Consider the following 72089-nt stretch of genomic DNA (forward strand, 5'->3'; position numbering starts at 1 on the left):
AAGATTTTCACTCAACACAAAGTGACAATCAACCTCAATGGGCTTCAATCAATGTTAATCGACGATATCTGACAAAGTTAGATGCAAACTCACTCAAATATATGAGAAATGTTGAAATTCGACTTCAAATTAGGAAGATAGACTTAGAAAATTTTCACTCAACACAAAGTGACAATCAACCTCAATGGGCTTCAATCAATGTTAATCGACGATATCTGACAAAGTTAGATGCAAACTCACTCAAATATATGAGAAATGTTGAAATTCGACTTCAAATTAGGAAGATAGACTTAGAAAATTTTCACTCAACACAAAGTGACAATCGACCTCAATGGGCTTCAATCAATGTTAATCGACGATATCTGACAAAGCTAGATGCAAACTCACTCAAATATATGAGAAATGTTGAAATTCGACTTCAAATTAGAAAGATAGACTTAGAAGATTTTCACTCAACACAAAGTGACAATCAACCTCAATGGGCTTCAATCAATGTTAATCGACGATATCTGACAAAGTTAGATGCAAACTCACTCAAATATATGAGAAATGTTGAAATTCGACTTCAAATTAGGAAGATAGACTTAGAAAATTTTCACTCAACACAAAGTGACAATCGACCTCAATGGGCTTCAATGGATGTTAATCGACGATATCTGACAAAGTTAGATGCAAACTCACTCAAATATATGAGAAATTTTGAAATCCGGCTTCAAATTAGGAAGATAGACTTAGAAAATTTTCACTCAACACAAAGTGACAATCGACCTCAATGGGCTTCAATGGATGTTAATCGACGATATCTGACAAAGTTAGATGCAAACTCACTCAAATATATCAGAAATGTTGAAATTCGACTTTAAATTAGGAAGATAGACTTAGAAAATTTTCACTCAACACAAAGTGACAATCGACCTCAATGGGCTTCAATGGATGTTAATCGACGATATCTGACAAAGTTAGATGCAAACTCACTCAAATATATCAGAAATGTTGAAATTCGACTTTAAATTAGGAAGATAGACTTAGAAAATTTTCACTCAACACAAAGTGACAATCGACCTCAATGTGCTTCACTCAATGTTAATCGACGATATCTGACAAAGTTAGATGCAAACTCACTCAAATATATGAGAAATGCTGAAATTCGACTTCAAATTAGGAAGATAGACTTAGAAAATTTTCACTCAACACAAAGTGACAATCGACCTCAATGGGCTTCAATCAATGTTAATCGACGATATCTGACAAAGCTAGATGCAAACTCACTCAAATATATGAGAAATGTTGAAATTCGACTTCAAATTAGGAAGATAGACTTAGAAAATTTTCACTCAACACAAAGTGACAATCAACCTCAATGGGCTTCAATCAATGTTAATCGACGATATCTGACAAAGTTAGATGCAAACTCACTCAAATATATGAGAAATGTTGAAATTCGACTTCAAATTAGGAAGATAGACTTAGAAAATTTTCACTCAACACAAAGTGACAATCGACCTCAATGGGCTTCAATCAATGTTAATCGACGATATCTGACAAAGCTAGATGCAAACTCACTCAAATATATGAGAAATGTTGAAATTCGACTTCAAATTAGAAAGATAGACTTAGAAGATTTTCACTCAACACAAAGTGACAATCAACCTCAATGGGCTTCAATCAATGTTAATCGACGATATCTGACAAAGTTAGATGCAAACTCACTCAAATATATGAGAAATGTTGAAATTCGACTTCAAATTAGGAAGATAGACTTAGAAAATTTTCACTCAACACAAAGTGACAATCGACCTCAATGGGCTTCAATGGATGTTAATCGACGATATCTGACAAAGTTAGATGCAAACTCACTCAAATATATGAGAAATTTTGAAATCCGGCTTCAAATTAGGAAGATAGACTTAGAAAATTTTCACTCAACACAAAGTGACAATCGACATCAATGGGCTTCAATGGATGTTAATCTACGATATCTGACAAAGTTAGATGCAAACTCACTCAAATATATCAGAAATGTTGAAATTCGACTTTAAATTAGGAAGATAGACTTAGAAAATTTTCACTCAACACAAAGTGACAATCGACCTCAATGGGCTTCAATGGATGTTAATCGACGATATCTGACAAAGTTACATGCAAACTCACTCAAATATATGAGAAATGTTGAAATTCGACTTTAAATTAGGAAGATAGACTTGGAAAATTTTCACTCAACACAAAGTGACAATCAACCTCAATGTGCTTCACTCAATGTTAATCGACGATATCTGACAAAGTTAGATGCAAACTCACTCAAATATATGAGAAATGTTGAAATTCGACTTCAAATTAGGAAGATGGACTTAGAAAATTTTCACTCAACACAAAGTGACAATCGACCTCAATGGGCTTCAATCAATGTTAATCGACAATATCTGACAAAGTTAGATGCAAACTCAAATATATCAGAAATGTTGAAATTCGACTTTAAATTAGGAAGATAGACTTAGAAAATTTCCACTCAACACAAAGTGACAATCGACCTCAATGGGCTTCAATCAATGTTAATCGACGATATCTGACAAAGTTAGATGCAAACTCACTCAAATATATGAGAAATGTTGAAATTCGACTTTAAATTAGGAAGATAGACTTAGAAAATTTTCACTCAACACAAAGTGACAATCGACCTCAATGGGCTTCAATGGATGTTAATCGACGATATCTGACAAAGTTAGATGCAAACTCACTCAAATATATCAGAAATGTTGAAATTCGACTTCAAATTAGGAAGATAGACTTAGAAAATTTTCAATCAACACAAAGTGACAATCGACCTCAATGGGCTTCACTCAATGTTAATCGACGATATCTGACAAAGTTAGATGCAAACTCACTCAAATATATCAGAAATGTTGAAATTCGACTTCAAATTAGGAAGATAGACTTAGAAAATTTTCACTCAACACAAAGTGACAATCGACATCAATGGGCTTCAATCAATGTTAATCGACGATATCTGACACAGCTAGATGCAAACTCACTCAAATATATGAGAAATGTTGAAATTCGACTTCAAATTAGAAAGATAGACTTAGAAGATTTTCACTCAACACAAAGTGACAATCAACCTCAATGGGCTTCAATCAATGTTAATCGACGATATCTGACAAAGTTAGATGCAAACTCACTCAAATATATGAGAAATGTTGAAATTCGACTTCAAATTAGGAAGATAGACTTAGAAAATTTTCACTCAACACAAAGTGACAATCGACCTCAATGGGCTTCAATGGATGTTAATCGACGATATCTGACAAAGTTAGATGCAAACTCACTCAAATATATCAGAAATGTTGAAATTCGACTTTAAATTAGGAAGATAGACTTAGAAAATTTTCAATCAACACAAAGTGACAATCGACCTCAATGGGCTTCACTCAATGTTAATCGACGATATCTGATAAAGTTAGATGCAAACTCACTCAAATATATCAGAAATGTTGAAATTCGACCTCAAATTAGGAAGATAGATTTTGAAAATTTTCACTCAACACAAAGTGACAATCGACCTCAATGGGCTTCAATCAATGTTAATCGACGATATCTGACACAGCTAGATGCAAACTCACTCAAATATATGAGAAATGTTGAAATTCGACTTCAAATTAGAAAGATAGACTTAGAAGATTTTCACTCAACACAAAGTGACAATCAACCTCAATGGGCTTCAATCAATGTTAATCGACGATATCTGACAAAGTTAGATGCAAACTCACTCAAATATATGAGAAATGTTGAAATTCGACTTCAAATTAGGAAGATAGACTTAGAAAATTTTCACTCAACACAAAGTGACAATCGACCTCAATGGGCTTCAATGGATGTTAATCGACGATATCTGACAAAGTTAGATGCAAACTCACTCAAATATATCAGAAATGTTGAAATTCGACTTTAAATTAGGAAGATAGACTTAGAAAATTTTCACTCAACACAAAGTGACAATCGACCTCAATGGGCTTCAATGGATGTTAATCGACGATATCTGACAAAGTTAGATGCAAACTCACTCAAATATATCAGAAATGTTGAAATTCGACTTCAAATTAGGAAGATAGACTTGGAAAATTTTCACTCAACACAAAGTGACAATCAACCTCAATGTGCTTCACTCAATGTTAATCGACGATATCTGACAAAGTTAGATGCAAACTCACTCAAATATATGAGAAATGCTGAAATTCGACTTCAAATTAGGAAGATAGACTTAGAAAATTTTCACTCAACACAAAGTGACAATCGACCTCAATGGGCTTCAATCAATGTTAATCGACGATATCTGACAAAGCTAGATGCAAACTCACTCAAATATATGAGAAATGTTGAAATTCGACTTCAAATTAGGAAGATAGACTTAGAAAATTTTCACTCAACACAAAGTGACAATCAACCTCAATGGGCTTCAATCAATGTTAATCGACGATATCTGACAAAGTTAGATGCAAACTCACTCAAATATATGAGAAATGTTGAAATTCGACTTCAAATTAGGAAGATAGACTTAGAAAATTTTCACTCAACACAAAGTGACAATCGACCTCAATGGGCTTCAATCAATGTTAATCGACGATATCTGACAAAGCTAGATGCAAACTCACTCAAATATATGAGAAATGTTGAAATTCGACTTCAAATTAGAAAGATAGACTTAGAAGATTTTCACTCAACACAAAGTGACAATCAACTTCAATGGGCTTCAATCAATGTTAATCGACGATATCTGACAAAGTTAGATGCAAACTCACTCAAATATATGAGAAATGTTGAAATTCGACTTCAAATTAGGAAGATAGACTTAGAAAATTTTCACTCAACACAAAGTGACAATCGACCTCAATGGGCTTCAATGGATGTTAATCGACGATATCTGACAAAGTTAGATGCAAACTCACTCAAATATATGAGAAATTTTGAAATCCGGCTTCAAATTAGGAAGATAGACTTAGAAAATTTTCACTCAACACAAAGTGACAATCGACATCAATGGGCTTCAATGGATGTTAATCGACGATATCTGACAAAGTTAGATGCAAACTCACTCAAATATATCAGAAATGTTGAAATTCGACTTTAAATTAGGAAGATAGACTTAGAAAATTTTCACTCAACACAAAGTGACAATCGACCTCAATGGGCTTCAATGGATGTTAATCGACGATATCTGACAAAGTTACATGCAAACTCACTCAAATATATGAGAAATGTTGAAATTCGACTTTAAATTAGGAAGATAGACTTAGAAAATTTTCACTCAACACAAAGTGACAATCGACCTCAATGGGCTTCAATGGATGTTAATCGACGATATCTGACAAAGTTAGATGCAAACTCACTCAAATATATCAGAAATGTTGAAATTCGACTTCAAATTAGGAAGATAGACTTAGAAAATTTTCAATCAACACAAAGTGACAATCGACCTCAATGGGCTTCACTCAATGTTAATCGACGATATCTGACAAAGTTAGATGCAAACTCACTCAAATATATCAGAAATGTTGAAATTCGACTTCAAATTAGGAAGATAGATTTTGAAAATTTTCACTCAACACAAAGTGACAATCGACCTCAATGGGCTTCAATCAATGTTAATCGACGATATCTGACACAGCTAGATGCAAACTCACTCAAATATATGAGAAATGTTGAAATTCGGCTTCAAATTAGAAAGATAGACTTAGAAGATTTTCACTCAACACAAAGTGACAATCAACCTCAATGGGCTTCAATCAATGTTAATCGACGATATCTGACAAAGTTAGATGCAAACTCACTCAAATATATGAGAAATGTTGAAATTCGACTTCAAATTAGGAAGATAGACTTAGAAAATTTTCACTCAACACAAAGTGACAATCGACCTCAATGGGCTTCAATGGATGTTAATCGACGATATCTGACAAAGTTAGATGCAAACTCACTCAAATATATCAGAAATGTTGAAATTCGACTTTAAATTAGGAAGATAGACTTAGAAAATTTTCACTCAACACAAAGTGACAATCGACCTCAATGGGCTTCAATGGATGTTAATCGACGATATCTGACAAAGTTAGATGCAAACTCACTCAAATATATCAGAAATGTTGAAATTCGACTTCAAATTAGGAAGATAGACTTGGAAAATTTTCACTCAACACAAAGTGACAATCAACCTCAATGTGCTTCACTCAATGTTAATCGACGATATCTGACAAAGTTAGATGCAAACTCACTCAAATATATGAGAAATGCTGAAATTCGACTTCAAATTAGGAAGATAGACTTAGAAAATTTTCACTCAACACAAAGTGACAATCGACCTCAATGGGCTTCAATCAATGTTAATCGACGATATCTGACAAAGCTAGATGCAAACTCACTCAAATATATGAGAAATGTTGAAATTCGACTTCAAATTAGGAAGATAGACTTAGAAAATTTTCACTCAACTCAAAGTGACAATCAACCTCAATGGGCTTCAATCAATGTTAATCGACGATATCTGACAAAGTTAGATGCAAACTCACTCAAATATATGAGAAATGTTGAAATTCGACTTCAAATTAGGAAGATAGACTTAGAAAATTTTCACTCAACACAAAGTGACAATCGACCTCAATGGGCTTCAATCAATGTTAATCGACGATATCTGACAAAGCTAGATGCAAACTCACTCAAATATATGAGAAATGTTGAAATTCGACTTCAAATTAGAAAGATAGACTTAGAAGATTTTCACTCAACACAAAGTGACAATCAACCTCAATGGGCTTCAATCAATGTTAATCGACGATATCTGACAAAGTTAGATGCAAACTCACTCAAATATATGAGAAATGTTGAAATTCGACTTCAAATTAGGAAGATAGACTTAGAAAATTTTCACTCAACACAAAGTGACAATCGACCTCAATGGGCTTCAATGGATGTTAATCGACGATATCTGACAAAGTTAGATGCAAACTCACTCAAATATATGAGAAATTTTGAAATCCGGCTTCAAATTAGGAAGATAGACTTAGAAAATTTTCACTCAACACAAAGTGACAATCGACATCAATGGGCTTCAATGGATGTTAATCGACGATATCTGACAAAGTTAGATGCAAACTCACTCAAATATATCAGAAATGTTGAAATTCGACTTTAAATTAGGAAGATAGACTTAGAAAATTTTCACTCAACACAAAGTGACAATCGACCTCAATGGGCTTCAATGGATGTTAATCGACGATATCTGACAAAGTTAGATGCAAACTCACTCAAATATATCAGAAATGTTGAAATTCGACTTCAAATTAGGAAGATAGACTTAGAAAATTTTCAATCAACACAAAGTGACAATCGACCTCAATGGGCTTCACTCAATGTTAATCGACGATATCTGACAAAGTTAGATGCAAACTCACTCAAATATATCAGAAATGTTGAAATTCGACTTCAAATTAGGAAGATAGACTTAGAAAATTTTCACTCAACACAAAGTGACAATCGACATCAATGGGCTTCAATGGATGTTAATCGACGATATCTGATAAAGTTAGATGCAAACTCACTCAAATATATCAGAAATGTTGAAATTCGACCTCAAATTAGGAAGATAGATTTTGAAAATTTTCACTCAACACAAAGTGACAATCGACCTCAATGGGCTTCAATCAATGTTAATCGACGATATCTGACACAGCTAGATGCAAACTCACTCAAATATATGAGAAATGTTGAAATTCGACTTCAAATTAGAAAGATAGACTTAGAAGATTTTCACTCAACACAAAGTGACAATCAACCTCAATGGGCTTCAATCAATGTTAATCGACGATATCTGACAAAGTTAGATGCAAACTCACTCAAATATATGAGAAATGTTGAAATTCGACTTCAAATTAGGAAGATAGACTTAGAAAATTTTCACTCAACACAAAGTGACAATCAACCTCAATGGGCTTCAATCAATGTTAATCGACGATATCTGACAAAGTTAGATGCAAACTCACTCAAATATATGAGAAATGTTGAAATTCGACTTCAAATTAGGAAGATAGACTTAGAAAATTTTCACTCAACACAAAGTGACAATCGACCTCAATGGGCTTCAATCAATGTTAATCGACGATATCTGACAAAGCTAGATGCAAACTCACTCAAATATATGAGAAATGTTGAAATTCGACTTCAAATTAGAAAGATAGACTTAGAAGATTTTCACTCAACACAAAGTGACAATCAACCTCAATGGGCTTCAATCAATGTTAATCGACGATATCTGACAAAGTTAGATGCAAACTCACTCAAATATATGAGAAATGTTGAAATTCGACTTCAAATTAGGAAGATAGACTTAGAAAATTTTCACTCAACACAAAGTGACAATCGACCTCAATGGGCTTCAATGGATGTTAATCGACGATATCTGACAAAGTTAGATGCAAACTCACTCAAATATATGAGAAATTTTGAAATCCGGCTTCAAATTAGGAAGATAGACTTAGAAAATTTTCACTCAACACAAAGTGACAATCGACCTCAATGGGCTTCAATGGATGTTAATCGACGATATCTGACAAAGTTAGATGCAAACTCACTCAAATATATCAGAAATGTTGAAATTCGACTTTAAATTAGGAAGATAGACTTAGAAAATTTTCACTCAACACAAAGTGACAATCGACCTCAATGGGCTTCAATGGATGTTAATCGACGATATCTGACAAAGTTAGATGCAAACTCACTCAAATATATCAGAAATGTTGAAATTCGACTTTAAATTAGGAAGATAGACTTAGAAAATTTTCACTCAACACAAAGTGACAATCGACCTCAATGGGCTTCAATGGATGTTAATCGACGATATCTGACAAAGTTACATGCAAACTCACTCAAATATATGAGAAATGTTGAAATTCGACTTTAAATTAGGAAGATAGACTTGGAAAATTTTCACTCAACACAAAGTGACAATCAACCTCAATGTGCTTCACTCAATGTTAATCGACGATATCTGACAAAGTTAGATGCAAACTCACTCAAATATATGAGAAATGTTGAAATTCGACTTCAAATTAGGAAGATGGACTTAGAAAATTTTCACTCAACACAAAGTGACAATCGACCTCAATGGGCTTCAATCAATGTTAATCGACAATATCTGACAAAGTTAGATGCAAACTCAAATATATCAGAAATGTTGAAATTCGACTTTAAATTAGGAAGATAGACTTAGAAAATTTCCACTCAACACAAAGTGACAATCGACCTCAATGGGCTTCAATCAATGTTAATCGACGATATCTGACAAAGTTAGATGCAATCTCACTCAAATATATCAGAAATGTTGAAATTCGACTTCAAATTAGGAAGATAGACTTAGAAAATTTTCACTCAACACAAAGTGACAATCAACCTCAATGGGCTTCAATCAATGTTAATCGACGATATCTGACAAAGTTAGATGCAAACTCACTCAAATATATGAGAAATGTTGAAATTCGACTTTAAATTAGGAAGATAGACTTAGAAAATTTTCACTCAACACAAAGTGACAATCGACCTCAATGGGCTTCAATGGATGTTAATCGACGATATCTGACAAAGTTAGATGCAAACTCACTCAAATATATCAGAAATGTTGAAATTCGACTTCAAATTAGGAAGATAGACTTGGAAAATTTTCACTCAACACAAAGTGACAATCAACCTCAATGTGCTTCACTCAATGTTAATCGACGATATCTGACAAAGTTAGATGCAAACTCACTCAAATATATGAGAAATGCTGAAATTCGACTTCAAATTAGGAAGATAGACTTAGAAAATTTTCACTCAACACAAAGTGACAATCGACCTCAATGGGCTTCAATCAATGTTAATCGACGATATCTGACAAAGCTAGATGCAAACTCACTCAAATATATGAGAAATGTTGAAATTCGACTTCAAATTAGGAAGATAGACTTAGAAAATTTTCACTCAACACAAAGTGACAATCAACCTCAATGGGCTTCAATCAATGTTAATCGACGATATCTGACAAAGTTAGATGCAAACTCACTCAAATATATGAGAAATGTTGAAATTCGACTTCAAATTAGGAAGATAGACTTAGAAAATTTTCACTCAACACAAAGTGACAATCGACCTCAATGGGCTTCAATCAATGTTAATCGACGATATCTGACAAAGCTAGATGCAAACTCACTCAAATATATGAGAAATGTTGAAATTCGACTTCAAATTAGAAAGATAGACTTAGAAGATTTTCACTCAACACAAAGTGACAATCAACCTCAATGGGCTTCAATCAATGTTAATCGACGATATCTGACAAAGTTAGATGCAAACTCACTCAAATATATGAGAAATGTTGAAATTCGACTTCAAATTAGGAAGATAGACTTAGAAAATTTTCACTCAACACAAAGTGACAATCGACCTCAATGGGCTTCAATGGATGTTAATCGACGATATCTGACAAAGTTAGATGCAAACTCACTCAAATATATGAGAAATTTTGAAATCCGGCTTCAAATTAGGAAGATAGACTTAGAAAATTTTCACTCAACACAAAGTGACAATCGACATCAATGGGCTTCAATGGATGTTAATCGACGATATCTGACAAAGTTAGATGCAAACTCACTCAAATATATCAGAAATGTTGAAATTCGACTTTAAATTAGGAAGATAGACTTAGAAAATTTTCACTCAACACAAAGTGACAATCGACCTCAATGGGCTTCAATGGATGTTAATCGACGATATCTGACAAAGTTAGATGCAAACTCACTCAAATATATCAGAAATGTTGAAATTCGACTTCAAATTAGGAAGATAGACTTAGAAAATTTTCAATCAACACAAAGTGACAATCGACCTCAATGGGCTTCACTCAATGTTAATCGACGATATCTGACAAAGTTAGATGCAAACTCACTCAAATATATCAGAAATGTTGAAATTCGACTTCAAATTAGGAAGATAGACTTAGAAAATTTTCACTCAACACAAAGTGACAATCGACATCAATGGGCTTCAATGGATGTTAATCGACGATATCTGATAAAGTTAGATGCAAACTCACTCAAATATATCAGAAATGTTGAAATTCGACCTCAAATTAGGAAGATAGATTTTGAAAATTTTCACTCAACACAAAGTGACAATCGACCTCAATGGGCTTCAATCAATGTTAATCGACGATATCTGACACAGCTAGATGCAAACTCACTCAAATATATGAGAAATGTTGAAATTCGACTTCAAATTAGAAAGATAGACTTAGAAGATTTTCACTCAACACAAAGTGACAATCAACCTCAATGGGCTTCAATCAATGTTAATCGACGATATCTGACAAAGTTAGATGCAAACTCACTCAAATATATGAGAAATGTTGAAATTCGACTTCAAATTAGGAAGATAGACTTAGAAAATTTTCACTCAACACAAAGTGACAATCAACCTCAATGGGCTTCAATCAATGTTAATCGACGATATCTGACAAAGTTAGATGCAAACTCACTCAAATATATGAGAAATGTTGAAATTCGACTTCAAATTAGGAAGATAGACTTAGAAAATTTTCACTCAACACAAAGTGACAATCGACCTCAATGGGCTTCAATCAATGTTAATCGACGATATCTGACAAAGCTAGATGCAAACTCACTCAAATATATGAGAAATGTTGAAATTCGACTTCAAATTAGAAAGATAGACTTAGAAGATTTTCACTCAACACAAAGTGACAATCAACCTCAATGGGCTTCAATCAATGTTAATCGACGATATCTGACAAAGTTAGATGCAAACTCACTCAAATATATGAGAAATGTTGAAATTCGACTTCAAATTAGGAAGATAGACTTAGAAAATTTTCACTCAACACAAAGTGACAATCGACCTCAATGGGCTTCAATGGATGTTAATCGACGATATCTGACAAAGTTAGATGCAAACTCACTCACACAAATATATGAGAAATTTTGAAATCCGGCTTCAAATTAGGAAGATAGACTTAGAAAATTTTCACTCAACACAAAGTGACAATCGACATCAATGGGCTTCAATGGATGTTAATCGACGATATCTGACAAAGTTAGATGCAAACTCACTCAAATATATGAGAAATGTTGAAATTCGACTTCAAATTAGGAAGATAGACTTAGAAAATTTTCACTCAACACAAAGTGACAATCGACCTCAATGGGCTTCAATGGATGTTAATCGACGATATCTGACAAAGTTAGATGCAAACTCACTCAAATATATGAGAAATTTTGAAATCCGGCTTCAAATTAGGAAGATAGACTTAGAAAATTTTCACTCAACACAAAGTGACAATCGACATCAATGGGCTTCAATGGATGTTAATCGACGATATCTGACAAAGTTAGATGCAAACTCACTCAAATATATCAGAAATGTTGAAATTCGACTTTAAATTAGGAAGATAGACTTAGAAAATTTTCACTCAACACAAAGTGACAATCGACCTCAATGGGCTTCAATGGATGTTAATCGACGATATCTGACAAAGTTAGATGCAAACTCACTCAAATATATCAGAAATGTTGAAATTCGACTTCAAATTAGGAAGATAGACTTAGAAAATTTTCAATCAACACAAAGTGACAATCGACCTCAATGGGCTTCACTCAATGTTAATCGACGATATCTGACAAAGTTAGATGCAAACTCACTCAAATATATCAGAAATGTTGAAATTCGACTTCAAATTAGGAAGATAGACTTAGAAAATTTTCACTCAACACAAAGTGACAATCGACATCAATGGGCTTCAATGGATGTTAATCGACGATATCTGATAAAGTTAGATGCAAACTCACTCAAATATATCAGAAATGTTGAAATTCGACCTCAAATTAGGAAGATAGATTTTGAAAATTTTCACTCAACACAAAGTGACAATCGACCTCAATGGGCTTCAATCAATGTTAATCGACGATATCTGACACAGCTAGATGCAAACTCACTCAAATATATGAGAAATGTTGAAATTCGACTTCAAATTAGAAAGATAGACTTAGAAGATTTTCACTCAACACAAAGTGACAATCAACCTCAATGGGCTTCAATCAATGTTAATCGACGATATCTGACAAAGTTAGATGCAAACTCACTCAAATATATGAGAAATGTTGAAATTCGACTTCAAATTAGGAAGATAGACTTAGAAAATTTTCACTCAACACAAAGTGACAATCAACCTCAATGGGCTTCAATCAATGTTAATCGACGATATCTGACAAAGTTAGATGCAAACTCACTCAAATATATGAGAAATGTTGAAATTCGACTTCAAATTAGGAAGATAGACTTAGAAAATTTTCACTCAACACAAAGTGACAATCGACCTCAATGGGCTTCAATCAATGTTAATCGACGATATCTGACAAAGCTAGATGCAAACTCACTCAAATATATGAGAAATGTTGAAATTCGACTTCAAATTAGAAAGATAGACTTAGAAGATTTTCACTCAACACAAAGTGACAATCAACCTCAATGGGCTTCAATCAATGTTAATCGACGATATCTGACAAAGTTAGATGCAAACTCACTCAAATATATGAGAAATGTTGAAATTCGACTTCAAATTAGGAAGATAGACTTAGAAAATTTTCACTCAACACAAAGTGACAATCGACCTCAATGGGCTTCAATGGATGTTAATCGACGATATCTGACAAAGTTAGATGCAAACTCACTCAAATATATGAGAAATTTTGAAATCCGGCTTCAAATTAGGAAGATAGACTTAGAAAATTTTCACTCAACACAAAGTGACAATCGACATCAATGGGCTTCAATGGATGTTAATCGACGATATCTGACAAAGTTAGATGCAAACTCACTCAAATATATCAGAAATGTTGAAATTCGACTTTAAATTAGGAAGATAGACTTAGAAAATTTTCACTCAACACAAAGTGACAATCGACCTCAATGGGCTTCAATGGATGTTAATCGACGATATCTGACAAAGTTAGATGCAAACTCACTCAAATATATCAGAAATGTTGAAATTCGACTTCAAATTAGGAAGATAGACTTAGAAAATTTTCAATCAACACAAAGTGACAATCGACCTCAATGGGCTTCACTCAATGTTAATCGACGATATCTGACAAAGTTAGATGCAAACTCACTCAAATATATCAGAAATGTTGATATTCGACTTCAAATTAGGAAGATAGACTTAGAAAATTTTCACTCAACACAAAGTGACAATCGACATCAATGGGCTTCAATGGATGTTAATCGACGATATCTGATAAAGTTAGATGCAAACTCACTCAAATATATCAGAAATGTTGAAATTCGACCTCAAATTAGGAAGATAGATTTTGAAAATTTTCACTCAACACAAAGTGACAATCGACCTCAATGGGCTTCAATCAATGTTAATCGACGATATCTGACACAGCTAGATGCAAACTCACTCAAATATATGAGAAATGTTGAAATTCGACTTCAAATTAGAAAGATAGACTTAGAAGATTTTCACTCAACACAAAGTGACAATCAACCTCAATGGGCTTCAATCAATGTTAATCGACGATATCTGACAAAGTTAGATGCAAACTCACTCAAATATATGAGAAATGTTGAAATTCGACTTCAAATTAGGAAGATAGACTTAGAAAATTTTCACTCAACACAAAGTGACAATCAACCTCAATGGGCTTCAATCAATGTTAATCGACGATATCTGACAAAGTTAGATGCAAACTCACTCAAATATATGAGAAATGTTGAAATTCGACTTCAAATTAGGAAGATAGACTTAGAAAATTTTCACTCAACACAAAGTGACAATCGACCTCAATGGGCTTCAATCAATGTTAATCGACGATATCTGACAAAGCTAGATGCAAACTCACTCAAATATATGAGAAATGTTGAAATTCGACTTCAAATTAGAAAGATAGACTTAGAAGATTTTCACTCAACACAAAGTGACAATCAACCTCAATGGGCTTCAATCAATGTTAATCGACGATATCTGACAAAGTTAGATGCAAACTCACTCAAATATATGAGAAATGTTGAAATTCGACTTCAAATTAGGAAGATAGACTTAGAAAATTTTCACTCAACACAAAGTGACAATCGACCTCAATGGGCTTCAATGGATGTTAATCGACGATATCTGACAAAGTTAGATGCAAACTCACTCAAATATATGAGAAATTTTGAAATCCGGCTTCAAATTAGGAAGATAGACTTAGAAAATTTTCACTCAACACAAAGTGACAATCGACCTCAATGGGCTTCAATGGATGTTAATCGACGATATCTGACAAAGTTAGATGCAAACTCACTCAAATATATCAGAAATGTTGAAATTCGACTTTAAATTAGGAAGATAGACTTAGAAAATTTTCACTCAACACAAAGTGACAATCGACCTCAATGGGCTTCAATGGATGTTAATCGACGATATCTGACAAAGTTAGATGCAAACTCACTCAAATATATCAGAAATGTTGAAATTCGACTTTAAATTAGGAAGATAGACTTAGAAAATTTTCACTCAACACAAAGTGACAATCGACCTCAATGGGCTTCAATGGATGTTAATCGACGATATCTGACAAAGTTACATGCAAACTCACTCAAATATATGAGAAATGTTGAAATTCGACTTTAAATTAGGAAGATAGACTTGGAAAATTTTCACTCAACACAAAGTGACAATCAACCTCAATGTGCTTCACTCAATGTTAATCGACGATATCTGACAAAGTTAGATGCAAACTCACTCAAATATATGAGAAATGTTGAAATTCGACTTCAAATTAGGAAGATGGACTTAGAAAATTTTCACTCAACACAAAGTGACAATCGACCTCAATGGGCTTCAATCAATGTTAATCGACAATATCTGACAAAGTTAGATGCAAACTCAAATATATCAGAAATGTTGAAATTCGACTTTAAATTAGGAAGATAGACTTAGAAAATTTCCACTCAACACAAAGTGACAATCGACCTCAATGGGCTTCAATCAATGTTAATCGACGATATCTGACAAAGTTAGATGCAATCTCACTCAAATATATCAGAAATGTTGAAATTCGACTTCAAATTAGGAAGATAGACTTAGAAAATTTTCACTCAACACAAAGTGACAATCAACCTCAATGGGCTTCAATCAATGTTAATCGACGATATCTGACAAAGTTAGATGCAAACTCACTCAAATATATGAGAAATGTTGAAATTCGACTTTAAATTAGGAAGATAGACTTAGAAAATTTTCACTCAACACAAAGTGACAATCGACCTCAATGGGCTTCAATGGATGTTAATCGACGATATCTGACAAAGTTAGATGCAAACTCACTCAAATATATCAGAAATGTTGAAATTCGACTTCAAATTAGGAAGATAGACTTGGAAAATTTTCACTCAACACAAAGTGACAATCAACCTCAATGTGCTTCACTCAATGTTAATCGACGATATCTGACAAAGTTAGATGCAAACTCACTCAAATATATGAGAAATGCTGAAATTCGACTTCAAATTAGGAAGATAGACTTAGAAAATTTTCACTCAACACAAAGTGACAATCGACCTCAATGGGCTTCAATCAATGTTAATCGACGATATCTGACAAAGCTAGATGCAAACTCACTCAAATATATGAGAAATGTTGAAATTCGACTTCAAATTAGGAAGATAGACTTAGAAAATTTTCACTCAACACAAAGTGACAATCAACCTCAATGGGCTTCAATCAATGTTAATCGACGATATCTGACAAAGTTAGATGCAAACTCACTCAAATATATGAGAAATGTTGAAATTCGACTTCAAATTAGGAAGATAGACTTAGAAAATTTTCACTCAACACAAAGTGACAATCGACCTCAATGGGCTTCAATCAATGTTAATCGACGATATCTGACAAAGCTAGATGCAAACTCACTCAAATATATGAGAAATGTTGAAATTCGACTTCAAATTAGAAAGATAGACTTAGAAGATTTTCACTCAACACAAAGTGACAATCAACCTCAATGGGCTTCAATCAATGTTAATCGACGATATCTGACAAAGTTAGATGCAAACTCACTCAAATATATGAGAAATGTTGAAATTCGACTTCAAATTAGGAAGATAGACTTAGAAAATTTTCACTCAACACAAAGTGACAATCGACCTCAATGGGCTTCAATGGATGTTAATCGACGATATCTGACAAAGTTAGATGCAAACTCACTCAAATATATGAGAAATTTTGAAATCCGGCTTCAAATTAGGAAGATAGACTTAGAAAATTTTCACTCAACACAAAGTGACAATCGACATCAATGGGCTTCAATGGATGTTAATCGACGATATCTGACAAAGTTAGATGCAAACTCACTCAAATATATCAGAAATGTTGAAATTCGACTTTAAATTAGGAAGATAGACTTAGAAAATTTTCACTCAACACAAAGTGACAATCGACCTCAATGGGCTTCAATGGATGTTAATCGACGATATCTGACAAAGTTAGATGCAAACTCACTCAAATATATCAGAAATGTTGAAATTCGACTTCAAATTAGGAAGATAGACTTAGAAAATTTTCAATCAACACAAAGTGACAATCGACCTCAATGGGCTTCACTCAATGTTAATCGACGATATCTGACAAAGTTAGATGCAAACTCACTCAAATATATCAGAAATGTTGAAATTCGACTTCAAATTAGGAAGATAGACTTAGAAAATTTTCACTCAACACAAAGTGACAATCGACATCAATGGGCTTCAATGGATGTTAATCGACGATATCTGATAAAGTTAGATGCAAACTCACTCAAATATATCAGAAATGTTGAAATTCGACCTCAAATTAGGAAGATAGATTTTGAAAATTTTCACTCAACACAAAGTGACAATCGACCTCAATGGGCTTCAATCAATGTTAATCGACGATATCTGACACAGCTAGATGCAAACTCACTCAAATATATGAGAAATGTTGAAATTCGACTTCAAATTAGAAAGATAGACTTAGAAGATTTTCACTCAACACAAAGTGACAATCAACCTCAATGGGCTTCAATCAATGTTAATCGACGATATCTGACAAAGTTAGATGCAAACTCACTCAAATATATGAGAAATGTTGAAATTCGACTTCAAATTAGGAAGATAGACTTAGAAAATTTTCACTCAACACAAAGTGACAATCAACCTCAATGGGCTTCAATCAATGTTAATCGACGATATCTGACAAAGTTAGATGCAAACTCACTCAAATATATGAGAAATGTTGAAATTCGACTTCAAATTAGGAAGATAGACTTAGAAAATTTTCACTCAACACAAAGTGACAATCGACCTCAATGGGCTTCAATCAATGTTAATCGACGATATCTGACAAAGCTAGATGCAAACTCACTCAAATATATGAGAAATGTTGAAATTCGACTTCAAATTAGAAAGATAGACTTAGAAGATTTTCACTCAACACAAAGTGACAATCAACCTCAATGGGCTTCAATCAATGTTAATCGACGATATCTGACAAAGTTAGATGCAAACTCACTCAAATATATGAGAAATGTTGAAATTCGACTTCAAATTAGGAAGATAGACTTAGAAAATTTTCACTCAACACAAAGTGACAATCGACCTCAATGGGCTTCAATGGATGTTAATCGACGATATCTGACAAAGTTAGATGCAAACTCACTCAAATATATGAGAAATTTTGAAATCCGGCTTCAAATTAGGAAGATAGACTTGGAAAATTTTCACTCAACACAAAGTGACAATCAACCTCAATGTGCTTCACTCAATGTTAATCGACGATATCTGACAAAGTTAGATGCAAACTCACTCAAATATATGAGAAATGTTGAAATTCGACTTCAAATTAGGAAGATGGACTTAGAAAATTTTCACTCAACACAAAGTGACAATCGACCTCAATGGGCTTCAATCAATGTTAATCGACAATATCTGACAAAGTTAGATGCAAACTCAAATATATCAGAAATGTTGAAATTCGACTTTAAATTAGGAAGATAGACTTAGAAAATTTCCACTCAACACAAAGTGACAATCGACCTCAATGGGCTTCAATCAATGTTAATCGACGATATCTGAAAAAGTTAGATGCAATCTCACTCAAATATATCAGAAATGTTGAAATTCGACTTCAAATTAGGAAGATAGACTTAGAAAATTTTCACTCAACACAAAGTGACAATCAACCTCAATGGGCTTCAATCAATGTTAATCGACGATATCTGACAAAGTTAGATGCAAACTCACTCAAATATATGAGAAATGTTGAAATTCGACTTTAAATTAGGAAGATAGACTTAGAAAATTTTCACTCAACACAAAGTGACAATCGACCTCAATGGGCTTCAATGGATGTTAATCGACGATATCTGACAAAGTTAGATGCAAACTCACTCAAATATATCAGAAATGTTGAAATTCGACTTCAAATTAGGAAGATAGACTTAGAAAATTTTCACTCAACACAAAGTGACAATCAACCTCAATGGGCTTCAATCAATGTTAATCGACGATATCTGACAAAGTTAGATGCAAACTCACTCAAATATATGAGAAATGTTGAAATTCGACTTCAAATTAGGAAGATAGACTTAGAAAATTTTCACTCAACACAAAGTGACAATCGACCTCAATGGGCTTCAATCAATGTTAATCGACGATATCTGACAAAGCTAGATGCAAACTCACTCAAATATATGAGAAATGTTGAAATTCGACTTCAAATTAGAAAGATAGACTTAGAAGATTTTCACTCAACACAAAGTGACAATCAACCTCAATGGGCTTCAATCAATGTTAATCGACGATATCTGACAAAGTTAGATGCAAACTCACTCAAATATATGAGAAATGTTGAAATTCGACTTCAAATTAGGAAGATAGACTTAGAAAATTTTCACTCAACACAAAGTGACAATCGACCTCAATGGGCTTCAATGGATGTTAATCGACGATATCTGACAAAGTTAGATGCAAACTCACTCAAATATATGAGAAATTTTGAAATCCGGCTTCAAATTAGGAAGATAGACTTAGAAAATTTTCACTCAACACAAAGTGACAATCGACATCAATGGGCTTCAATGGATGTTAATCGACGATATCTGACAAAGTTAGATGCAAACTCACTCAAATATATCAGAAATGTTGAAATTCGACTTTAAATTAGGAAGATAGACTTAGAAAATTTTCACTCAACACAAAGTGACAATCGACCTCAATGGGCTTCAATGGATGTTAATCGACGATATCTGACAAAGTTAGATGCAAACTCACTCAAATATATCAGAAATGTTGAAATTCGACTTCAAATTAGGAAGATAGACTTAGAAAATTTTCAATCAACACAAAGTGACAATCGACCTCAATGGGCTTCACTCAATGTTAATCGACGATATCTGACAAAGTTAGATGCAAACTCACTCAAATATATCAGAAATGTTGAAATTCGACTTCAAATTAGGAAGATAGACTTAGAAAATTTTCACTCAACACAAAGTGACAATCGACATCAATGGGCTTCAATGGATGTTAATCGACGATATCTGATAAAGTTAGATGCAAACTCACTCAAATATATCAGAAATGTTGAAATTCGACCTCAAATTAGGAAGATAGATTTTGAAAATTTTCACTCAACACAAAGTGACAATCGACCTCAATGGGCTTCAATCAATGTTAATCGACGATATCTGACACAGCTAGATGCAAACTCACTCAAATATATGAGAAATGTTGAAATTCGACTTCAAATTAGAAAGATAGACTTAGAAGATTTTCACTCAACACAAAGTGACAATCAACCTCAATGGGCTTCAATCAATGTTAATCGACGATATCTGACAAAGTTAGATGCAAACTCACTCAAATATATGAGAAATGTTGAAATTCGACTTCAAATTAGGAAGATAGACTTAGAAAATTTTCACTCAACACAAAGTGACAATCAACCTCAATGGGCTTCAATCAATGTTAATCGACGATATCTGACAAAGTTAGATGCAAACTCACTCAAATATATGAGAAATGTTGAAATTCGACTTCAAATTAGGAAGATAGACTTAGAAAATTTTCACTCAACACAAAGTGACAATCGACCTCAATGGGCTTCAATCAATGTTAATCGACGATATCTGACAAAGCTAGATGCAAACTCACTCAAATATATGAGAAATGTTGAAATTCGACTTCAAATTAGAAAGATAGACTTAGAAGATTTTCACTCAACACAAAGTGACAATCAACCTCAATGGGCTTCAATCAATGTTAATCGACGATATCTGACAAAGTTAGATGCAAACTCACTCAAATATATGAGAAATGTTGAAATTCGACTTCAAATTAGGAAGATAGACTTAGAAAATTTTCACTCAACACAAAGTGACAATCGACCTCAATGGGCTTCAATGGATGTTAATCGACGATATCTGACAAAGTTAGATGCAAACTCACTCAAATATATGAGAAATTTTGAAATCCGGCTTCAAATTAGGAAGATAGACTTGGAAAATTTTCACTCAACACAAAGTGACAATCAACCTCAATGTGCTTCACTCAATGTTAATCGACGATATCTGACAAAGTTAGATGCAAACTCACTCAAATATATGAGAAATGTTGAAATTCGACTTCAAATTAGGAAGATGGACTTAGAAAATTTTCACTCAACACAAAGTGACAATCGACCTCAATGGGCTTCAATCAATGTTAATCGACAATATCTGACAAAGTTAGATGCAAACTCAAATATATCAGAAATGTTGAAATTCGACTTTAAATTAGGAAGATAGACTTAGAAAATTTCCACTCAACACAAAGTGACAATCGACCTCAATGGGCTTCAATCAATGTTAATCGACGATATCTGACAAAGTTAGATGCAATCTCACTCAAATATATCAGAAATGTTGAAATTCGACTTCAAATTAGGAAGATAGACTTAGAAAATTTTCACTCAACACAAAGTGACAATCAACCTCAATGGGCTTCAATCAATGTTAATCGACGATATCTGACAAAGTTAGATGCAAACTCACTCAAATATATGAGAAATGTTGAAATTCGACTTTAAATTAGGAAGATAGACTTAGAAAATTTTCACTCAACACAAAGTGACAATCGACCTCAATGGGCTTCAATGGATGTTAATCGACGATATCTGACAAAGTTAGATGCAAACTCACTCAAATATATCAGAAATGTTGAAATTCGACTTCAAATTAGGAAGATAGACTTAGAAAATTTTCAATCAACACAAAGTGACAATCGACATCAATGGGCTTCAATGGATGTTAATCGCGACGATATCTGACAAAGTTAGATGCAAACTCACTCAAATATATCAGAAATGTTGAAATTCGACTTTAAATTAGGAAGATAGACTTAGAAAATTTTCACTCAACACAAAGTGACAATCAACCTCAATGGGCTTCAATCAATGTTAATCGACGATATCTGACAAAGTTAGATGCAAACTCACTCAAATATATGAGAAATGTTGAAATTCGACTTCAAATTAGGAAGATAGACTTAGAAAATTTTCACTCAACACAAAGTGACAATCGACCTCAATGGGCTTCAATCAATGTTAATCTACGATATCTGACAAAGCTAGATGCAAACTCACTCAAATATATCAGAAATGTTGAAATTCGACTTCAAATTAGGAAGATAGACTTAGAAAATTTTCACTCAACACAGAGTGACAATCGACCTCAATGGGCTTCACTCAATGTTAATCGACGATATCTGACAAAGTTAGATGCAAACTCACTCAAATATATGAGAAATTTTGAAATCCGACTTCAAATTAGGAAGATAGACTTAGAAAATTTTCACTCAACACAAAGTGACAATCGACATCAATGGGCTTCAATGGATGTTAATCGACGATATCTGATAAAGTTAGATGCAAACTCACTCAAATATATCAGAAATGTTGAAATTCGACCTCAAATTAGGAAGATAGATTTTGAAAATTTTCACTCAACACAAAGTGACAATCGACCTCAATGGGCTTCAATCAATGTTAATCGACGATATCTGACACAGCTAGATGCAAACTCACTCAAATATATGAGAAATGTTGAAATTCGACTTCAAATTAGAAAGATAGACTTAGAAGATTTTCACTCAACACAAAGTGACAATCAACCTCAATGGGCTTCAATCAATGTTAATCGACGATATCTGACAAAGTTAGATGCAAACTCACTCAAATATATGAGAAATGTTGAAATTCGACTTCAAATTAGGAAGATAGACTTAGAAAATTTTCACTCAACACAAAGTGACAATCGACCTCAATGGGCTTCAATGGATGTTAATCGACGATATCTGACAAAGTTAGATGCAAACTCACTCAAATATATCAGAAATGTTGAAATTCGACTTCAAATTAGGAAGATAGACTTGGAAAATTTTCACTCAACACAAAGTGACAATCAACCTCAATGTGCTTCACTCAATGTTAATCGACGATATCTGACAAAGTTAGATGCAAACTCACTCAAATATATGAGAAATGCTGAAATTCGACTTCAAATTAGGAAGATAGACTTAGAAAATTTTCACTCAACACAAAGTGACAATCGACCTCAATGGGCTTCAATCAATGTTAATCGACGATATCTGACAAAGCTAGATGCAAACTCACTCAAATATATGAGAAATGTTGAAATTCGACTTCAAATTAGGAAGATAGACTTAGAAAATTTTCACTCAACACAAAGTGACAATCAACCTCAATGGGCTTCAATCAATGTTAATCGACGATATCTGACAAAGTTAGATGCAAACTCACTCAAATATATGAGAAATGTTGAAATTCGACTTCAAATTAGGAAGATAGACTTAGAAAATTTTCACTCAACACAAAGTGACAATCGACCTCAATGGGCTTCAATCAATGTTAATCGACGATATCTGACAAAGCTAGATGCAAACTCACTCAAATATATGAGAAATGTTGAAATTCGACTTCAAATTAGAAAGATAGACTTAGAAGATTTTCACTCAACACAAAGTGACAATCAACCTCAATGGGCTTCAATCAATGTTAATCGACGATATCTGACAAAGTTAGATGCAAACTCACTCAAATATATGAGAAATGTTGAAATTCGACTTCAAATTAGGAAGATAGACTTAGAAAATTTTCACTCAACACAAAGTGACAATCGACCTCAATGGGCTTCAATGGATGTTAATCGACGATATCTGACAAAGTTAGATGCAAACTCACTCAAATATATGAGAAATTTTGAAATCCGGCTTCAAATTAGGAAGATAGACTTAGAAAATTTTCACTCAACACAAAGTGACAATCGACATCAATGGACTTCAATGGATGTTAATCGACGATATCTGACAAAGTTAGATGCAAACTCACTCAAATATATCAGAAATGTTGAAATTCGACTTTAAATTAGGAAGATAGACTTAGAAAATTTTCACTCAACACAAAGTGACAATCGACCTCAATGGGCTTCAATGGATGTTAATCGACGATATCTGACAAAGTTACATGCAAACTCACTCAAATATATGAGAAATGTTGAAATTCGACTTTAAATTAGGAAGATAGACTTGGAAAATTTTCACTCAACACAAAGTGACAATCAACCTCAATGTGCTTCACTCAATGTTAATCGACGATATCTGACAAAGTTAGATGCAAACTCACTCAAATATATGAGAAATGTTGAAATTCGACTTCAAATTAGGAAGATGGACTTAGAAAATTTTCACTCAACACAAAGTGACAATCGACCTCAATGGGCTTCAATCAATGTTAATCGACAATATCTGACAAAGTTAGATGCAAACTCAAATATATCAGAAATGTTGAAATTCGACTTTAAATTAGGAAGATAGACTTAGAAAATTTCCACTCAACACAAAGTGACAATCGACCTCAATGGGCTTCAATCAATGTTAATCGACGATATCTGACAAAGTTAGATGCAATCTCACTCAAATATATCAGAAATGTTGAAATTCGACTTCAAATTAGGAAGATAGACTTAGAAAATTTTCACTCAACACAAAGTGACAATTAACCTCAATGGGCTTCAATCAATGTTAATCGACGATATCTGACAAAGTTAGATGCAAACTCACTCAAATATATGAGAAATGTTGAAATTCGACTTTAAATTAGGAAGATAGACTTAGAAAATTTTCACTCAACACAAAGTGACAATCGACCTCAATGGGCTTCAATGGATGTTAATCGACGATATCTGACAAAGTTAGATGCAAACTCACTCAAATATATCAGAAATGTTGAAATTCGACTTCAAATTAGGAAGATAGACTTCGAAAATTTTCAATCAACACAAAGTGACAATCGACATCAATGGGCTTCAATGGATGTTAATCGCGACGATATCTGACAAAGTTAGATGCAAACTCACTCAAATATATCAGAAATGTTGAAATTCGACTTTAAATTAGGAAGATAGACTTAGAAAATTTTCACTCAACACAAAGTGACAATCAACCTCAATGGGCTTCAATCAATGTTAATCGACGATATCTGACAAAGTTAGATGCAAACTCACTCAAATATATGAGAAATGTTGAAATTCGACTTCAAATTAGGAAGATAGACTTAGAAAATTTTCACTCAACACAAAGTGACAATCGACCTCAATGGGCTTCAATCAATGTTAATCTACGATATCTGACAAAGCTAGATGCAAACTCACTCAAATATATCAGAAATGTTGAAATTCGACTTCAAATTAGGAAGATAGACTTAGAAAATTTTTACTCAACACAAAGTGACAATCGACCTCAATGGGCTTCAATCAATGTTAATCGACAATATCTGACAAAGTTAGATGCAAACTCAAATATATCAGAAATGTTGAAATTCGACTTTAAATTAGGAAGATAGACTTAGAAAATTTCCACTCAACACAAAGTGACAATCGACCTCAATGGGCTTCAATCAATGTTAATCGACGATATCTGACAAAGTTAGATGCAATCTCACTCAAATATATCAGAAATGTTGAAATTCGACTTCAAATTAGGAAGATAGACTTAGAAAATTTTCACTCAACACAAAGTGACAATCAACCTCAATGGGCTTCAATCAATGTTAATCGACGATATCTGACAAAGTTAGATGCAAACTCACTCAAATATATGAGAAATGTTGAAATTCGACTTCAAATTAGGAAGATAGACTTAGAAAATTTTCACTCAACACAAAGTGACAATCGACCTCAATGGGCTTCAATCAATGTTAATCTACGATATCTGACAAAGCTAGATGCAAACTCACTCAAATATATCAGAAATGTTGAAATTCGACTTCAAATTAGGAAGATAGACTTAGAAAATTTTCACTCAACACAGAGTGACAATCGACCTCAATGGGCTTCACTCAATGTTAATCGACGATATCTGACAAAGTTAGATGCAAACTCACTCAAATATATCAGAAATGTTGAAATTCGACTTTAAATTAGGAAGATAGACTTAGAAAATTTTCACTCAACACAAAGTGACAATCAACCTCAATGGGCTTCAATCAATGTTAATCGACGATATCTGACAAAGTTAGATGCAATCTCACTCAAATATATCAGAAATGTTGAAATTCGACTTCAAATTAGGAAGATAGACTTAGAAAATTTTCACTCAACACAAAGTGACAATCAACCTCAATGGGCTTCAATCAATGTTAATCGACGATATCTGACAAAGTTAGATGCAAACTCACTCAAATATATCAGAAATGTTGAAATTCGACTTCAAATTAGGAAGATAGACTTAGAAAATTTTCACTCAACACAGAGTGACAATCGACCTCAATGGGCTTCACTCAATGTTAATCGACGATATCTGACAAAGTTAGATGCAAACTCACTCAAATATATGAGAAATTTTGAAATCCGACTTCAAATTAGGAAGATAGACTTAGAAAATTTTCACTCAACACAAAGTGACAATCGACATCAATGGGCTTCAATGGATGTTAATCGACGATATCTGACAAAGTTAGATGCAAACTCAAATATATCAGAAATGTTGAAATCCGACTTCAAATTAGGAAGATAGACTTAGAAAATTTTCACTCAACACAAAGTGACAATCGACATCAATGGGCTTCAATGGATGTTAATCGACGATATCTGATAAAGTTAGATGCAAACTCACTCAAATATATCAGAAATGTTGAAATTCGACTTTAAATTAGGAAGATAGACTTAGAAAATTTTCACTCAACACAAAGTGACAATCGACCTCAATGGGCTTCAATGGATGTTAATCGACGATATCTGACAAAGTTAGATGCAAACTCACTCAAATATATGAGAAATGTTGAAATTCGACTTTAAATTAGGAAGATAGACTTAGAAAATTTTCACTCAACACAAAGTGACAATCGACCTCAATGGGCTTCAATGGATGTTAATCGACGATATCTGACAAAGTTAGATGCAAACTCACTCAAATATATCAGAAATGTTGAAATTCGACTTCAAATTAGGAAGATAGACTTGGAAAATTTTCACTCAACACAAAGTGACAATCAACCTCAATGTGCTTCACTCAATGTTAATCGACGATATCTGACAAAGTTAGATGCAAACTCACTCAAATATATGAGAAATGCTGAAATTCGACTTCAAATTAGGAAGATAGACTTAGAAAATTTTCACTCAACACAAAGTGACAATCGACCTCAATGGGCTTCAATCAATGTTAATCGACGATATCTGACAAAGCTAGATGCAAACTCACTCAAATATATGAGAAATGTTGAAATTCGACTTCAAATTAGGAAGATAGACTTTGAAAATTTTCACTCAACACAAAGTGACAATCGACCTCAATGGGCTTCAATCAATGTTAATCGACGATATCTGACAAAGCTAGATGCAAACTCACTCAAATATATGAGAAATGTTGAAATTCGACTTCAAATTAGAAAGATAGACTTAGAAGATTTTCACTCAACACAAAGTGACAATCAACCTCAATGGGCTTCAATGGATGTTAATCGACGATATCTGACAAAGTTAGATGCAAACTCACTCAAATATATGAGAAATTTTGAAATCCGGCTTCAAATTAGGAAGATAGACTTAGAAAATTTTCACTCAACACAAAGTGACAATCGACATCAATGGGCTTCAATGGATGTTAATCGACGATATCTGACAAAGTTAGATGCAAACTCACTCAAATATATCAGAAATGTTGAAATTCGACTTTAAATTAGGAAGATAGACTTAAAAAATTTTCACTCAACACAAAGTGACAATCGACCTCAATGGGCTTCAATGGATGTTAATCGACGATATCTGACAAAGTTACATGCAAACTCACTCAAATATATGAGAAATGTTGAAATTCGACTTTAAATTAGGAAGATAGACTTGGAAAATTTTCACTCAACACAAAGTGACAATCAACCTCAATGTGCTTCACTCAATGTTAATCGACGATATCTGACAAAGTTAGATGCAAACTCACTCAAATATATGAGAAATGTTGAAATTCGACTTCAAATTAGGAAGATGGACTTAGAAAATTTTCACTCAACACAAAGTGACAATCGACCTCAATGGGCTTCAATCAATGTTAATCGACAATATCTGACAAAGTTAGATGCAAACTCAAATATATCAGAAATGTTGAAATTCGACTTTAAATTAGGAAGATAGACTTAGAAAATTTCCACTCAACACAAAGTGACAATCGACCTCAATGGGCTTCAATCAATGTTAATCGACGATATCTGACAAAGTTAGATGCAATCTCACTCAAATATATCAGAAATGTTGAAATTCGACTTCAAATTAGGAAGATAGACTTAGAAAATTTTCACTCAACACAAAGTGACAATCAACCTCAATGGGCTTCAATCAATGTTAATCGACAATATCTGACAAAGTTAGATGCAAACTCAAATATATCAGAAATGTTGAAATTCGACTTTAAATTAGGAAGATAGACTTAGAAAATTTCCACTCAACACAAAGTGACAATCGACCTCAATGGGCTTCAATCAATGTTAATCGACGATATCTGACAAAGTTAGATGCAATCTCACTCAAATATATCAGAAATGTTGAAATTCGACTTCAAATTAGGAAGATAGACTTAGAAAATTTTCACTCAACACAAAGTGACAATCAACCTCAATGGGCTTCAATCAATGTTAATCGACGATATCTGACAAAGTTAGATGCAAACTCACTCAAATATATGAGAAATGTTGAAATTCGACTTTAAATTAGGAAGATAGACTTAGAAAATTTTCACTCAACACAAAGTGACAATCGACCTCAATGGGCTTCAATGGATGTTAATCGACGATATCTGACAAAGTTAGATGCAAACTCACTCAAATATATCAGAAATGTTGAAATTCGACTTCAAATTAGGAAGATAGACTTAGAAAATTTTCACTCAACACAAAGTGACAATCGACCTCAATGGGCTTCAATCAATGTTAATCTACGATATCTGACAAAGCTAGATGCAAACTCACTCAAATATATCAGAAATGTTGAAATTCGACTTCAAATTAGGAAGATAGACTTAGAAAATTTTCACTCAACACAGAGTGACAATCGACCTCAATGGGCTTCACTCAATGTTAATCGACGATATCTGACAAAGTTAGATGCAAACTCACTCAAATATATGAGAAATTTTGAAATCCGACTTCAAATTAGGAAGATAGACTTAGAAAATTTTCACTCAACACAAAGTGACAATCGACCTCAATGGGCTTCAATGGATGTTAATCGACGATATCTGACAAAGTTAGATGCAAACTCACTCAAATATATCAGAAATGTTGAAATTCGACTTTAAATTAGGAAGATAGACTTAGAAAATTTTCACTCAACACAAAGTGACAATCGACCTCAATGGGCTTCAATGGATGTTAATCGACGATATCTGACAAAGTTAGATGCAAACTCACTCAAATATATGAGAAATGTTGAAATTCGACTTTAAATTAGGAAGATAGACTTGGAAAATTTTCACTCAACACAAAGTGACAATCAACCTCAATGTGCTTCACTCAATGTTAATCGACGATATCTGACAAAGTTAGATGCAAACTCACTCAAATATATGAGAAATGTTGAAATTCGACTTCAAATTAGGAAGATGGACTTAGAAAATTTTCACTCAACACAAAGTGACAATCGACCTCAATGGGCTTCAATCAATGTTAATCGACAATATCTGACAAAGTTAGATGCAAACTCAAATATATCAGAAATGTTGAAATTCGACTTTAAATTAGGAAGATAGACTTAGAAAATTTCCACTCAACACAAAGTGACAATCGACCTCAATGGGCTTCAATCAATGTTAATCGACGATATCTGACAAAGTTAGATGCAATCTCACTCAAATATATCAGAAATGTTGAAATTCGACTTCAAATTAGGAAGATAGACTTAGAAAATTTTCACTCAACACAAAGTGACAATCAACCTCAATGGGCTTCAATCAATGTTAATCGACGATATCTGACAAAGTTAGATGCAAACTCACTCAAATATATGAGAAATGTTGAAATTCGACTTTAAATTAGGAAGATAGACTTAGAAAATTTTCACTCAACACAAAGTGACAATCGACCTCAATGGGCTTCAATGGATGTTAATCGACGATATCTGACAAAGTTAGATGCAAACTCACTCAAATATATCAGAAATGTTGAAATTCGACTTCAAATTAGGAAGATAGACTTAGAAAATTTTCAATCAACACAAAGTGACAATCGACATCAATGGGCTTCAATGGATGTTAATCGACGATATCTGACAAAGTTAGATGCAAACTCACTCAAATATATCAGAAATGTTGAAATTCGACTTTAAATTAGGAAGATAGACTTAGAAAATTTTCACTCAACACAAAGTGACAATCAACCTCAATGGGCTTCAATCAATGTTAATCGACGATATCTGACAAAGTTAGATGCAAACTCACTCAAATATATGAGAAATGTTGAAATTCGACTTCAAATTAGGAAGATAGACTTAGAAAATTTTCACTCAACACAAAGTGACAATCGACCTCAATGGGCTTCAATCAATGTTAATCTACGATATCTGACAAAGCTAGATGCAAACTCACTCAAATATATCAGAAATGTTGAAATTCGACTTCAAATTAGGAAGATAGACTTAGAAAATTTTCACTCAACACAGAGTGACAATCGACCTCAATGGGCTTCACTCAATGTTAATCGACGATATCTGACAAAGTTAGATGCAAACTCACTCAAATATATGAGAAATTTTGAAATCCGACTTCAAATTAGGAAGAGAGACTTAGAAAATTTTCACTCAACACAAAGTGACAATCGACCTCAATGGGCTTCAATCAATGTTAATCTACGATATCTGACAAAGCTAGATGCAAACTCACTCAAATATATCAGAAATGTTGAAATTCGACTTTAAATTAGGAAGATAGACTTAGAAAATTTTCACTCAACACAAAGTGACAATCAACCTCAATGGGCTTCAATCAATGTTAATCGACGATATCTGACAAAGTTAGATGCAAACTCACTCAAATATATGAGAAATGTTGAAATTCGACTTCAAATTAGGAAGATAGACTTAGAAAATTTTCACTCAACACAAAGTGACAATCGACCTCAATGGGCTTCAATCAATGTTAATCTACGATATCTGACAAAGCTAGATGCAAACTCACTCAAATATATCAGAAATGTTGAAATTCGACTTCAAATTAGGAAGATAGACTTAGAAAATTTTCACTCAACACAGAGTGACAATCGACCTCAATGGGCTTCACTCAATGTTAATCGACGATATCTGACAAAGTTAGATGCAAACTCACTCAAATATATGAGAAATTTTGAAATCCGACTTCAAATTAGGAAGATAGACTTAGAAAATTTTCACTCAACACAAAGTGACAATCGACCTCAATGGGCTTCAATGGATGTTAATCGACGATATCTGACAAAGTTAGATGCAAACTCACTCAAATATATCAGAAATGTTGAAATTCGACTTTAAATTAGGAAGATAGACTTAGAAAATTTTCACTCAACACAAAGTGACAATCGACCTCAATGGGCTTCAATGGATGTTAATCGACGATATCTGACAAAGTTAGATGCAAACTCACTCAAATATATGAGAAATGTTGAAATTCGACTTTAAATTAGGAAGATAGACTTAGAAAATTTTCACTCAACACAAAGTGACAATCGACCTCAATGGGCTTCAATGGATGTTAATCGACGATATCTGACAAAGTTAGATGCAAACTCACTCAAATATATCAGAAATGTTGAAATTCGACTTCAAATTAGGAAGATAGACTTGGAAAATTTTCACTCAACACAAAGTGACAATCAACCTCAATGTGCTTCACTCAATGTTAATCGACGATATCTGACAAAGTTAGATGCAATCTCACTCAAATATATCAGAAATGTTGAAATTCGACTTCAAATTAGGAAGATAGACTTAGAAAATTTTCACTCAACACAAAGTGACAATCAACCTCAATGGGCTTCAATCAATGTTAATCGACGATATCTGACAAAGTTAGATGCAAACTCACTCAAATATATGAGAAATGTTGAAATTCGACTTCAAATTAGGAAGATAGACTTAGAAAATTTTCACTCAACACAAAGTGACAATCGCCCTCAATGGGCTTCAATCAATGTTAATCTACGATATCTGACAAAGCTAGATGCAAACTCACTCAAATATATCAGAAATGTTGAAATTCGACTTCAAATTAGGAAGATAGACTTAGAAAATTTTCACTCAACACAAAGTGACAATCGACCTCAATGGGCTTCAATCAATGTTAATCGACGATATCTGACAAAGTTAGATGCAATCTCACTCAAATATATCAGAAATGTTGAAATTCGACTTCAAATTAGGAAGATAGACTTAGAAAATTTTCACTCAACACAAAGTGACAATCAACCTCAATGGGCTTCAATCAATGTTAATCGACGATATCTGACAAAGTTAGATGCAAACTCACTCAAATATATGAGAAATGTTGAAATTCGACTTCAAATTAGGAAGATAGACTTAGAAAATTTTCACTCAACACAAAGTGACAATCGACCTCAATGGGCTTCAATCAATGTTAATCTACGATATCTGACAAAGCTAGATGCAAACTCACTCAAATATATCAGAAATGTTGAAATTCGACTTCAAATTAGGAAGATAGACTTAGAAAATTTTCACTCAACACAGAGTGACAATCGACCTCAATGGGCTTCACTCAATGTCAATCGACGATATCTGACAAAGTTAGATGCAAACTCACTCAAATATATGAGAAATTTTGAAATCCGACTTCAAATTAGGAAGATAGACTTAGAAAATTTTCACTCAACACAAAGTGACAATCGACCTCAATGGGCTTCAATGGATGTTAATCGACGATATCTGACAAAGTTAGATGCAAACTCACTCAAATATATCAGAAATGTTGAAATTCGACTTTAAATTAGGAAGATAGACTTAGAAAATTTTCACTCAACACAAAGTGACAATCGACCTCAATGGGCTTCAATGGATGTTAATCGACGATATCTGACAAAGTTAGATGCAAACTCACTCAAATATATGAGAAATGTTGAAATTCGACTTTAAATTAGGAAGATAGACTTAGAAAATTTTCACTCAACACAAAGTGACAATCGACCTCAATGGGCTTCAATGGATGTTAATCGACGATATCTGACAAAGTTAGATGCAAACTCACTCAAATATATCAGAAATGTTGAAATTCGACTTCAAATTAGGAAGATAGACTTGGAAAATTTTCACTCAACACAAAGTGACAATCAACCTCAATGTGCTTCACTCAATGTTAATCGACGATATCTGACAAAGTTAGATGCAATCTCACTCAAATATATCAGAAATGTTGAAATTCGACTTCAAATTAGGAAGATAGACTTAGAAAATTTTCACTCAACACAAAGTGACAATCAACCTCAATGGGCTTCAATCAATGTTAATCGACGATATCTGACAAAGTTAGATGCAAACTCACTCAAATATATGAGAAATGTTGAAATTCGACTTTAAATTAGGAAGATAGACTTAGAAAATTTTCACTCAACACAAAGTGACAATCGACCTCAATGGGCTTCAATCAATGTTAATCGACGATATCTGACAAAGTTAGATGCAATCTCACTCAAATATATCAGAAATGTTGAAATTCGACTTCAAATTAGGAAGATAGACTTAGAAAATTTTCACTCAACACAAAGTGACAATCAACCTCAATGGGCTTCAATCAATGTTAATCGACGATATCTGACAAAGTTAGATGCAAACTCACTCAAATATATGAGAAATGTTGAAATTCGACTTTAAATTAGGAAGATAGACTTAGAAAATTTTCACTCAACACAAAGTGACAATCAACCTCAATGGGCTTCAATCAATGTTAATCGACGATATCTGACAAAGTTAGATGCAAACTCACTCAAATATATGAGAAATGTTGAAATTCGACTTCAAATTAGGAAGATAGACTTAGAAAATTTTCACTCAACACAAAGTGACAATCGACCTCAATGGGCTTCAATCAATGTTAATCTACGATATCTGACAAAGCTAGATGCAAACTCACTCAAATATATCAGAAATGTTGAAATTCGACTTCAAATTAGGAAGATAGACTTAGAAAATTTTCACTCAACACAGAGTGACAATCGACCTCAATGGGCTTCACTCAATGTTAATCGACGATATCTGACAAAGTTAGATGCAAACTCACTCAAATATATGAGAAATTTTGAAATCCGACTTCAAATTAGGAAGATAGACTTAGAAAATTTTCACTCAACACAAAGTGACAATCGACCTCAATGGGCTTCAATGGATGTTAATCGACGATATCTGACAAAGTTAGATGCAAACTCACTCAAATATATGAGAAATGTTGAAATTCGACTTTAAATTAGGAAGATAGACTTAGAAAATTTTCACTCAACACAAAGTGACAATCGACCTCAATGGGCTTCAATGGATGTTAATCGACGATATCTGACAAAGTTAGATGCAAACTCACTCAAATATATCAGAAATGTTGAAATTCGACTTCAAATTAGGAAGATAGACTTGGAAAATTTTCACTCAACACAAAGTGACAATCAACCTCAATGTGCTTCACTCAATGTTAATCGACGATATCTGACAAAGTTAGATGCAAACTCACTCAAATATATGAGAAATGTTGAAATTCGACTTCAAATTAGGAAGATAGACTTAGAAAATTTTTACTCAACACAAAGTGACAATCGACCTCAATGGGCTTCAATCAATGTTAATCGACGATATCTGACAAAGCTAGATGCAAACTCACTCAAATATATGAGAAATGTTGAAATTCGACTTCAAATTAGGAAGATTGACTTAGAAAATTTTCACTCAACACAAAGTGACAATCGACCTCAATGGGCTTCACTCAATGTTAATCGACGATATCTGACAAAGTTAGATGCAAACTCACTCAAATATATGAGAAATTTTGAAATCCGGCTTCAAATTAGGAAGATAGACTTAGAAAATTTTCACTCAACACAAAGTGACAATCGACATCAATGGGCTTCAATGGATGTTAATCGACGATATCTGACAAAGTTAGATGCAAACTCACTCAAATATATCAGAAATGTTGAAATTCGACTTTAAATTAGGAAGATAGACTTAGAAAATTTTCACTCAACACAAAGTGACAATCGACCTCAATGGGCTTCAATGGATGTTAATCGACGATATCTGACAAAGTTACATGCAAACTCACTCAAATATATGAGAAATGTTGAAATTTGACTTTAAATTAGGAAGATAGACTTAGAAAATTTTCACTCAACACAAAGTGACAATCGACCTCAATGGGCTTCAATGGATGTTAATCGACGATATCTGACAAAGTTACATGCAAACTCACTCAAATATATGAGAAATGTTGAAATTCGACTTTAAATTAGGAAGATAGACTTAGAAAATTTTCACTCAACACAAAGTGACAATCGACCTCAATGGGCTTCAATAAATGTTAATCGACAATATCTGACAAAGTTAGATGCAAACTCACTTAAATATATCAGAAATGTTGAAATTCGACTTTAAATTAGGAAGATAGACTTAGAAAATTTCCACTCAACACAAAGTGACAATCAACCTCAATGGGCTTCAATCAATGTTAATCGACGATATCTGACAAAGTTAGATGCAAACTCACTCAAATATATGAGAAATGTTGAAATTCGACTTCAAATTAGGAAGATAGACTTAGAAAATTTTCACTCAACACAAAGTGACAATCGACCTCAATGGGCTTCAATCAATGTTAATCGACGATATCTGACAAAGCTAGATGCAAACTCACTCAAATATATGAGAAATGTTGAAATTCGACTTCAAATTAGAAAGATAGACTTAGAAGATTTTCACTCAACACAAAGTGACAATCAACCTCAATGGGCTTCAATCAATGTTAATCGACGATATCTGACAAAGTTAGATGCAAACTCACTCAAATATATGAGAAATGTTGAAATTCGACTTCAAATTAGGAAGATAGACTTAGAAAATTTTCACTCAACACAAAGTGACAATCGACCTCAATGGGCTTCAATGGATGTTAATCGACGATATCTGACAAAGTTAGATGCAAACTCTCTCAAATATATGAGAAATTTTGAAATCCGTCTTCAAATTAGGAAGATAGACTTAGAAAATTTTCACTCAACACAAAGTGACAATCGACATCAATGGGCTTCAATGGATGTTAATCGACGATATCTGACAAAGTTAGATGCAAACTCACTCAAATATATCAGAAATGTTGAAATTCGACTTTAAATTAGGAAGATAGACTTAGAAAATTTTCACTCAACACAAAGTGACAATCGACCTCAATGGGCTTCAATGGATGTTAATCGACGATATCTGACAAAGTTACATGCAAACTCACTCAAATATATGAGAAATGTTGAAATTCGACTTTAAATTAGGAAGATAGACTTGGAAAATTTTCACTCAACACAAAGTGACAATCAACCTCAATGTGCTTCACTCAATGTTAATCGACGATATCTGACAAAGTTAGATGCAAACTCACTGAAATATATGAGAAATGTTGAAATTCGACTTCAAATTAGGAAGATGGACTTAGAAAATTTCCACTCAACACACAGTGACAATCGACCTCAATGGGCTTCAATCAATGTTAATCGACGATATCTGACAAAGTTAGATGCAATCTCACTCAAATATATCAGAAATGTTGAAATTCGACTTTAAATTAGGAAGATAGACTTAGAAAATTTTCACTCAACACAAAGTAACAATCGACCTCAATGGGCTTCAATGGATGTTAATCGACGATATCTGACAAAGTTACATGCAAACTCACTCAAATATATGAGAAATTTTGAAATCCGTCTTCAAATTAGGAAGATAGACTTAGAAAATTTTCACTCAACACAAAGTGACAATCGACATCAATGGGCTTCAATGGATGTTAATCGACGATATCTGACAAAGTTAGATGCAAACTCACTCAAATATATCAGAAATGTTGAAATTCGACTTTAAATTAGGAAGATAGACTTAGAAAATTTTCACTCAACACAAAGTGACAATCGACCTCAATGGGCTTCAATGGATGTTAATCGACGATATCTGACAAAGTTACATGCAAACTCACTCAAATATATGAGAAATGTTGAAATTCGACTTTAAATTAGGAAGATAGACTTGGAAAATTTTCACTCAACACAAAGTGACAATCAACCTCAATGTGCTTCACTCAATGTTAATCGACGATATCTGACAAAGTTAGATGCAAACTCACTCAAATATATGAGAAATGTTGAAATTCGACTTCAAATTAGGAAGATGGACTTAGAAAATTTCCACTCAACACACAGTGACAATCGACCTCAATGGGCTTCAATCAATGTTAATCGACGATATCTGACAAAGTTAGATGCAATCTCACTCAAATATATGAGAAATTTTGAAATCCGTCTTCAAATTAGGAAGATAGACTTAGAAAATTTTCACTCAACACAAAGTGACAATCGACCTCAATGGGCTTCAATGGATGTTAATCGACGATATCTGACAAAGTTAGATGCAAACTCTCTCAAATATATGAGAAATTTTGAAATCCGTCTTCAAATTAGGAAGATAGACTTAGAAAATTTTCACTCAACACAAAGTGACAATCGACATCAATGGGCTTCAATGGATGTTAATCGACGATATCTGACAAAGTTAGATGCAAACTCACTCAAATATATCAGAAATGTTGAAATTCGACTTCAAATTAGGAAGATAGACTTAGAAAATTTTCACTCAACACAAAGTGACAATCGACCTCAATGGGCTTCAATGGATGTTAATCGACGATATCTGACAAAGTTACATGCAAACTCACTCAAATATATGAGAAATGTTGAAATTCGACTTTAAATTAGGAAGATAGACTTGGAAAATTTTCACTCAACACAAAGTGACAATCAACCTCAATGTGCTTCACTCAATGTTAATCGACGATATCTGACAAAGTTAGATGCAAACTCACTCAAATATATGAGAAATGTTGAAATTCGACTTCAAATTAGGAAGATGGACTTAGAAAATTTCCACTCAACACACAGTGACAATCGACCTCAATGGGCTTCAATCAATGTTAATCGACGATATCTGACAAAGTTAGATGCAATCTCACTCAAATATATGAGAAATGTTGAAATTCGACTTCAAATTAGGAAGATGGACTTAGAAAATTTCCACTCAACACACAGTGACAATCGACATCAATGGGCTTCAATGGATGTTAATCGACGATATCTGACAAAGTTAGATGCAAACTCACTCAAATATATCAGAAATGTTGAAATTCGACTTTAAATTAGGAAGATAGACTTAGAAAATTTTCACTCAACACAAAGTGACAATCGACCTCAATGGGCTTCAATGGATGTTAATCGACGATATCTGACAAAGTTACATGCAAACTCACTCAAATATATGAGAAATGTTGAAATTCGACTTTAAATTAGGAAGATAGACTTGGAAAATTTTCACTCAACACAAAGTGACAATCAACCTCAATGTGCTTCACTCAATGTTAATCGACGATATCTGACAAAGTTAGATGCAAACTCACTGAAATATATGAGAAATGTTGAAATTCGACTTCAAATTAGGAAGATGGACTTAGAAAATTTCCACTCAACACACAGTGACAATCGACCTCAATGGGCTTCAATCAATGTTAATCGACGATATCTGACAAAGTTAGATGCAATCTCACTCAAATATATCAGAAATGTTGAAATTCGACTTTAAATTAGGAAGATAGACTTAGAAAATTTTCACTCAACACAAAGTAACAATCGACCTCAATGGGCTTCAATGGATGTTAATCGACGATATCTGACAAAGTTACATGCAAACTCACTCAAATATATGAGAAATTTTGAAATCCGTCTTCAAATTAGGAAGATAGACTTAGAAAATTTTCACTCAACACAAAGTGACAATCGACATCAATGGGCTTCAATGGATGTTAATCGACGATATCTGACAAAGTTAGATGCAAACTCACTCAAATATATCAGAAATGTTGAAATTCGACTTTAAATTAGGAAGATAGACTTAGAAAATTTTCACTCAACACAAAGTGACAATCGACCTCAATGGGCTTCAATGGATGTTAATCGACGATATCTGACAAAGTTACATGCAAACTCACTCAAATATATGAGAAATGTTGAAATTCGACTTTAAATTAGGAAGATAGACTTGGAAAATTTTCACTCAACACAAAGTGACAATCAACCTCAATGTGCTTCACTCAATGTTAATCGACGATATCTGACAAAGTTAGATGCAAACTCACTCAAATATATGAGAAATGTTGAAATTCGACTTCAAATTAGGAAGATGGACTTAGAAAATTTCCACTCAACACACAGTGACAATCGACCTCAATGGGCTTCAATCAATGTTAATCGACGATATCTGACAAAGTTAGATGCAATCTCACTCAAATATATGAGAAATTTTGAAATCCGTCTTCAAATTAGGAAGATAGACTTAGAAAATTTTCACTCAACACAAAGTGACAATCGACCTCAATGGGCTTCAATGGATGTTAATCGACGATATCTGACAAAGTTAGATGCAAACTCTCTCAAATATATGAGAAATTTTGAAATCCGTCTTCAAATTAGGAAGATAGACTTAGAAAATTTTCACTCAACACAAAGTGACAATCGACATCAATGGGCTTCAATGGATGTTAATCGACGATATCTGACAAAGTTAGATGCAAACTCACTCAAATATATCAGAAATGTTGAAATTCGACTTCAAATTAGGAAGATAGACTTAGAAAATTTTCACTCAACACAAAGTGACAATCGACCTCAATGGGCTTCAATGGATGTTAATCGACGATATCTGACAAAGTTACATGCAAACTCACTCAAATATATGAGAAATGTTGAAATTCGACTTTAAATTAGGAAGATAGACTTGGAAAATTTTCACTCAACACAAAGTGACAATCAACCTCAATGTGCTTCACTCAATGTTAATCGACGATATCTGACAAAGTTAGATGCAAACTCACTCAAATATATGAGAAATGTTGAAATTCGACTTCAAATTAGGAAGATGGACTTAGAAAATTTCCACTCAACACACAGTGACAATCGACCTCAATGGGCTTCAATCAATGTTAATCGACGATATCTGACAAAGTTAGATGCAATCTCACTCAAATATATGAGAAATGTTGAAATTCGACTTCAAATTAGGAAGATGGACTTAGAAAATTTCCACTCAACACACAGTGACAATCGACCTCAATGGGCTTCAATGGATGTTAATCGACGATATCTGACAAAGTTAGATGCAAACTCTCTCAAATATATGAGAAATTTTGAAATCCGTCTTCAAATTAGGAAGATAGACTTAGAAAATTTTCACTCAACACAAAGTGACAATCGACATCAATGGGCTTCAATGGATGTTAATCGACGATATCTGACAAAGTTAGATGCAAACTCACTCAAATATATCAGAAATGTTGAAATTCGACTTTAAATTAGGAAGATAGACTTAGAAAATTTTCACTCAACACAAAGTGACAATCGACCTCAATGGGCTTCAATGGATGTTAATCGACGATATCTGACAAAGTTACATGCAAACTCACTCAAATATATGAGAAATGTTGAAATTCGACTTTAAATTAGGAAGATAGACTTGGAAAATTTTCACTCAACACAAAGTGACAATCAACCTCAATGTGCTTCACTCAATGTTAATCGACGATATCTGACAAAGTTAGATGCAAACTTACTCAAATATATGAGAAATGTTGAAATTCGACTTCAAATTAGGAAGATGGACTTTGAAAATTTTTAATCAACACAAAGTGACAATCGACCTCAATGGGCTTCAATGGATGTTAATCGACGATATCTGACAAAGTTAGATGCAATCTCACTCAAATATATGAGAAATTTTGAAATCCGTCTTCAAATTAGGAAGATAGACTTAGAAAATTTTCACTCAACACAAAGTGACAATCGACATCAATGGGCTTCAATGGATGTTAATCGACGATATCTGACAAAGTTAGATGCAAACTCACTCAAATATATCAGAAATGTTGAAATTCGACTTTAAATTAGGAAGATAGACTTAGAAAATTTTCACTCAACACAAAGTGACAATCGACCTCAATGGGCTTCAATGGATGTTAATCGACGATATCTGACAAAGTTACATGCAAACTCACTCAAATATATGAGAAATGTTGAAATTCGACTTTAAATTAGGAAGATAGACTTGGAAAATTTTCACTCAACACAAAGTGACAATCAACCTCAATGTGCTTCACTCAATGTTAATCGACGATATCTGACAAAGTTAGATGCAAACTCACTCAAATATATGAGAAATGTTGAAATTCGACTTCAAATTAGGAAGATGGACTTAGAAAATTTCCACTCAACACACAGTGACAATCGACCTCAATGGGCTTCAATCAATGTTAATCGACGATATCTGACAAAGTTAGATGCAATCTCACTCAAATATATGAGAAATTTTGAAATCCGTCTTCAAATTAGGAAGATAGACTTAGAAAATTTTCACTCAACACAAAGTGACAATCGACCTCAATGGGCTTCAATGGATGTTAATCGACGATATCTGACAAAGTTAGATGCAAACTCTCTCAAATATATGAGAAATTTTGAAATCCGTCTTCAAATTAGGAAGATAGACTTAGAAAATTTTCACTCAACACAAAGTGACAATCGACATCAATGGGCTTCAATGGATGTTAATCGACGATATCTGACAAAGTTAGATGCAAACTCACTCAAATATATCAGAAATGTTGAAATTCGACTTTAAATTAGGAAGATAGACTTAGAAAATTTTCACTCAACACAAAGTGACAATCGACCTCAATGGGCTTCAATGGATGTTAATCGACGATATCTGACAAAGTTACATGCAAACTCACTCAAATATATGAGAAATGTTGAAATTCGACTTTAAATTAGGAAGATAGACTTGGAAAATTTTCACTCAACACAAAGTGACAATCAACCTCAATGTGCTTCACTCAATGTTAATCGACGATATCTGACAAAGTTAGATGCAAACTCACTCAAATATATGAGAAATGTTGAAATTCGACTTCAAATTAGGAAGATGGACTTAGAAAATTTCCACTCAACACACAGTGACAATCGACCTCAATGGGCTTTAATCAATGTTAATCGACGATATCTGACAAAGTTAGATGCAATCTCACTCAAATATATGAGAAATGTTGAAATTCGACTTCAAATTAGGAAGATGGACTTAGAAAATTTCCACTCAACACACAGTGACAATCGACCTCAATGGGCTTCAATGGATGTTAATCGACGATATCTGACAAAGTTAGATGCAAACTCTCTCAAATATATGAGAAATTTTGAAATCCGTCTTCAAATTAGGAAGATAGACTTAGAAAATTTTCACTCAACACAAAGTGACAATCGACATCAATGGGCTTCAATGGATGTTAATCGACGATATCTGACAAAGTTAGATGCAAACTCACTCAAATATATCAGAAATGTTGAAATTCGACTTTAAATTAGGAAGATAGACTTAGAAAATTTTCACTCAACACAAAGTGACAATCGACCTCAATGGGCTTCAATGGATGTTAATCGACGATATCTGACAAAGTTACATGCAAACTCACTCAAATATATGAGAAATGTTGAAATTCGACTTTAAATTAGGAAGATAGACTTGGAAAATTTTCACTCAACACAAAGTGACAATCAACCTCAATGGGCTTCAATCAATGTTAATCGACGATATCTGACAAAGTTAGATGCAATCTCACTCAAATATATCAGAAATGTTGAAATTCGACTTTAAATTAGGAAGATAGACTTAGAAAATTTTCACTCAACACAAAGTAACAATCGACCTCAATGGGCTTCAATGGATGTTAATCGGCGATATCTGACAAAGTTAGATGCAAACTCACTCAAATATATGAGAAATGTTGAAATTCGACTTCAAATTAGGAAGATAGACTTAGAAAATTTTCACTCAACACAAAGTGACAATCAACCTCAATGGGCTTCAATCAATGTTAATCGACGATATCTGACAAAGTTAGATGCAAACTCACTCAAATATATGAGAAATGTTGAAATTCGACTTCAAATTAGGAAGATAGACTTAGAAAATTTTCACTCAACACAAAGTGACAATCAACCTCAATGTGCTTCACTCAATGTTAATCGACGATATCTGACAAAGTTAGATGCAAACTCACTCAAATATATGAGAAATGTTGAAATTCGACTTCAAATTAGGAAGATGGACTTAGAAAATTTCCACTCAACACACAGTGACAATCGACCTCAATGGGCTTCAATCAATGTTAATCGACGATATCTGACAAAGTTAGATGCAATCTCACTCAAATATATCAGAAATGTTGAAATTCGACTTTAAATTAGGAAGATAGACTTAGAAAATTTTCACTCAACACAAAGTAACAATCGACCTCAATGGGCTTCAATGGATGTTAATCGACGATATCTGACAAAGTTACATGCAAACTCACTCAAATATATGAGAAATGTTGAAATTCGACTTTAAATTAGGAAGATAGACTTGGAAAATTTTCACTCAACACAAAGTGACAATCGACCTCAATGGGCTTCAATCAATGTTAATCGACAATATCTGACAAAGTTAGATGCAAACTCAAATATATCAGAAATGTTGAAATTCGACTTTAAATTAGGAAGATAGACTTAGAAAATTTCCACTCAACACACAGTGACAATCGACCTCAATGGGCTTCAATCAATGTTAATCGACGATATCTGACAAAGTTAGATGCAATCTCACTCAAATATATCAGAAATGTTGAAATTCGACTTCAAATTAGGAAGATAGACTTAGAAAATTTTCACTCAACACAAAGTGACAATCAACCTCTATGGGCTTCAATCAATGTTAATCGACGATATCTGACAAAGTTAGATGCAAACTCACTCAAATATATGAGAAATGTTGAAATTCGACTTTAAATTAGGAAGATAGACTTAGAAAATTTTCACTCAACACAAAGTGACAATCGACCTCAATGGGCTTCAATGGATGTTAATCGACGATATCTGACAAAGTTAGATGCAAACTCACTCAAATATATCAGAAATGTTGAAATTCGACTTCAAATTAGGAAGATAGACTTAGAAAATTTTCAATCAACACAAAGTGACAATCGACATCAATGGGCTTCAATGGATGTTAATCGACGATATCTGACAAAGTTAGATGCAAACTCACTCAAATATATCAGAAATGTTGAAATTCGACTTTAAATTAGGAAGATAGACTTAGAAAATTTTCACTCAACACAAAGTGACAATCAACCTCAATGGGCTTCAATCAATGTTAATCGACGATATCTGACAAAGTTAGACGCAAACTCACTCAAATATATGAGAAATGTTGAAATTCGACTTCAAATTAGGAAGATAGACTTAGAAAATTTTCACTCAACACAAAGTGACAATCGACCTCAATGGGCTTCAATCAATGTTAATCTACGATATCTGACAAAGCTAGATGCAAACTCACTCAAATATATCAGAAATGTTGAAATTCGACTTCAAATTAGGAAGATAGACTAAGAAAATTTTCACTCAACACAGAGTGACAATCGACCTCAATGGGCTTCACTCAATGTTAATCGACGATATCTGACAAAGTTAGATGCAAACTCACTCAAATATATGAGAAATTTTGAAATCCGACTTCAAATTAGGAAGATAGACTTAGAAAATTTTCACTCAACACAAAGTGACAATCGACATCAATGGGCTTCAATGGATGTTAATCGACGATATCTGACAAAGTTAGATGCAAACTCACTCAAATATATCAGAAATGTTGAAATTCGACTTTAAATTAGGAAGATATACTTAGAAAATTTTCACTCAACACAAAGTGACAATCGACCTCAATGGGCTTCAATGGATGTTAATCGACGATATCTGACAAAGTTACATGCAAACTCACTCAAATATATGAGAAATGTTGAAATTCGACTTTAAATTAGGAAGATAGACTTAGAAAATTTCCACTCAACACACAGTGACAATCGACCTCAATGGGCTTCAATCAATGTTAATCGACGATATCTGACAAAGTTAGATGCAATCTCACTCAAATATATCAGAAATGTTGAAATTCGACTTCAAATTAGGAAGATAGACTTAGAAAATTTTCACTCAACACAAAGTGACAATCAACCTCAATGGGCTTCAATCAATGTTAATCGACGATATCTGACAAAGTTAGATGCAAACTCACTCAAATATATGAGAAATGTTGAAATTCGACTTTAAATTAGGAAGATAGACTTAGAAAATTTTCACTCAACACAAAGTGACAATCGACCTCAATGGGCTTCAATGGATGTTAATCGACGATATCTGACAAAGTTAGATGCAAACTCACTCAAATATATCAGAAATGTTGAAATTCGACTTCAAATTAGGAAGATAGACTTAGAAAATTTTCAATCAACACAAAGTGACAATCGACATCAATGGGCTTCAATGGATGTTAATCGACGATATCTGACAAAGTTAGATGCAAACTCACTCAAATATATCAGAAATGTTGAAATTCGACTTTAAATTAGGAAGATAGACTTAGAAAATTTTCACTCAACACAAAGTGACAATCAACCTCAATGGGCTTCAATCAATGTTAATCGACGATATCTGACAAAGTTACATGCAAACTCACTCAAATATATGAGAAATGTTGAAATTCGACTTTAAATTAGGAAGATAGACTTGGAAAATTTTCACTCAACACAAAGTGACAATCGACCTCAATGGGCTTCAATCAATGTTAATCGACAATATCTGACAAAGTTAGATGCAAACTCAAATATATCAGAAATGTTGAAATTCGACTTTAAATTAGGAAGATAGACTTAGAAAATTTCCACTCAACACACAGTGACAATCGACCTCAATGGGCTTCAATCAATGTTAATCGACGATATCTGACAAAGTTAGATGCAATCTCACTCAAATATATCAGAAATGTTGAAATTCGACTTCAAATTAGGAAGATAGACTTAGAAAATTTTCACTCAACACAAAGTGACAATCAACCTCAATGGGCTTCAATCAATGTTAATCGACGATATCTGACAAAGTTAGATGCAAACTCACTCAAATATATGAGAAATGTTGAAATTCGACTTTAAATTAGGAAGATAGACTTAGAAAATTTTCACTCAACACAAAGTGACAATCGACCTCAATGGGCTTCAATGGATGTTAATCGACGATATCTGACAAAGTTAGATGCAAACTCACTCAAATATATCAGAAATGTTGAAATTCGACTTCAAATTAGGAAGATAGACTTAGAAAATTTTCAATCAACACAAAGTGACAATCGACATCAATGGGCTTCAATGGATGTTAATCGACGATATCTGACAAAGTTAGATGCAAACTCACTCAAATATATCAGAAATGTTGAAATTCGACTTTAAATTAGGAAGATAGACTTAGAAAATTTTCACTCAACACAAAGTGACAATCAACCTCAATGGGCTTCAATCAATGTTAATCGACGATATCTGACAAAGTTAGACGCAAACTCACTCAAATATATGAGAAATGTTGAAATTCGACTTCAAATTAGGAAGATAGACTTAGAAAATTTTCACTCAACACAAAGTGACAATCGACCTCAATGGGCTTCAATCAATGTTAATCTACGATATCTGACAAAGCTAGATGCAAACTCACTCAAATATATCAGAAATGTTGAAATTCGACTTCAAATTAGGAAGATAGACTAAGAAAATTTTCACTCAACACAGAGTGACAATCGACCTCAATGGGCTTCACTCAATGTTAATCGACGATATCTGACAAAGTTAGATGCAAACTCACTCAAATATATGAGAAATTTTGAAATCCGACTTCAAATTAGGAAGATAGACTTAGAAAATTTTCACTCAACACAAAGTGACAATCGACATCAATGGGCTTCAATGGATGTTAATCGACGATATCTGACAAAGTTAGATGCAAACTCACTCAAATATATCAGAAATGTTGAAATTCGACTTTAAATTAGGAAGATAGACTTAGAAAATTTTCACTCAACACAAAGTGACAATCGACCTCAATGGGCTTCAATGGATGTTAATCGACGATATCTGACAAAGTTACATGCAAACTCACTCAAATATATGAGAAATGTTGAAATTCGACTTTAAATTAGGAAGATAGACTTAGAAAATTTCCACTCAACACACAGTGACAATCGACATCAATGGGCTTCAATGGATGTTAATCGACGATATCTGACAAAGTTAGATGCAAACTCACTCAAATATATCAGAAATGTTGAAATTCGACTTTAAATTAGGAAGATAGACTTAGAAAATTTTCACTCAACACAAAGTGACAATCGACCTCAATGGGCTTCAATGGATGTTAATCGACGATATCTGACAAAGTTAGATGCAATCTCACTCAAATATATCAGAAATGTTGAAATTCGACTTCAAATTAGGAAGATAGACTTAGAAAATTTTCACTCAACACAAAGTGACAATCAACCTCAATGGGCTTCAATCAATGTTAATCGACGATATCTGACAAAGTTAGATGCAAACTCACTCAAATATATGAGAAATGTTGAAATTCGACTTTAAATTAGGAAGATAGACTTAGAAAATTTTCACTCAACACAAAGTGACAATCGACCTCAATGGGCTTCAATGGATGTTAATCGACGATATCTGACAAAGTTAGATGCAAACTCACTCAAATATATCAGAAATGTTGAAATTCGACTTCAAATTAGGAAGATAGACTTAGAAAATTTTCAATCAACACAAAGTGACAATCGACATCAATGGGCTTCAATGGATGTTAATCGACGATATCTGACAAAGTTAGATGCAAACTCACTCAAATATATCAGAAATGTTGAAATTCGACTTTAAATTAGGAAGATAGACTTAGAAAATTTTCACTCAACACAAAGTGACAATCAACCTCAATGGGCTTCAATCAATGTTAATCGACGATATCTGACAAAGTTAGACGCAAACTCACTCAAATATATGAGAAATGTTGAAATTCGACTTCAAATTAGGAAGATAGACTTAGAAAATTTTCACTCAACACAAAGTGACAATCGACCTCAATGGGCTTCAATCAATGTTAATCTACGATATCTGACAAAGCTAGATGCAAACTCACTCAAATATATCAGAAATGTTGAAATTCGACTTCAAATTAGGAAGATAGACTAAGAAAATTTTCACTCAACACAGAGTGACAATCGACCTCAATGGGCTTCACTCAATGTTAATCGACGATATCTGACAAAGTTAGATGCAAACTCACTCAAATATATGAGAAATTTTGAAATCCGACTTCAAATTAGGAAGATAGACTTAGAAAATTTTCACTCAACACAAAGTGACAATCGACATCAATGGGCTTCAATGGATGTTAATCGACGATATCTGACAAAGTTAGATGCAAACTCACTCAAATATATCAGAAATGTTGAAATTCGACTTTAAATTAGGAAGATAGACTTAGAAAATTTTCACTCAACACAAAGTGACAATCGACCTCAATGGGCTTCAATGGATGTTAATCGACGATATCTGACAAAGTTACATGCAAACTCACTCAAATATATGAGAAATGTTGAAATTCGACTTTAAATTAGGAAGATAGACTTAGAAAATTTTCACTCAACACAAAGTGACAATCGACCTCAATGGGCTTCAATGGATGTTAATCGACGATATCTGACAAAGTTACATGCAAACTCACTCAAATATATGAGAAATGTTGAAATTCGACTTTAAATTAGGAAGATAGACTTAGAAAATTTTCACTCAACACAAAGTGACAATCGACCTCAATGGGCTTCAATAAATGTTAATCGACAATATCTGACAAAGTTAGATGCAAACTCACTTAAATATATCAGAAATGTTGAAATTCGACTTTAAATTAGGAAGATAGACTTAGAAAATTTCCACTCAACACAAAGTGACAATCAACCTCAATGGGCTTCAATCAATGTTAATCGACGATATCTGACAAAGTTAGATGCAAACTCACTCAAATATATGAGAAATGTTGAAATTCGACTTCAAATTAGGAAGATAGACTTAGAAAATTTTCACTCAACACAAAGAGACAATCGACCTCAATGGGCTTCAATCAATGTTAATCGACGATATCTGACAAAGCTAGATGCAAACTCACTCAAATATATGAGAAATGTTGAAATTCGACTTCAAATTAGAAAGATAGACTTAGAAGATTTTCACTCAACACAAAGTGACAATCAACCTCAATGGGCTTCAATCAATGTTAATCGACGATATCTGACAAAGTTAGATGCAAACTCACTCAAATATATGAGAAATGTTGAAATTCGACTTCAAATTAGGAAGATAGACTTAGAAAATTTTCACTCAACACAAAGTGACAATCGACCTCAATGGGCTTCAATGGATGTTAATCGACGATATCTGACAAAGTTAGATGCAAACTCACTCAAATATATGAGAAATTTTGAAATCCGTCTTCAAATTAGGAAGATAGACTTAGAAAATTTTCACTCAACACAAAGTGACAATCGACATCAATGGGCTTCAATGGATGTTAATCGACGATATCTGACAAAGTTAGATGCAAACTCACTCAAATATATCAGAAATGTTGAAATTCGACTTTAAATTAGGAAGATAGACTTAGAAAATTTTCAATCAACACAAAGTGACAATCGACATCAATGGGCTTCAATGGATGTTAATCGACGATATCTGACAAAGTTAGATGCAAACTCACTCAAATATATCAGAAATGTTGAAATTCGACTTTAAATTAGGAAGATAGACTTAGAAAATTTTCACTCAACACAAAGTGACAATCAACCTCAATGGGCTTCAATCAATGTTAATCGACGATATCTGACAAAGTTAGATGCAAACTCACTCAGCTATATGAGAAATGTTGAAATTCGACTTCAAATTAGGAAGATAGACTTAGAAAATTTTCACTCAACACAAAGTGACAATCGACCTCAATGGGCTTCAATCAATGTTAATCTACGATATCTGACAAAGCTAGATGCAAACTCACTCAAATATATCAGAAATGTTGAAATTCGACTTCAAATTAGGAAGATAGACTTAGAAAATTTTCACTCAACACAGAGTGACAATCGACCTCAATGGGCTTCACTCAATGTTAATCGACGATATCTGACAAAGTTAGATGCAAACTCACTCAAATATATGAGAAATGTTGAAATTCGGCTTTAAATTAGGAAGATAGACTTTGAAAATTTTTAATCAACACAAAGTGACAATCGACCTCAATGGGCTTCAATCAATGTTAATCGACGATATCTGACAAAGTTAGATGCAAACTCACTCAAATATATGAGAAATTTTGAAATCCGGCTTCAAATTAGGAAGATAGACTTAGAAAATTTTCACTCAACACAAAGTGACAATCGACATCAATGGGCTTCAATGGATGTTAGTCGACGATATCTGACAAAGTTAGATGCAAACTCACTCAAATATATGAGAAATTTTGAAATCCGTCTTCAAATTAGGAAGATAGACTTAGAAAATTTTCACTCAACACAAAGTGACAATCGACATCAATGGGCTTCAATGGATGTTAATCGACGATATCTGACAAAGTTAGATGCAAACTCACTCAAATATATCAGAAATGTTGAAATTCGACTTTAAATTAGGAAGATAGACTTAGAAAATTTTCACTCAACACAAAGTGACAATCAACCTCAATGGGCTTCAATCAATGTTAATCGACGATATCTGACAAAGTTAGACGCAAACTCACTCAAATATATGAGAAATGTTGAAATTCGACTTCAAATTAGGAAGATAGACTTAGAAAATTTTCACTCAACACAAAGTGACAATCGACCTCAATGGGCTTCAATCAATGTTAATCTACGATATCTGACAAAGCTAGATGCAAACTCACTCAAATATATCAGAAATGTTGAAATTCGACTTCAAATTAGGAAGATAGACTAAGAAAATTTTCACTCAACACAGAGTGACAATCGACCTCAATGGGCTTCACTCAATGTTAATCGACGATATCTGACAAAGTTAGATGCAAACTCACTCAAATATATGAGAAATTTTGAAATCCGACTTCAAATTAGGAAGATAGACTTAGAAAATTTTCACTCAACACAAAGTGACAATCGACATCAATGGGCTTCAATGGATGTTAATCGACGATATCTGACAAAGTTAGATGCAAACTCACTCAAATATATCAGAAATGTTGAAATTCGACTTTAAATTAGGAAGATAGACTTAGAAAATTTTCACTCAACACAAAGTGACAATCGACCTCAATGGGCTTCAATGGATGTTAATCGACGATATCTGACAAAGTTACATGCAAACTCACTCAAATATATGAGAAATGTTGAAATTCGACTTTAAATTAGGAAGATAGACTTAGAAAATTTTCACTCAACACAAAGTGACAATCGACCTCAATGGGCTTCAATGGATGTTAATCGACGATATCTGACAAAGTTACATGCAAACTCACTCAAATATATGAGAAATGTTGAAATTCGACTTTAAATTAGGAAGATAGACTTAGAAAATTTTCACTCAACACAAAGTGACAATCGACCTCAATGGGCTTCAATAAATGTTAATCGACAATATCTGACAAAGTTAGATGCAAACTCACTTAAATATATCAGAAATGTTGAAATTCGACTTTAAATTAGGAAGATAGACTTAGAAAATTTCCACTCAACACAAAGTGACAATCAACCTCAATGGGCTTCAATCAATGTTAATCGACGATATCTGACAAAGTTAGATGCAAACTCACTCAAATATATGAGAAATGTTGAAATTCGACTTCAAATTAGGAAGATAGACTTAGAAAATTTTCACTCAACACAAAGAGACAATCGACCTCAATGGGCTTCAATCAATGTTAATCGACGATATCTGACAAAGCTAGATGCAAACTCACTCAAATATATGAGAAATGTTGAAATTCGACTTCAAATTAGAAAGATAGACTTAGAAGATTTTCACTCAACACAAAGTGACAATCAACCTCAATGGGCTTCACTCAATGTTAATCGACGATATCTGACAAAGTTAGATGCAAACTCACTCAAATATATGAGAAATGTTGAAATTCGGCTTTAAATTAGGAAGATAGACTTTGAAAATTTTTAATCAACACAAAGTGACAATCGACCTCAATGGGCTTCAATCAATGTTAATCGACGATATCTGACAAAGTTAGATGCAAACTCACTCAAATATATGAGAAATTTTGAAATCCGTCTTCAAATTAGGAAGATAGACTTAGAAAATTTTCACTCAACACAAAGTGACAATCGACATCAATGGGCTTCAATGGATGTTAATCGACGATATCTGACAAAGTTAGATGCAAACTCACTCAAATATATCAGAAATGTTGAAATTCGACTTTAAATTAGGAAGATAGACTTAGAAAATTTTCAATCAACACAAAGTGACAATCGACATCAATGGGCTTCAATGGATGTTAATCGACGATATCTGACAAAGTTAGATGCAAACTCACTCAAATATATCAGAAATGTTGAAATTCGACTTTAAATTAGGAAGATAGACTTAGAAAATTTTCACTCAACACAAAGTGACAATCAACCTCAATGGGCTTCAATCAATGTTAATCGACGATATCTGACAAAGTTAGATGCAAACTCACTCAGCTATATGAGAAATGTTGAAATTCGACTTCAAATTAGGAAGATAGACTTAGAAAATTTTCACTCAACACAAAGTGACAATCGACCTCAATGGGCTTCAATCAATGTTAATCTACGATATCTGACAAAGCTAGATGCAAACTCACTCAAATATATCAGAAATGTTGAAATTCGACTTCAAATTAGGAAGATAGACTTAGAAAATTTTCACTCAACACAGAGTGACAATCGACCTCAATGGGCTTCACTCAATGTTAATCGACGATATCTGACAAAGTTAGATGCAAACTCACTCAAATATATGAGAAATGTTGAAATTCGGCTTTAAATTAGGAAGATAGACTTTGAAAATTTTTAATCAACACAAAGTGACAATCGACCTCAATGGGCTTCAATCAATGTTAATCGACGATATCTGACAAAGTTAGATGCAAACTCACTCAAATATATGAGAAATTTTGAAATCCGGCTTCAAATTAGGAAGATAGACTTAGAAAATTTTCACTCAACACAAAGTGACAATCGACATCAATGGGCTTCAATGGATGTTAGTCGACGATATCTGACAAAGTTAGATGCAAACTCACTCAAATATATGAGAAATTTTGAAATCCGTCTTCAAATTAGGAAGATAGACTTAGAAAATTTTCACTCAACACAAAGTGACAATCGACATCAATGGGCTTCAATGGATGTTAATCGACGATATCTAACAAAGTTAGATGCAAACTCACTCAAATATATCAGAAATGTTGAAATTCGACTTTAAATTAGGAAGATAGACTTAGAAAATTTTCACTCAACACAAAGTGACAATCAACCTCAATGGGCTTCAATCAATGTTAATCGACGATATCTGACAAAGTTAGACGCAAACTCACTCAAATATATGAGAAATGTTGAAATTCGACTTCAAATTAGGAAGATAGACTTAGAAAATTTTCACTCAACACAAAGTGACAATCGACCTCAATGGGCTTCAATCAATGTTAATCTACGATATCTGACAAAGCTAGATGCAAACTCACTCAAATATATCAGAAATGTTGAAATTCGACTTCAAATTAGGAAGATAGACTAAGAAAATTTTCACTCAACACAGAGTGACAATCGACCTCAATGGGCTTCACTCAATGTTAATCGACGATATCTGACAAAGTTAGATGCAAACTCACTCAAATATATGAGAAATTTTGAAATCCGACTTCAAATTAGGAAGATAGACTTAGAAAATTTTCACTCAACACAAAGTGACAATCGACATCAATGGGCTTCAATGGATGTTAATCGACGATATCTGACAAAGTTAGATGCAAACTCACTCAAATATATCAGAAATGTTGAAATTCGACTTTAAATTAGGAAGATAGACTTAGAAAATTTTCACTCAACACAAAGTGACAATCGACCTCAATGGGCTTCAATGGATGTTAATCGACGATATCTGACAAAGTTACATGCAAACTCACTCAAATATATGAGAAATGTTGAAATTCGACTTTAAATTAGGAAGATAGACTTAGAAAATTTTCACTCAACACAAAGTGACAATCGACCTCAATGGGCTTCAATGGATGTTAATCGACGATATCTGACAAAGTTACATGCAAACTCACTCAAATATATGAGAAATGTTGAAATTCGACTTTAAATTAGGAAGATAGACTTAGAAAATTTTCACTCAACACAAAGTGACAATCGACCTCAATGGGCTTCAATAAATGTTAATCGACAATATCTGACAAAGTTAGATGCAAACTCACTTAAATATATCAGAAATGTTGAAATTCGACTTTAAATTAGGAAGATAGACTTAGAAAATTTCCACTCAACACAAAGTGACAATCAACCTCAATGGGCTTCAATCAATGTTAATCGACGATATCTGACAAAGTTAGATGCAAACTCACTCAAATATATGAGAAATGTTGAAATTCGACTTCAAATTAGGAAGATAGACTTAGAAAATTTTCACTCAACACAAAGTGACAATCGACCTCAATGGGCTTCAATGGATGTTAATCGACGATATCTGACAAAGTTAGATGCAAACTCACTCAAATATATGAGAAATTTTGAAATTCGACTTTAAATTAGGAAGATAGACTTAGAAAATTTTCACTCAACACAAAGAGACAATCGACCTCAATGGGCTTCAATCAATGTTAATCGACGATATCTGACAAAGCTAGATGCAAACTCACTCAAATATATGAGAAATGTTGAAATTCGACTTCAAATTAGGAAGATAGACTTAGAAAATTTTCACTCAACACAAAGTGACAATCGACCTCAATGGGCTTCAATGGATGTTAATCGACGATATCTGACAAAGTTACATGCAAACTCACTCAAATATATGAGAAATGTTGAAATTCGACTTTAAATTAGGAAGATAGACTTAGAAAATTTTCACTCAACACAAAGAGACAATCGACCTCAATGGGCTTCAATCAATGTTAATCGACGATATCTGACAAAGCTAGATGCAAACTCACTCAAATATATGAGAAATGTTGAAATTCGACTTCAAATTAGAAAGATAGACTTAGAAGATTTTCACTCAACACAAAGTGACAATCAACCTCAATGGGCTTCAATCAATGTTAATCGACGATATCTGACAAAGTTAGATGCAAACTCACTCAAATATATGAGAAATGTTGAAATTCGACTTCAAATTAGGAAGATAGACTTAGAAAATTTTCACTCAACACAAAGTGACAATCGACCTCAATGGGCTTCAATGGATGTTAATCGACGATATCTGACAAAGTTAGATGCAAACTCACTCAAATATATGAGAAATTTTGAAATCCGTCTTCAAATTAGGAAGATAGACTTAGAAAATTTTCACTCAACACAAAGTGACAATCGACATCAATGGGCTTCAATGGATGTTAATCGACGATATCTGACAAAGTTAGATGCAAACTCACTCAAATATATCAGAAATGTTGAAATTCGACTTTAAATTAGGAAGATAGACTTAGAAAATTTTCAATCAACACAAAGTGACAATCGACATCAATGGGCTTCAATGGATGTTAATCGACGATATCTGACAAAGTTAGATGCAAACTCACTCAAATATATCAGAAATGTTGAAATTCGACTTTAAATTAGGAAGATAGACTTAGAAAATTTTCACTCAACACAAAGTGACAATCAACCTCAATGGGCTTCAATCAATGTTAATCGACGATATCTGACAAAGTTAGATGCAAACTCACTCAGCTATATGAGAAATGTTGAAATTCGACTTCAAATTAGGAAGATAGACTTAGAAAATTTTCACTCAACACAAAGTGACAATCGACCTCAATGGGCTTCAATCAATGTTAATCTACGATATCTGACAAAGCTAGATGCAAACTCACTCAAATATATCAGAAATGTTGAAATTCGACTTCAAATTAGGAAGATAGACTTAGAAAATTTTCACTCAACACAGAGTGACAATCGACCTCAATGGGCTTCACTCAATGTTAATCGACGATATCTGACAAAGTTAGATGCAAACTCACTCAAATATATGAGAAATGTTGAAATTCGGCTTTAAATTAGGAAGATAGACTTTGAAAATTTTTAATCAACACAAAGTGACAATCGACCTCAATGGGCTTCAATCAATGTTAATCGACGATATCTGACAAAGTTAGATGCAAACTCACTCAAATATATGAGAAATTTTGAAATCCGGCTTCAAATTAGGAAGATAGACTTAGAAAATTTTCACTCAACACAAAGTGACAATCGACATCAATGGGCTTCAATGGATGTTAGTCGACGATATCTGACAAAGTTAGATGCAAACTCATTCAAATATATCAGAAATGTTGAAATTCGACTTTAAATTAGGAAGATAGACTTAGAAAATTTTCACTCAACACAAAGTGACAATCAACCTCAATGGGCTTCAATCAATGTTAATCGACGATATCTGACAAAGTTAGATGCAAACTCACTCAGCTATATGAGAAATGTTGAAATTCGACTTCAAATTAGGAAGATAGACTTAGAAAATTTTCACTCAACACAAAGTGACAATCGACCTCAATGGGCTTCAATCAATGTTAATCGACGATATCTGACAAAGCTAGATGCAAACTCACTCAAATATATCAGAAATGTTGAAATTCGACTTCAAATTAGGAAGATAGACTTAGAAAATTTTCACTCAACACAGAGTGACAATCGACCTCAATGGGCTTCACTCAATGTTAATCGACGATATCTGACAAAGTTAGATGCAAACTCACTCAAATATATGAGAAATGTTGAAATTCGGCTTTAAATTAGGAAGATAGACTTTGAAAATTTTTAATCAACACAAAGTGACAATCGACCTCAATGGGCTTCAATCAATGTTAATCGACGATATCTGACAAAGTTAGATGCAAACTCACTCAAATATATGAGAAATTTTGAAATCCGGCTTCAAATTAGGAAGATAGACTTAGAAAATTTTCACTCAACACAAAGTGACAATCGACATCAATGGGCTTCAATGGATGTTAGTCGACGATATCTGACAAAGTTAGATGCAAACTCATTCAAATATATCAGAAATGTTGAAATTCGACTTTAAATTAGGAAGATAGACTTAGAAAATTTTCACTCAACACAAAGTGACAATCGACCTCAATGGGCTTCAATGGATGTTAATCGACGATATCTGACAAAGTTACATGCAAACTCACTCAAATATATGAGAAATGTTGAAATTCGACTTTAAATTAGGAAGATAGACTTAGAAAATTTTCACTCAACACAAAGTGACAATCGACCTCAATGGGCTTCAATCAATGTTAATCGACAATATCTGACAAAGTTAGATGCAAACTCACTTAAATATATCAGAAATGTTGAAATTCGACTTTAAATTAGGAAGATAGACTTAGAAAATTTCCACTCAACACAAAGTGACAATCAACCTCAATGGGCTTCAATCAATGTTAATCGACGATATCTGACAAAGTTAGATGCAAACTCACTCAAATATATGAGAAATGTTGAAATTCGACTTCAAATTAGGAAGATAGACTTAGAAAATTTTCACTCAACACAAAGTGACAATCGACCTCAATGGGCTTCAATCAATGTTAATCTACGATATCTGACAAAGCTAGATGCAAACTCACTCAAATATATCAGAAATGTTGAAATTCGACTTCAAATTAGGAAGATAGACTTAGAAAATTTTCACTCAACACAGAGTGACAATCGACCTCAATGGGCTTCACTCAATGTTAATCGACGATATCTGACAAAGTTAGATGCAAACTCACTCAAATATATGAGAAATTTTGAAATCCGGCTTCAAATTAGGAAGATAGACTTAGAAAATTTTCACTCAACACAAAGTGACAATCAACCTCAATGGGCTTCAATCAATGTTAATCGACGATATCTGACAAAGTTAGATGCAAACTCACTCAAATATATGAGAAATGTTGAAATTCGACTTCAAATTAGGAAGATAGACTTAGAAAATTTTCACTCAACACAAAGTGACAATCGACCTCAATGGGCTTCAATCAATGTTAATCTACGATATCTGACAAAGCTAGATGCAAACTCACTCAAATATATCAGAAATGTTGAAATTCGACTTCAAATTAGGAAGATAGACTTAGAAAATTTTCACTCAACACAGAGTGACAATCGACCTCAATGGGCTTCACTCAATGTTAATCGACGATATCTGACAAAGTTAGATGCAAACTCACTCAAATATATGAGAAATGTTGAAATTCGACTTCAAATTAGGAAGATAGACTTAGAAAATTTTCACTCAACACAAAGTGACAATCGACCTCAATGGGCTTCAATCAATGTTAATCTACGATATCTGACAAAGCTAGATGCAAACTCACTCAAATATATCAGAAATGTTGAAATTCGACTTCAAATTAGGAAGATAGACTTAGAAAATTTTCACTCAACACAAAGTGACAATCGACATCAATGGGCTTCAATGGATGTTTGTCGACGATATCTGACAAAGTTAGATGCAAACTCACTCAAATATATGAGAAATGTTGAAATTCGGCTTTAAATTAGGAAGATAGACTTTGAAAATTTTTAATCAACACAAAGTGACAATCGACCTCAATGGGCTTCAATCAATGTTAATCGACGATATCTGACAAAGTTAGATGCAAACTCACTCAAATATATGAGAAATTTTGAAATCCGGCTTCAAATTAGGAAGATAGACTTAGAAAATTTTCACTCAACACAAAGTGACAATCGACATCAATGGGCTTCAATGGATGTTAGTCGACGATATCTGACAAAGTTAGATGCAAACTCATTCAAATATATCAGAAATGTTGAAATTCGACTTTAAATTAGGAAGATAGACTTAGAAAATTTTCACTCAACACAAAGTGACAATCGACCTCAATGGGCTTCAATGGATGTTAATCGACGATATCTGACAAAGTTACATGCAAACTCACTCAAATATATGAGAAATGTTGAAATTCGACTTTAAATTAGGAAGATAGACTTAGAAAATTTTCACTCAACACAAAGTGACAATCGACCTCAATGGGCTTCAATCAATGTTAATCGACAATATCTGACAAAGTTAGATGCAAACTCACTTAAATATATCAGAAATGTTGAAATTCGACTTTAAATTAGGAAGATAGACTTAGAAAATTTCCACTCAACACAAAGTGACAATCAACCTCAATGGGCTTCAATCAATGTTAATCGACGATATCTGACAAAGTTAGATGCAAACTCACTCAAATATATGAGAAATGTTGAAATTCGACTTCAAATTAGGAAGATAGACTTAGAAAATTTTCACTCAACACAAAGTGACAATCGACCTCAATGGGCTTCAATCAATGTTAATCTACGATATCTGACAAAGCTAGATGCAAACTCACTCAAATATATCAGAAATGTTGAAATTCGACTTCAAATTAGGAAGATAGACTTAGAAAATTTTCACTCAACACAGAGTGACAATCGACCTCAATGGGCTTCACTCAATGTTAATCGACGATATCTGACAAAGTTAGATGCAAACTCACTCAAATATATGAGAAATTTTGAAATCCGGCTTCAAATTAGGAAGATAGACTTAGAAAATTTTCACTCAACACAAAGTGACAATCAACCTCAATGGGCTTCAATCAATGTTAATCGACGATATCTGACAAAGTTAGATGCAAACTCACTCAAATATATGAGAAATGTTGAAATTCGACTTCAAATTAGGAAGATAGACTTAGAAAATTTTCACTCAACACAAAGTGACAATCGACCTCAATGGGCTTCAATCAATGTTAATCTACGATATCTGACAAAGCTAGATGCAAACTCACTCAAATATATCAGAAATGTTGAAATTCGACTTCAAATTAGGAAGATAGACTTAGAAAATTTTCACTCAACACAGAGTGACAATCGACCTCAATGGGCTTCACTCAATGTTAATCGACGATATCTGACAAAGTTAGATGCAAACTCACTCAAATATATGAGAAATGTTGAAATTCGACTTCAAATTAGGAAGATAGACTTAGAAAATTTTCACTCAACACAAAGTGACAATCGACCTCAATGGGCTTCAATCAATGTTAATCTACGATATCTGACAAAGCTAGATGCAAACTCACTCAAATATATCAGAAATTTTGAAATCCGGCTTCAAATTAGGAAGATAGACTTAGAAAATTTTCACTCAACACAAAGTGACAATCGACATCAATGGGCTTCAATGGATGTTTGTCGACGATATCTGACAAAGTTAGATGCAAACTCATTCAAATATATCAGAAATGTTGAAATTCGACTTTAAATTAGGAAGATAGACTTAGAAAATTTTCACTCAACACAAAGTGACAATCGACCTCAATGGGCTTCAATGGATGTTAATCGACGATATCTGATAAAGTTACATGCAAACTCACTCAAATATATGAGAAATGTTGAAATTCGACTTCAAATTAGGAAGATAGACTTAGAAAATTTTCACTCAACACAGAGTGACAATCGACCTCAATGGGCTTCACTCAATGTTAATCGACGATATCTGACAAAGTTAGATGCAAACTCACTCAAATATATGAGAAATTTTGAAATCCGGCTTCAAATTAGGAAGATAGACTTAGAAAATTTTCACTCAACACAAAGTGACAATCGACATCAATGGGCTTCAATGGATGTTTGTCGACGATATCTGACAAAGTTAGATGCAAACTCATTCAAATATATCAGAAATGTTGAAATTCGACTTTAAATTAGGAAGATAGACTTAGAAAATTTTCACTCAACACAGAGTGACAATCGACCTCAATGGGCTTCACTCAATGTTAATCGACGATATCTGACAAAGTTAGATGCAAACTCACTCAAATATATGAGAAATTTTGAAATCCGGCTTCAAATTAGGAAGATAGACTTAGAAAATTTTCACTCAACACAAAGTGACAATCGACATCAATGGGCTTCAATGGATGTTTGTCGACGATATCTGACAAAGTTAGATGCAAACTCACTCAAATATATCAGAAATGTTGAAATTCGACTTTAAATTAGGAAGATAGACTTAGAAAATTTTCACTCAACACAAAGTGACAATCACTCTCAATGGGCTTCAATCAATGTTAATCGACGATATCTGACAAAGTTAGATGCAAACTCACTCAAATATATGAGAAATGTTGAAATTCGACTTCAAATTAGGAAGATAGACTTAGAAAATTTTCACTCAACACAAAGTGACAATCGACCTCAATGGGCTTCAATCAATGTTAATCTACGATATCTGACAAAGCTAGATGCAAACTCACTCAAATATATCAGAAATGTTGAAATTCGACTTCAAATTAGGAAGATAGACTTAGAAAATTTTCACTCAACACAGAGTGACAATCGACCTCAATGGGCTTCACTCAATGTTAATCGACGATATCTGACAAAGTTAGATGCAAACTCACTCAAATATATGAGAAATTTTGAAATCCGGCTTCAAATTAGGAAGATAGACTTAGAAAATTTTCACTCAACACAAAGTGACAATCGACATCAATGGGCTTCAATGGATGTTTGTCGACGATATCTGACAAAGTTAGATGCAAACTCATTCAAATATATCAGAAATGTTGAAATTCGACTTTAAATTAGGAAGATAGACTTAGAAAATTTTCACTCAACACAAAGTGACAATCGACCTCAATGGGCTTCAATGGATGTTAATCGACGATATCTGATAAAGTTACATGCAAACTCACTCAAATATATGAGAAATGTTGAAATTCGACTTTAAATTAGGAAGATAGACTTAGAAAATTTTCACTCAACACAAAGTGACAATCGACCTCAATGGGCTTCAATCAATGTTAATCGACAATATCTGACAAAGTTAGATGCAAACTCACTTAAATATATCAGAAATGTTGAAATTCGACTTTAAATTAGGAAGATAGACTTTGAAAATTTTTAATCAACACAAAGTGACAATCGACCTCAATGGGCTTCAATCAATGTTAATCGACGATATCTGACAAAGTTAGATGCAAACTCACTCAAATATATGAGAAATGTTGAAATTCGACTTCAAATTAGGAAGATAGACTTAGAAAATTTTCACTCAACACAAAGTGACAATCGACCTCAATGGGCTTCAATGGATGTTAATCGACGATATCTGACAAAGTTAGATGCAAACTCACTCAAATATATGAGAAATGTTGAAATTCGGCTTTAAATTAGGAAGATAGACTTAGAAAATTTTCACTCAACACAAAGTGACAATCGACATCAATGGGCTTCAATGGATGTTAATCGACGATATCTGATAAAGTTAGAAGCAAACTCACTCAAATATATCAGAAATGTTGAAATTCGACTTTAAATTAGGAAGATAGACTTAGAAAATTTTCACTCAACACAAACTGACAATCGACCTCAATGGGCTTCAATGGATGTTAATCGACGATATCTGACAAAGTTAGATGCAAACTCACTCAAATATATGAGAAATGTTGAAATTCGACTTTAAATTAGGAAGATAGACTTAGAAAATTTTCACTCAACACAAAGTGACAATCAACCTCAATGGGCTTCAATCAATGTTAATCGACGATATCTGACAAAGTTAGATGCAAACTCACTCAAATATATGAGAAATGTTGAAATTCGACTTCAAATTAGGAAGATAGACTTAGAAAATTTTCACTCAACACAAAGTGACAATCGACATCAATGGGCTTCAATGGATGTCAATCGACGATATCTGACAAAGTTAGATGCAAACTCACTCAAATATATGAGAAATGTTGAAATTCGGCTTTAAATTAGGAAGATAGACTTAGAAAATTTTCACTCAAAACAAAGTGACAATCGACATCAATGGGCTTCAATGGATGTTAATCGACGATATCTGACAAAGTTAGATGCAAACTCACTCAAATATATCAGAAATGTTGAAATTCGACTTTAAATTAGGAAGATAGACTTTGAAAATTTTTAATCAACACAAAGTGACAATCGACCTCAATGGGCTTCAATCAATGTTAATCGACGATATCTGACAAAGTTAGATGCAAACTCACTCAAATATATGAGAAATGTTGAAATTCGACTTCAAATTAGGAAGATAGACTTAGAAAATTTTCACTCAACACAAAGTGACAATCGACCTCAATGGGCTTCAATGGATGTTAATCGACGATATCTGACAAAGTTAGATGCAAACTCACTCAAATATATCAGAAATGTTGAAATTCGACTTTAAATTAGGAAGATAGACTTTGAAAATTTTTAATCAACACAAAGTGACAATCGACCTCAATGGGCTTCAATCAATGTTAATCGACGATATCTGACAAAGTTAGATGAAAACTCACTCAAATATATGAAAAATTTTGAAATCCGACTTCAAATTAGGAAGATAGACTTAGAAAATTTTCACTCAACACAAAGTGACAATCGACATCAATGGGCTTCAATGGATGTCAATCGACGATATCTGACAAAGTTAGATGCAAACTCACTCAAATATATGAGAAATGTTGAAATTCGGCTTTAAATTAGGAAGATAGACTTAGAAAATTTTCACTCAACACAAAGTGACAATCGACATCAATGGGCTTCAATGGATGTTAATCGACGATATCTGACAAAGTTAGATGCAAACTCACTCAAATATATGAGAAATGTTGAAATTCGACTTTAAATTAGGAAGATAGACTTAGAAAATTTTCACTCAACACAAAGTGACAATCGACCTCAATGGGCTTCAATGGATGTTAATCGACGATATCTGACAAAGTTAGATGCAAACTCACTCAAATATATCAGAAATGTTGAAATTCGACTTTAAATTAGGAAGATAGACTTTGAAAATTTTTAATCAACACAAAGTGACAATCGACCTCAATGGGCTTCAATCAATGTTAATCGACGATATCTGACAAAGTTAGATGCAAACTCACTCAAATATATGAGAAATGTTGAAATTCGACTTCAAATTAGGAAGATAGACTTAGAAAATTTTCACTCAACACAAAGTGACAATCGACCTCAATGGGCTTCAATGGATGTTAATCGACGATATCTGACAAAGTTAGATGCAAACTCACTCAAATATATCAGAAATGTTGAAATTCGACTTCAAATTAGGAAGATAGACTTAGAAAATTTTCACTCAACACAAAGTGACAATCGTCCTCAATGGGCTTCAATGGAGGTTAATCGACGATATCTGACAAAGTTAGATGCAAACTCACTCAAATATATCAGAAATGTTGAAATTCGACTTTAAATTAGGAAGATAGACTTTGAAAATTTTTAATCAACACAAAGTGACAATCGACCTCAATGGGCTTCAATCAATGTTAATCGACGATATCTGACAAAGTTAGATGCAAACTCACTCAAATATATCAGAAATGTTGAAATTCGACTTCAAATTAGGAAGATAGACTTAGAAAATTTTCACTCAACACAAAGTGACAATCGTCCTCAATGGGCTTCAATGGATGTTAATCGACGATATCTGACAAAGTTAGATGCAAACTCACTCAAATATATGAGAAATGTTGAAATTCGGCTTTAAATTAGGAAGATAGACTTAGAAAATTTTTAATCAACACAAAGTGACAATCGACCTCAATGGGCTTCAATCAATGTTAATCGACGATATCTGACAAAGTTAGATGCAAACTCACTCAAATATATGAGAAATGTTGAAATTCGGCTTTAAATTAGGAAGATAGACTTAGAAAATTTTCACTCAACACAAAGTGACAATCGACATCAATGGGCTTCAATGGATGTTAATCGACGATATCTGACAAAGTTAGATGCAAACTCACTCAAATATATCAGAAATGTTGAAATTCGACTTTAAATTAGGAAGATAGACTTAGAAAATTTTCACTCAACACAAAGTGACAATCGACCTCAATGGGCTTCAATGGATGTTAATCGACGATATCTGACAAAGTTAGATGCAAACTCACTCAAATATATGAGAAATGTTGAAATTCGACTTTAAATTAGGAAGATAGACTTAGAAAATTTTCACTCAACACAAAGTGACAATCGACCTCAATGGGCTTCAATCAATGTTAATCGACGATATCTGACAAAGTTAGATGCAAACTCACTCAAATATATGAGAAATGTTGAAATTCGACTTCAAATTAGGAAGATAGACTTAGAAAATTTTCACTCAACACAAAGTGACAATCGACCTCAATGGGCTTCAATGGATGTTAATCGACGATATCTGACAAAGTTAGATGCAAACTCACTCAAATATATCAGAAATGTTGAAATTCGACTTCAAATTAGGAAGATAGACTTAGAAAATTTTCACTCAACACAAAGTGACAATCGACCTCAATGGGCTTCAATGGATGTTAATCGACGATATCTGACAAAGTTAGATGCAAACTCACTCAAATATATCAGAAATGTTGAAATTCGACTTTAAATTAGGAAGATAGACTTTGAAAATTTTTAATCAACACAAAGTGACAATCGACCTCAATGGGCTTCAATCAATGTTAATCGACGATATCTGACAAAGTTAGATGAAAACTCACTCAAATATATGAAAAATTTTGAAATCCGACTTCAAATTAGGAAGATAGACTTAGAAAATTTTCACTCAACACAAAGTGACAATCGACATCAATGGGCTTCAATGGATGTCAATCGACGATATCTGACAAAGTTAGATGCAAACTCACTCAAATATATGAGAAATGTTGAAATTCGGCTTTAAATTAGGAAGATAGACTTAGAAAATTTTCACTCAACACAAAGTGACAATCGACATCAATGGGCTTCAATGGATGTTAATCGACGATATCTGACAAAGTTAGATGCAAACTCACTCAAATATATGAGAAATGTTGAAATTCGACTTTAAATTAGGAAGATAGACTTAGAAAATTTTCACTCAACACAAAGTGACAATCGACCTCAATGGGCTTCAATGGATGTTAATCGACGATATCTGACAAAGTTAGATGCAAACTCACTCAAATATATCAGAAATGTTGAAATTCGACTTTAAATTAGGAAGATAGACTTTGAAAATTTTTAATCAACACAAAGTGACAATCGACCTCAATGGGCTTCAATCAATGTTAATCGACGATATCTGACAAAGTTAGATGCAAACTCACTCAAATATATGAGAAATGTTGAAATTCGACTTTAAATTAGGAAGATAGACTTAGAAAATTTTCACTCAACACAAAGTGACAATCGTCCTCAATGGGCTTCAATGGATGTTAATCGACGATATCTGACAAAGTTAGATGCAAACTCACTCAAATATATCAGAAATGTTGAAATTCGACTTTAAATTAGGAAGATAGACTTTGAAAATTTTTAATCAACACAAAGTGACAATCGACCTCAATGGGCTTCAATCAATGTTAATCGACGATATCTGACAAAGTTAGATGCAAACTCACTCAAATATATCAGAAATGTTGAAATTCGACTTCAAATTAGGAAGATAGACTTAGAAAATTTTCACTCAACACAAAGTGACAATCGACCTCAATGGGCTTCAATGGATGTTAATCGACGATATCTGACAAAGTTAGATGCAAACTCACTCAAATATATCAGAAATGTTGAAATTCGACTTCAAATTAGGAAGATAGACTTAGAAAATTTTCACTCAACACAAAGTGACAATCGACCTCAATGGGCTTCAATGGATGTTAATCGACGATATCTGACAAAGTTAGATGCAAACTCACTCAAATATATCAGAAATGTTGAAATTCGACTTTAAATTAGGAAGATAGACTTTGAAAATTTTTAATCAACACAAAGTGACAATCGACCTCAATGGGCTTCAATCAATGTTAATCGACGATATCTGACAAAGTTAGATGAAAACTCACTCAAATATATGAAAAATTTTGAAATCCGACTTCAAATTAGGAAGATAGACTTAGAAAATTTTCACTCAACACAAAGTGACAATCGACATCAATGGGCTTCAATGGATGTCAATCGACGATATCTGACAAAGTTAGATGCAAACTCACTCAAATATATGAGAAATGTTGAAATTCGGCTTTAAATTAGGAAGATAGACTTAGAAAATTTTCACTCAACACAAAGTGACAATCGACATCAATGGGCTTCAATGGATGTTAATCGACGATATCTGACAAAGTTAGATGCAAACTCACTCAAATATATGAGAAATGTTGAAATTCGACTTTAAATTAGGAAGATAGACTTAGAAAATTTTCACTCAACACAAAGTGACAATCGACCTCAATGGGCTTCAATGGATGTTAATCGACGATATCTGACAAAGTTAGATGCAAACTCACTCAAATATATCAGAAATGTTGAAATTCGACTTTAAATTAGGAAGATAGACTTTGAAAATTTTTAATCAACACAAAGTGACAATCGACCTCAATGGGCTTCAATCAATGTTAATCGACGATATCTGACAAAGTTAGATGCAAACTCACTCAAATATATGAGAAATGTTGAAATTCGACTTTAAATTAGGAAGATAGACTTAGAAAATTTTCACTCAACACAAAGTGACAATCGTCCTCAATGGGCTTCAATGGATGTTAATCGACGATATCTGACAAAGTTAGATGCAAACTCACTCAAATATATCAGAAATGTTGAAATTCGACTTTAAATTAGGAAGATAGACTTTGAAAATTTTTAATCAACACAAAGTGACAATCGACCTCAATGGGCTTCAATCAATGTTAATCGACGATATCTGACAAAGTTAGATGCAAACTCACTCAAATATATCAGAAATGTTGAAATTCGACTTCAAATTAGGAAGATAGACTTAGAAAATTTTCAATCAACACAAAGTGACAATCGACATCAATGGGCTTCAATGGATGTTAATCGACGATATCTGACAAAGTTAGATGCAAACTCACTCAAATATATCAGAAATGTTGAAATTCGACTTCAAATTAGGAAGATAGACTTAGAAAATTTTCACTCAACACAGAGTGACAATCGACCTCAATGGGCTTCACTCAATGTTAATCGACGATATCTGACAAAGTTAGATGCAAACTCACTCAAATATATGAGAAATTTTGAAATCCGGCTTCAAATTAGGAAGATAGACTTAGAAAATTTTCACTCAACACAAAGTGACAATCGACATCAATGGGCTTCAATGGATGTTTGTCGACGATATCTGACAAAGTTAGATGCAAACTCATTCAAATATATCAGAAATGTTGAAATTCGACTTTAAATTAGGAAGATAGACTTAGAAAATTTTCACTCAACACAAAGTGACAATCGACCTCAATGGGCTTCAATGGATGTTAATCGACGATATCTGACAAAGTTACATGCAAACTCACTCAAATATATGAGAAATGTTGAAATTCGACTTTAAATTAGGAAGATAGACTTAGAAAATTTTCACTCAACACAAAGTGACAATCGACCTCAATGGGCTTCAATCAATGTTAATCGACAATATCTGACAAAGTTAGATGCAAACTCACTTAAATATATCAGAAATGTTGAAATTCGACTTTAAATTAGGAAGATAGACTTAGAAAATTTCCACTCAACACAAAGTGACAATCGACCTCAATGGGCTTCAATCAATGTTAATCGACGATATCTGACAAAGTTAGATGCAAACTCACTCAAATATATGAGAAATGTTGAAATTCGACTTCAAATTAGGAAGATAGACTTAGAAAATTTTCACTCAACACAAAGTGACAATCGACCTCAATGGGCTTCAATGGATGTTAATCGACGATATCTGACAAAGTTAGATGCAAACTCAATCAAATATATCAGAAATGTTGAAATTCGACTTTAAATTAGGAAGATAGACTTTGAAAATTTTTAATCAACACAAAGTGACAATCGACCTCAATGGCTTCAATCAATGTTAATCGACGATATCTGACAAAGTTAGATGCAAATTCACTCAAATATATGAGAAATGTTGAAATTCGACTTCAAATTAGGAAGATAGACTTAGAAAATTTTCACTCAACACAAAGTGACAATCGACCTCAATGGGCTTCAATGGATGTTAATCGACGATATCTGACAAAGTTAGATGCAAACTCACTCAAATATATGAGAAATGTTGAAATTCGGCTTTAAATTAGGAAGATACACTTAGAAAATTTTCACTCAACACAAAGTGACAATCGACATCAATGGGCTTCAATGGATGTTAATCGACGATATCTGACAAAGTTAGATGCAAACTCACTCAAATATATCAGAAATGTTGAAATTCGACTTTAAATTAGGAAGATAGACTTAGAAAATTTTCACTCAACACAAACTGACAATCGACCTCAATGGGCTTCAATGGATGTTAATCGACGATATCTGACAAAGTTAGATGCAAACTCACTCAAATATATGAGAAATGTTGAAATTCGACTTTAAATTAGGAAGATAGACTTAGAAAATTTTCACTCAACACAAAGTGACAATCAACCTCAATGGGCTTCAATCAATGTTAATCGACGATATCTGACAAAGTTAGATGCAAACTCACTCAAATATATGAGAAATGTTGAAATTCGACTTCAAATTAGGAAGATAGACTTAGAAAATTTTCACTCAACACAAAGTGACAATCGACCTCAATGGGCTTCAATGGATGTTAATCGACGATATCTGACAAAGTTAGATGCAAACTCACTCAAATATATCAGAAATGTTGAAATTCGACTTCAAATTAGGAAGATAGACTTAGAAAATTTTCACTCAACACAAAGTGACAATCGACCTCAATGGGCTTCAATGGATGTTAATCGACGATATCTGACAAAGTTAGATGCAAACTCACTCAAATATATCAGAAATGTTGAAATTCGACTTTAAATTAGGAAGATAGACTTTGAAAATTTTTAATCAACACAAAGTGACAATCGACCTCAATGGGCTTCAATCAATGTTAATCGACGATATCTGACAAAGTTAGATGCAAACTCACTCAAATATATGAAAAATTTTGAAATCCGACTTCAAATTAGGAAGATAGACTTAGAAAATTTTCACTCAACACAAAGTGACAATCGACATCAATGGGCTTCAATGGATGTCAATCGACGATATCTGACAAAGTTAGATGCAAACTCACTCAAATATATGAGAAATGTTGAAATTCGGCTTTAAATTAGGAAGATAGACTTAGAAAATTTTCACTCAACACAAAGTGACAATCGACATCAATGGGCTTCAATGGATGTTAATCGACGATATCTGACAAAGTTAGATGCAAACTCACTCAAATATATCAGAAATGTTGAAATTCGACTTTAAATTAGGAAGATAGACTTTGAAAATTTTTAATCAACACAAAGTGACAATCGACCTCAATGGGCTTCAATCAATGTTAATCGACGATATCTGACAAAGTTAGATGCAAACTCACTCAAATATATGAGAAATGTTGGAATTCGACTTCAAATTAGGAAGATAGACTTAGAAAATTTTCACTCAACACAAAGTGACAATCGACCTCAATGGGCTTCAATGGATGTTAATCGACGATATCTGACAAAGTTAGATGCAAACTCACTCAAATATATCAGAAATGTTGAAATTCGACTTCAAATTAGGAAGATAGACTTAGAAAATTTTCACTCAACACAAAGTGACAATCGACCTCAATGGGCTTCAATGGATGTTAATCGACGATATCTGACAAAGTTAGATGCAAACTCACTCAAATATATCAGAAATGTTGAAATTCGACTTTAAATTAGGAAGATAGACTTTGAAAATTTTTAATCAACACAAAGTGACAATCGACCTCAATGGGCTTCAATCAATGTTAATCGACGATATCTGACAAAGTTAGATGAAAACTCACTCAAATATATGAAAAATTTTGAAATCCGACTTCAAATTAGGAAGATAGACTTAGAAAATTTTCACTCAACACAAAGTGACAATCGACATCAATGGGCTTCAATGGATGTCAATCGACGATATCTGACAAAGTTAGATGCAAACTCACTCAAATATATG

Source organism: Diorhabda carinulata, chromosome 12 (assembly GCF_026250575.1).
Source record: "Diorhabda carinulata isolate Delta chromosome 12, icDioCari1.1, whole genome shotgun sequence".
In the NCBI taxonomy this organism is placed as follows: domain Eukaryota; kingdom Metazoa; phylum Arthropoda; class Insecta; order Coleoptera; family Chrysomelidae; genus Diorhabda; species Diorhabda carinulata.